Source organism: Hemicordylus capensis, chromosome 3 (assembly GCF_027244095.1).
Source record: "Hemicordylus capensis ecotype Gifberg chromosome 3, rHemCap1.1.pri, whole genome shotgun sequence".
Taxonomy (NCBI): Eukaryota; Metazoa; Chordata; class Lepidosauria; order Squamata; family Cordylidae; genus Hemicordylus; species Hemicordylus capensis.
This window is the reverse complement of record NC_069659.1, coordinates 243,529,292-243,601,380: the sequence shown is the minus strand read 5'-3', so window position 1 is coordinate 243,601,380 and position 72,089 is coordinate 243,529,292. Positions and strand designations below refer to the sequence as shown.

The following is a 72,089-nucleotide window of genomic DNA, read 5'->3' as shown; positions in this document are numbered from 1 at the left end:
ATCGAATCTGGGGTGATTTGGAGGGAGTAGGTTTGGATACAAAACAAATCAGGGGTGATTTGTTAGGGGCACAAATAGAATTAAAAAAAAGATTTGTGCACATCCCTAATATGTGCTTTATTGACTACAGAAAAACCTTCGCTTGCCATGTCTAGTTGTGGAATATCTTTAGGAAAGTGGGCATCCCAGAACATCTCATTGTTCTCATGAGAAACCTATACACAAGGCAGGAACCCACAGTCCAGAAAGAACATCGTTAAACAGACTGGTTCCAGATTGGCAAAGGAGTAAGACAAGGCTGTATACTTTCTCCTTCTTTATTCAGTTGATATGCTGAACATAGAGAGAAGCTGGATTGGAAGAAGATGAGAGTGGGTTTAAAGTTGGAGGAAGAAGCATCAGTAACCTGCGCTCCACTGATGACACCACTCTGATAGCTGAGAATGCACATGATCTGCAAGCTCTAGTAATGGAGGTCAATGAGCACAGTGAAAAAATGGGACTACAATTACAGGTGAAACTCGGAAAATTAGAATATCGTGCAAAAGTCCATTAATTTCAGTAATGCAAATTAAAAGGTGAAACTGATATATGAGACAGATGCATTACATGCAAAGCGAGATAAGTCAAGCCTTAATTTGTTATAATTGTGATGATCATGGCGTACAGCTCATGAAAACCCCAAATCCACAATCCCAGAAAATTAGAATATTACATGGAACCAAGAAGACAAGGATTGAAGAATAGAACAATATCGGACCTCTGAAAAGTATAAGCATGCATATGTATTCAGTACTTGGTTTGGGCCCCTTTTGCAGCAATTACTGCCTCAATGCGGCGTGGCATGGATGCTATCAGCCTGTGGCACTGATGAGGTATTATGGAAGACCAGGATGCTTCATTAGCAGCCTTCAGCAATTCTGCATTGTTTGGTCTCATGTCTCTCATCCTTCTCTTGGCAATGCCCCATAGATTCTCTATGGGGTCTGGTCAGGCGAGTTTGCTGGCCAATCAAGCACAGTACACTGTGTACTTTTTAGAGGTCTGTATTGTTCTATTCTACAATCCTTGTCTTCTTGGTTCCATGTAATATTCTAATTTTCTGGGATTGTGGATTTGGGGTTTTCATGAGCTGTACGCCATGATCATCACAATTATAACAAATTAAGGCTTGACTTATCTCGCTTTGCATGTAATGCGTCTGTCTCATATATCAGTTTCACCTTTTAATTTGCATTACTGAAATTAATGGACTTTTGCATGATATTCTAATTTTCCAAGTTTCACCTGTAAATGTAAAGAAGACTAAACTAATGACAATGGGTACAGCAACCAGCCTCAGAATTGAGAATGAAGACATTGAAGTGGTGGATAGCTTCTGCCTCTGTATGATTGACCATCAACAGTAAAGAGTCCAGCAGTCAAGAAATACGCCGAAGACTAGCACTTGGTAGGGTTTCAATGAAGGCCCTGGAAAGGATATTTAGATGCTCTGACATGTCTATACCTACAAAGATTCAAATTGTTCAGACAATGGTTTTCCCCATGACACTATGACACTCTATGGATGAGAAATCTGGACTTGAAGAAGCAGGATAGAAAAAGCATTGACGCTTTTGAATTTTGGTGCTGGAGAAGACTTTTGATGAGAAGATGATGAGAAGACTATGGACTTTTGATGATAAGACTATGGACAACAGCCAGGAAAACAAATGGATCATAGAACAAATCAATCCAGAATATTTATTCAAGGCACAAACGACTAGGCTCAAACTATCATACTTTGGACACATTATGTGAAGACCCAGGTCCCATGAGAAGTCCATAGTGCTGGGAAAAGTTGGAGGAAAGAGAAGAAGAGGACGACTAGCAGCAAGGTGGATAGACTTGATTACAACAGCAATGAATGCACCCCTGAGAGACCTTAAAGGCCAGGTTGAAGACAGTATATATCCTTAGGGGCCTCACCTCACTGCTTACTACTATTACTACTTCAGATATGTATATACCACTTTTCTACAAAAGTTCCCAAAGAAGGAAACACATACATAGAGAATTAAAAATAAATTTTAAAAGATGGCTCCCTGTCCCCAAAAGACTTACAATCCAAAAATAAACAATAGGTATACAACAGCAAGAAACACTGGAGGGATAGGGCTTTCTTCCTTGGTTGTGAAAACTGTCCATGTACTCAAACCCTCTTAAACGTTTAAAAGATTAAACACTTTTTCATGTATTTAACAGGTGGCGAGCAACAGTCCCTATTCATCTGTACATAGTGGCTGGTGTTTCCCTTGTATCTTTGTTCTGGATTGTAAGCCTCTTTGGAAGAGAGGAAGATTTTTCTCATTCATTTTGCTATGTAAACTATTCTGAGAACTTTTGTGCTGAAAAGAGGTAGATAAATACAGCAGATATACAGAACTATTGGATCCGACAGTGCCTATGTTGGATTATGTGTTGGACCTAATCACCAGTGAGCCTCTTTGGGAATTATTGGGATATGTCTCTACTCTGCTGAATTTTCTGTTGGAATGGTTGGATTTTTAAGGGTTTTTGGCAGTCTAACAATGTTTCATGCTGTGGAATGCCAGCATTAGGGAACTACCAGGACTGGTGCACGATGTGAAAAAAAGGCTGATGGTGATGAGAAGGCAAGAAGTTGCATAATGACCTAAAACAGCATGTGGGCACCTGCACTGCACTATTTCCATTGGAAACAATAGAAGTAGTCCTGTGGAAGTTCCTTCACACAGTTTTAGGTCATTGTGCAACTTGCATCCCCATTATGCCACCAAGGCTGCCTTTCGTACTGTGCAGCAGCCCTGTGAGACCCTAACACGGCTGTTTTGCAGTGCAGAATGTCAGCCTCTGTATGCAGTGCCTTATTTGAAAGATGCTGAGGGGTGTAATTGAAAAGCTGACTCCATCATGGTATTTGACTTGACTTATGTAATGCGCTCTACATGGGGATGCCTTTGTAAGTAGTCCAGAAACTTCAGCTGGTTTGGAATGTGGCAGCCAGGTTGGTCTCTGGGTCATCTTGGAGAGACCATATTACTCCTTTGCTGATGGAGTGCTGATAGGTTTCCGGGCAAAATACAAAGTGCTAGTTATAACTTATAAAGCCCTAAATGGCTTAGGTCCTGGGTATTTAAGAGAGCGTCTTCTTTGCTATGAACCCCACCACCCATTGAGGTCATCTGAGGAGGTCCGTCTCCAATTACCGCCAACTCGTTTGGTGGCTACACAGAGACGGGCCTTTTCATTTGCTGCCCCGAAATTGTGGAATGCGCTCCCCGCTAAGTTATGATCCTCCCCATCTCTGGCAATTTTTTAAAAAACATTTGAAAACCCTTTTTTTAACCCAAGCTTTCTCAGATTTTTTTAAAAAAAATTGTTTGTTTAATTTTATGCTTTTAAAATTATTGTATTGTTCTAACTTTTATATGTGTTGTTATATGAGGAGCTTTTTAAACTTTTATATGTGTTTTAATTGTTGTTAGCCAGCCAGAGACGTAGGTTTGGACGGGGTATAAATTTGATAGATAGATAGATAGATAAATTTGAGGGAGGATATTACAGTTACTGGTGGTACACAATGGCATTATTGTGTTGCAAGGCTGGTCATGAGCAGAAGGGGGAAAGAATGTGTGTTTTTGATGGTTTGTGATTGGTTGCTGAGGGTATGTTGGAGCATTGGGATTAGTGTATTTTGGACCCTATTATTTGCATGATTGATAAGACTTCTGCTTTAGTTTAGTTTAGTTTAGTTTAGTTTAGTTTATTGAATTTCTATACTACCTGATATAGAAATCTCTAGGTGGTGTACAGATTAAAACAATTTAACATATAAAACATTTAAAATTGAAAATACAAATATCTCTTCTGTATCCACCCTTAATCTGGGCTCTCTCTCCTCTTGAATGACAGCCCAGCATGCCATGATTAATAAAGCTTTGAATCTGATGTAACAGTGTGTCCCCTACTTACTAAAGAATTCTAGGAGTAGAATTTCTCCAACAATTTGGTGTCAGGAAGTAGGATAATCAGGACTAGGGCCAAACTTGCCAACAGTAAGAGTCCAGAGCCATTCTGTTCCATGGAGGGTCAAAGACCAGCATTTTGGATCAGGTTAGTACCCAGGAGTCCATCCTGGGCATGGCAGAGGTGGCAGCTCTTTTTTTTTTTTTTGCATTTTAAATTTTTATTAGCTTTTACAATAGCTTTACATTCAAATTACATTCATTTCTACACATAAGTAAATATTGACTTCCCGCTTACCTATCTGCGCAGTTCATGATAACTATACATATAAACCATTGCTATAATAATTCAAAACATGCATACTCCATACTACTATTCGATTTTATTCATCCCAACCTGCTGTTATTACTATACAGGTGAAACTCGGAAAATTAGAATATCGTGCAAAAGTCCATTAATTTCCGTAATGCAAATTAAAAGGTGAAACTGATATATGAGACAGACGCATTACATGCAAAGCGAGATAAGTCAAGCCTTAATTTGTTATAATTGTGATGATCATGGCGTACAGCTCATGAAAACCCCAAATCCACAATCCCAGAAAATTAGAATATTACATGGAACCAAGAAGACAAGGATTGTAGAATAGAACAATATCGGACCTCTGAAAAGTATAAGCATGCATATGTATTCAGTACTTGGTTTGGGCCCCTTTTGCAGCAATTACTGCCTCAACGCGGCGTGGCATGGATGCTATCAGCCTGTGGCACTGATGAGGTGTTATGGAAGACCAGGATGCTTCATTAGCGGCCTTCAGCTCTTCTGCATTGTTTGGTCTCATGTCTCTCATCCTTCTCTTGGCAATGCCCCATAGATTCTCTATAGGGTCAGGTCAGGCGAGTTTGCTGGCCAATCAAGCACAGTACACTGTATACTTTTCAGGGGTCCGATATTGTTCTATTCTTCAATCCTTGTCTTCTTGGTTCCATGTAATATTCTAATTTTCTGAGATTGTGGATTTGGGGTTTTCATGAGCTGTACGCCATGATCATCCCAATTATAACAAATTAAGGCTTGACTTATCTCGCTTTGCATGTAATGCGTCTGTCTCATATATCAGTTTCACCTTTTAATTTGCATTACTGAAATTAATGGACTTTTGCACGATATTCTAATTTTCCGAGTTTCACCTGTATTTCAAACCCTACTGAAAAGTCCATATTAGAAAAATCATTCTTTAAGTAAAGCAAAAATGGTTCCCAATCTTCTTTGAAAGATTCAAAATTTCCATCTCTTATAAGTTCTGTAAGCTTTGCCATCTCAGCATATTCCAAAATTTTTATCAACCAATCTTCTTTTGAGGGCATCTTAGTGTCTTTCCATTTCTGCGCACATATTATCCTAGCTGCCGTGGTTGCATACATACAAAATGTTAAATTTCTTCTGGAGAACTCTCTTTCAGTTATTCCCAGCAGGAAAGATTCTGACCTCTTAAGAAATGTCACTTTAAAGATTTTCTTCAACTCATTGTATATCATATCCCCAAAAGCCTTTGCCTTCCCGCTTGACCACCACATATGGAAAAAAGTTCCTTCATGTTGTCCACATTTCCAACATTTGTTTGAAACATTTTTATACATTAAAGCTAATTTTTTCGGTGTCAGATACCACCTATACTTATAATAATTTTCTTTTAAAGTATAACATGCAGTAAACTTTAAATCAGTTTTCCATAATTTTTCCCAAGCAGCCATATCTATATTATGACGCACATCTTGAGCCCATTTTATCATAGTTGTTTTAACCACTTCATCTCTTGTCTCCTCCAAAAGCAACAACAGAAGTGGCAGCTTTAAGCCTCACGGTTCTCCCCCCATCCTTGTGTGTTCAGGCAGGGGATGCCCTATCTCTTCCTGTGTCTGTAATCCATGAGCTCAGGTAGAAAGAGAGACAGGTGATCAGATGATTGGGCAATCAGTGATCAGGTGACTGGGAAGTGGCCAGGTGGCCAGGAGAGAGGCCAAGGGACCAAGCAAGATCAGGCATTTCACAGGTCTCAATGGGTGACTTGCACTAGTCAAAGTGCCCCTCCCCTGACACCCCTACTGGGATTATGTGTTGGAGCTAGGGGGGAGTGATTAGATACGGACCTAGAAGTGTTAATTTTACCTGCGGCAGCCCAAAACTCCTATCGCCAGAAGGGAGTTTTGATTTGGAGGTTCTAGTGCACCTCCAGAATTACCAAGATGATAATCACCCTCATCAGATGGACACTTGGTATTTGTGGGATGCCAAGGCAGATAAATGCCTCATGGCAGCAAAGCCAGAGAAACTGACTTCTCTACTCCTTTCCTGCCTGTTGGTATCACACTGTCACCACTCTACTCCATCACCATCTATCCCTCCATACCAGGCACCCTGCCTTCTAAGGTTTCTCTAGCCTCACAGATGACCTATTTGATGATTGGCAGCTGCTGCTGGCCCCTCCCACACTGCTGCTACTCCCACCAGAACGCAGCTTACATCCCTACATCCAAGCGATCGCCACCCTTAATGTTAATGAAGATCTCATTCAATGCCCCTCGGTCATTGGCAAGCTAAAGAGCAGCAGCCAATTACAAATAATCTCCTTCACTTGTGACACTTTCCCCAGGCTGTTTCTCTCCCCAGATGCTGCTCCCAGAGTCTCCTACAACTCCCCTTGTGCACATACCCACCCACCACCACCGGCAGGGAATTCACCATCATCCATGTCCCATGGGGGCCTGCCAATATCATAACATGGAGCACCTTCTTTCCCCATCTCTGTGACTCCCCAAGAGACTTTCACCAGAAACTAAGCCAGCTCTTCAGACCAGCCTACCTGGGCTGACGTGGAGATGCTGCTCTCTGACTATTAACACCTGAACAAAAAGCGAGCCATCGCTCAAACTTGTACCACCACCCACCAAAGTGGAAACACATGGCTGGCCACGGATCCAGGCCACGACACTTTAGATGCCAGGGCATGCCTGACAGAGCTCAGGGAGTCCCTGCTCATTGCTATTACTGAATTGGTCCCAGCCCAACACAACTGGGGGAAGGTGGAGCAGACCCAGCAGAAGATTGGGGAGCACCCTGCAAATTACCAGGCACGATTTTACGCAGCCCTGTGCCAATACTCCAGGGTAGACCCTGAGAGCCAAATTACTATGAGTTTAGTGGTTGGGATGTTTGTTAGGCGCTTGTTACTGTCTGTGCACCAAAAGCTGCAAAATGCAGTTATTGGTTGGCAAGGGAACACCATGGGGTGTTCCCTTGTTGGGCTGGGACCAATACGTGTTGGGCTGGAACCAATACTGACCATCTGCACACATATAGGGAATAGGCTGCAGAGTGAGGAGGAGCAGACAACACAGAAAGGGAAAGATGCAAAAGCAAAGCCCATGGCCCTCCAGATTCAGCTGATCCAATGCCCCATCAGGCACAGATATGAATGGAGCTGGGGAGTCCCTGCCATGAATGCTTGTCACCTCTGCCACCAACCCTGCCATTGGAAATTGGAAACCCTGCCCTTTCTGCTCACCATCACAGGGTTGGGGGGGGGGCAGCTCAACCTGCTTGCCCAGCCCTGGAAGCCCAATGCAGCAACTCAGCCCCGCTTTGACAACAATCCATTCCAGAACCAGTTTGTGGGACAGGGCCATGGTAGGGGAGGCTGCCCCCACTCCAAACAATGGGGCCCTGAATGACAGGATGCCTCCACAGATTATTTTGAGGCTCAGCTGTTTGACTGCGGGCCTGGGGACTTGTTTTCAACCAGTTATCACCACCTAGTGTTCTGAATGCAGTACTGATGCCTGTCAACCAATCTGGTCCTTTTGTTGCTTGTACTGTGGGAGGAGGGAAGTTGTTGAGCTCCTGGTCAATACAGGTGCTATGTGCTCCATCTTGAGTTCAACTGATGCCACTGTGCTGGCTACAACCAAGGAAGTGATCAACACTGTGGGAATGGGAGGGGCTGTTATCCCCCATCCCATCATACAACCCGCTTCTGTGCCTGCTGTGGGCACAGGGACCTGCTGTGTAAATTACACACAACCATATATTGCATTCCAGACAAAGTTTACATGGACATTCCCACTATGAGCACCATAGCTCATCATGGCCTTAGCTATGGAGGGAAGAGTCCCAGCCCTACTGAGTGGCCAATTGGTGGTCCTGGAATGACATCCGGCATCCTCGTGGGCAACTCACTCATACAAAGTGCATTCGCTGCTAAGCACAGAGCCTGTGAGGATTTTGGTAAAACAAGGCAGGCCCTTCCCCTCTGTTTCTCAGTATCCACCCTCTATAGAGGCAAAGGGAGTTATTCGGCCCATGACTGATTTACTGAAGCAAGAGGGAATCTTGGTCCCATGCCAATCGCCTTGTAATTCACCATTTTTGGTTTTTAAGAAGGAAGGGAGGTTTACCCCCAACGGTAAGCCCGTTTGCAGGTTTATTCAGGATTTATGTGCAATAAATAACTTTGTTATTTCTCTCCATCCAGTTGTTCCTAACCCTGCTACTGTCCTCACCCAGATTCCAGCATCACCCAAGTGGTTTTCATTTATTGATTTACTGTAGCCTCTGCATTTTCCTCTGTTCCTGTGCACCCAGACTCACAATACTTGTTTGATTTCAATTATAGGGGGGAGTGTCTGACCCACACACTTTTACCTATGGGTTATCATGACAGACCAAATCTGTATGGACAGGATCTCAAGAAAGACCTCGATCCTCTTGTATTCCCTGCAGGGTCAGCCCTGGTAATATAAGTGGATGACCTGTTGGTGGCATCAGAGTCTCTTAGTCTCTTAGTCAGACTAAGGAGCAATGTGAGAGAGAAAACCATTCATCTCCTGCAGTTCCTGGCAAAGAAGGGCACATGGTGTCCAGGGAAAAGTTACATTTTTGTGCCTCCCAGGTGCTGTTCATGGGCCATGTGATCTCAGTTGAGAGGCGGCACCTGAAGTCATCTAGGGTTGAGGCTATCCTCCAGATTCCTCGCCCTACCACCAAGAAGCAGCTACATAGCCTACTTAGGGCATTCAACTACTGTAGACAGTGGTTGTTAGATTACACATATTTGACCAAACCCCTGTATTCCTTGTTATCAGAATCTATTCCAGATCCCCTTCCGTGGAGCCCTGGACTTGAGGACCTCTTTTGTACCCTGAAAACTCAACTTGCTTCCAGCCTGGCTCTGGGTTGTCCTGACAATGATAAGCCATTCACCGTCTACTGCCACGAGGCCCATGGATTAGCATCTCAAGTCCTCCTTACCCAGTCCTTTGGGACTGCTCAGTGCCCCATGGCTTACTACAGTCAGGAGCTTGACCCAGTGGCCTGAGGGTTCCCTCCCTGCATCAGGGTGGTGGCTGCCTCAGCCCTACTGCTGCTGGAGAAGACCCAGGACTTAGTCTTGGGCCACCCCTTGTTGCTGGCAGTTCCTCATGTGGTCCAAGTTTTGTTCACTGCAGGTAAGATTCAGAACTTCTCTCCTGGGTGCCAGACCATGTACAATACCCATCTCTTGGCAGGAGACAATGTTACAATTGTCAGATGCCAACCTCTCAAACCCTCTTTCCTATTACCCCTCCCTTCGGAGGGGGAGCACCATAAACGTCCCTATGATTGTGTTTCTCTGAGTAATGCTTAATCTCTCCTCCTCCCTGACTTGACAGATGTAAGCAGAGAATGCTAAAATGGATTCTGTAGAGAAAGAGATGAGTTTTTGCTTTTGTCTGTCAGGCTTCAGCTTGTTTGGGTTTAGTGGTCTGTGACTTTGTGCCATAAATCAAAGCAATTATGGCATTTTAAAAACTTTTAAAACATTAATTAAAAATAAAGAAGAGGACTAATCTCTTTCGTGCTCCACACACTTAATACTATCATCATGTACTACCACCATGAGAACTATAAGAACTTTCTTCCCATCTATTCCAGTGGTAAATCTGAGACAAGGAACCATTTTCTCTTTCCTTTTGCTATGCAAATTGCTAGTAGAACTTTTTTTGCTCTGAAGTGGTATATAAATAGTGATATATAAATACCACCTAAGGTATCTAATGGTGTAGTGGGGAAGCAACCTACCTAGTGAGCAGGAGGCTGTTGGTTCAAATATTTGCTGGTGTGTTTCTCAGAATACGAGAAACTCCTATATCAGGCAGCAACGAAATAGGAAGGTGCTGAAAGGTATCATCTCATTCTGCTCAGGAGAAGGCAATGGTAAAACCATCTTATTTATTTATTATTTCTCTGTGTAAACCACCCTGAGCCATTTTTGGAAGGGTGGTATAGAAATCAAATCAAATAAATAAACCCCTCCTGTATTCTTCCAAAGAAAACCACATGGCTCCGTGGTCGTAAGGAGTTGACACTGACTCGCACAATCTTTCCTTTTTCCTAAGGTAAACAAAGACCTTTGATAGTGCATGTGCACTATCTAACACTACTTTAAATATGCCCAGGGGTGTCCCCCATATATTTGAATGAAAAGAAATGTAGTCTGTATTCTTAAGAGATATGTTTTTAAATGTACTACACTGTGGACAGCAGGAAAGGGCAGAGACAAATTCTAATGTCATAATAAACATGTCAACACTTTATTAAAACAACATACAGTAAGCTTATTAACCTAACATCAGTTTGGAGGAAGTACTTAAAATTCCTCCTTCAGTGTTGTTAATGAATTGATAACTATGTATGATATGAAGCACGGTATAATTGTTTTCTGTGTATTATGGATTCCACCCCTAGCAGCAGCATCATTGCCACTTCCTGGTTCAGCAGCATTGTGTCCTTGACAGGGCCAAGGAAGCCAGTGGTTCCACCTCCATGTTCCACCTGGTGGTTCATGGAGGGGTTGTTTGGCACCTTGCCAGGGTTGTGGGCGGAGCCCTCCAGGCCCTGCAGCAGTGCTGAGGAGTGTGCTCTGAGGTACCTGCAGGAGCAGGTGGCACACCAGGAGAGGGAGCTGATCCAGCTGAGGGCAACATGTCACAAAGTCTGGCTGGACTTGGTGCCAGTTTCTGGATGGAGAGATTGCAAGCAGCTGCCAGATAGTGATGAGGATGGGCAGGAGGGAAGAAAATGGTATTGGTGGGTGGCAGGAAGAGAACACAACGGGGGCGGGAGGGCAGAAGAAGGCAGCAGAGGTCGGGTGGGAAGAAAACAATGGCAACGGTGGCGGGCGGGCAGAGAAGTGGTGGCAGGCGGGCAGGCAGGGGAAGCAGCGATGGGTAGGGGGAATGGCACGGGGGAATAGTGGCGGTGGCAGGGGTGGGGTGGGTGGGGTGAAGCAGCAGCGAACTAGAGGCGCAGATGCTTTGCACCCAGCCCAACCAGTTACCTTTAAAGCTCTGAATGGCTTAGGTCCAGGTTACCTTAAAGAGTGGGATGGAATGGAATCTTTATAACATTCATCAACCAGAATAAATAAATAAATAAATAAATACCTTAGAGACTGCAGCTGCGCCTGGGCTGTGGAGAGAGCCCTGAAAACCTATTTGTTTGGTCTGGACTTCCAAGGTTTTTAAATTGTTCTTAAATGTTTTTGAACTGGCTTTAATCTGTTTTTAAATTTGTTTTTATACTGTTTTAAGCTAATTGTTTTAAATGGTTGTTTGTTTTTAGTTTTGGTTGTTATACATTGCGCAGAGCCTTCGGATGGATAGGGAGGTATAGAAACTGCCCTGAGCCATTTTGGAAGGGCAGTATAAAAATCAAATCAAATCAAATCAAATCAAATCAAAGTGCAATTAAAAATAAATAAATCTACCCTTAAGCAGGATAAACTTCTATTAGCAGTGTATGAACCAGCCGTTCAGTCAGGTCAGCTTCAGGATTGGCCAAACCAGGCATGAGCCAGTTCACAGGCCAGCTCAGCTATACTTGTAAAGGGGAACCGTTCAGGGTTCCCTTTACAAATAAAGGGCATCCCCAATAGGGATGTGCACAAAACCGATTGCCCAGTTCAGTTCAAATTTGAACCGGGTTTGAACCAGGAGGGGGTGGTTCGGTTTTGGTTTTGTTTGAACCACCCCATGGTTCGGTTCAAATTCAAACCATTTTCAAACTGGTTCAAACCTCAAAAAATAGGTAGGATGCAAGTTAACCTTGGGTGACACCTACCACCCAAACCTCAAATCGATTGGACCTCACTATTAGGGGTGTGCAATTTGTATTTTCGGTCTTTTGGCTTGGACCCAAGCCAAAACACCCCCGTTCTGTTCTGTGGCCATATATGGCCCTCCCGAATCACCCCCCGATTCGGTTCGGACCTGAATTTATTTTGGTCCAAATCTGAATTGATTCAGGGCAAAAAATGGGTCCCAGGGGCAAAATAGTGGGGTGGGGTGGTAGTGCCCAATGGGTGGAGGCTACCACCCAAATCTCAGGGGGATTGGTCAAAGGGCTGATTTTTGGTGAATTTTTGAAATTTTAGTGTCTTTGGGGCAGATAGGAGGCATAACATGGGATCTGGGTCAAAAGAGTGAGGTGTGGTGACAGTGCCTAAGGGGTGGAGGTTACCACCCCAATTTCAGAGAGATTGGGCAAAGGGCTGATTTTTGGTGAATTTCTGAACTTTACGCATCTTTAAGGTTTTCCCCCATGAAGGGTCTATTGCTTCACGTCGGGGGGAAAGGAGTGTCCTAGTGCTGGGTGGGGTTGGTGGTAGTGCCGGGTAGGGACAAGGAAGCTACCTGAATTTTTTCAAAGGATTTGGGCAGAGGGCTGATTTTTGGCGAATTGTTGAAGTTCACGCGTCTTTAAGGTTTTTCCTCATGTTATAATGGAGCTTTCAGCAGCCCCATAAGTGCATTTGGGGGGTGCTGGGGTGGCCCAGAGCGAGTGGTGGTGTAGTGAACATAGGGTTCCAACCACCCCATGGGTTTCTAACCCATGGGGTACAGGGTCCTGTTGATTCAGAGGTTTTCTGAGTGTGGATTCTATGATAGCAAATTAGAGTGGATTCATGGTGTCTCGTTGAAAATCTCATTTGCTATCATAGAATCCACACTCAGAAAACCTCAGAAACAACAGAACCCTGTACCCCATGGGTTAGAAACCCATGGGGGTGGTTGGCACCCTATGTGCACTACACCACCACTCGCTCTGGGCCACCCCAGAACCCTCAAAGTGCACTTATGGGGCTGATGAAAACTCCATTATAACTTCTTATGAGGAAAAACCTTAAAGATGCGAAAACTTCAACAATTAACCAAAAATCAGCCCTCTGCCCAAATCCTTTGAAAAAATTCAGGTAGCTTCCTTGCCCCAACCCGGCACTACCAACAACCCCACACCACTCTAGGACACCCCTTTCCCCCTGACATGAAGCAATACACCCTTCATGGGGAAAACCTTAAAGACACATAAAGTTCAGAAATTCACCAAAAATCAGCCCTTTGCCCAAGCCCTCTGCAATTGGGGTGGTAACCTCCACCCATTAGGAACTACCACTCCACAACACTATTTTGCCCCTGGCACCTGAAATTCGAGCAGACATCACATCCAACCTTTTTGCATTGAAGTCAATGGGATGCAAAGAGGCAGGAAATTCAAATAGACGTCATAGCTCAAAGCAGAGGGGGGGAAAGAAGGCAAAAAATGGAGGTCCGAATCACCCGAATTTTTGGGCCTGGAATTCGGCTGATTCGGCTCGTGCCCAAAATTTCTCGGATCTTTTTGTGGGTGATTTGGTTCGGCCCCGAATCACCCGAAATTTGCTGTTTCGGGCACAAATCGTTCTGTGCCCAAAACCTTTTGCACATCCCTACTCCCTATGATTTTATACAAATTTTTAAAACATTTTCAAGTTTTGCCCATAACTCCCTATGTGGAGCACTTAGGGGCCAAGAGCTGGGGTGGGTGGTAGGCACCCATGGGTGTCCTCCACTCCAAAAATCCCAAGGCAATTGGTTGCTCCTAGTATTATTGGTGATTTTTTTAAAAAATCCCATTGGATATAATGGGGATTTGGGGCAGCCCAGAACCCGCCTCTGTGGGGTGGCAGCACCCCCAAAGTGGGTCTGGGGCCATGGCAAAATGGCCTCAGTCCCTCTCAAGCATCCTCGGATTGATAGGAGTGATGGTTGTTGTTTTTTAGGATTTTCTAAGCCATTAAATAATATCTAATTGAAAAGAATGGAATGTGTGTCAGTGGGTGAAAGGTATTAAGCCATCAATCTCTAAGACAGATATTTATTTAATGCCTTAGAAAATCCTAATTAAAAAAACCATCACTTCTATCAATCCAGGGATGCTTATGAGGGACTGAGGCCATTTTTGCCATGGCCCCAGACCCACTTTGGGGATGATGCCACCCCACAGAGGCGGGTTCTGGGCTGCCCCAAATCCCCATTATATCCAATGGGATTTTTCTTTCTTTAAAAAATTCACCAGCAATACTAGTGGCACCCATCAATTGCCACCCCAGCTCTTTTGCTCCTGTCTGGGCGCCCTAACATGTAACATCACCAAGTCAGCCCACCTAACCTTACCTACCCAAGCAACTAAGATGACACACAGACACCAACTAGTGTAGACATTGACTCTCTGATCTAACAAAAGGCCACTGCTGCTGCTGCCTGCCAGCAGTACAGCACACACACACACAGAGAAGAAGCAGGAGGCGGAACAGAGCAGCAGACCTGCTGCTCTGCATGATGGCTGATGTGATGCCCAAAGAAACCACTGCCTCAGTGCCTGCCACTGAGGCCACCACAGACAGACAGAAGCCAACCTGCCCTGCTCTGCTGCTCCCCTCCATGGATGATGCACACACACACACACCCTACATCTGAGTTCTGATTCTGAGACTGAAAAGGCCAAGAAGGCGTCCAGGCAGGCCAGGGGGCCGATCCAAACCAGACCAAGCGCAGAGTCAGCACAGGCCAGCCAGCAGCCAGCAACAACAACTACTGCTACTACCACTACTAGTGCTACACCAACATTGCCAGTCACATGTACCACAGCCTGAGCATAGCACACAGCCAACAGCTGCTGCCAGCCAGTGCTTACAAGCAAGCCAAGCCAACAAGAACTAAGTAGATGGTGCACGCCAACCCGTGACGACGCAACTGCAAGGGAAGGGCACAATTACAGGCAGGAGGAGGCGAGGCAATTCTAGCACAGATTTGAAAGTTGAAATCAAGAACTACCACCAGTGTGTCTGTCTACATAGTGCAGTGTGAGTGCAGCTGAGCTGAGCTGTGTGTGAGGATGATAGTTAGTTGGAGCAGACTCAGAGCACTGAGCACTGGCAATGGCATTGGCAAGCAACACAACACTCACCTGCTGGTTCAGTACTACACTACAGTTCTCTCTCAACTAGTAGTTGTCTTGTCCACACTAGTGTCTTCATTTCTTCATGTGTGCAGTGAGTGCATGCCTTTTGCCTTACTTGGGGAAAGAAATGGTTCTCTGGTCCACCACATTTGGTCTAGGACATAGAGAGGCCCAAGGCAGGTGGTGGCACCAGTGTGAGTGCATGCCTGTTTGTGTTTGCCAGGTGTTGTGTGTGCGCTGCTAGCTAGGAGGGGGGAAGGAGGGAGGGAGGGAAGGGGGGAGGAAGGGTGAGGGTGAGGGGAGGGAGGGGGATGTACCAGAGAGGATTGAAGGGGGAGGAGAGTCCAGCTCAGAGTTGGTCATATGCTGCCACATATATGCACACACGTGATGTGTGTGCTTCAGTGGGAGACCAAATTCTCATCACCTTGGCAGACCAGGGGCAGGTGAGGTGGGTGTGGAAGGGAGGATGGAGGGTTATGAAGAGGAAGGAGGGAGGATGAGGGGAGGGATGGAGGGATGGATGGAGGGATGAGCAGGGGAATGGAAGGTTGGAGGGGGGAGGGGAAAACATGTAGACACACAGTACAGACAGAGAAGACAGCACACTACAGCAAGCATCCACACAGATACAGACAGTGCTAACATCCATCCACACAGACACAACAGAAAGAAACAGCCTGCACCACAGTCCACACACACACACACACACACACACACACACACACACACACACAAATACCTTTCTTTAAGCAGCAGCACAAGTGCACAGACACACAGAGACCCAATTCCCTCCCCTCTCCCCAAATAACCCAGACAATCAAGCAATAATCATCAATCAATATGTTGTGTTGACAGCCAGTTCATTTCTATCATGATGGTTTGGGGTTTTTTGCCATCAGAGTCAACATCAACTGTGACCATAATCAACAACATAAGATAAGAATTCATTCATTCAGGAAGTGGAACCATTAAAAATATATCAAACTCATTTTGCATGTAAACCAACCCCCCACACATGATTTCTTAGGTAACATTTTTTAGAAAATCAATCCATTCTGCAGTCATATATTATTTCCTTTGTTACCAGTATGATTTGTAATATTTTTTGAGGGTTGATTTTAACAGGACTTTTTTTTTAAAAAAATAAATTATTTACATATTTATTTACATATTTACAGAATGTATACCCGCCGCTGCAGCTGAAAGTCTAGTGCTATTAGGGCTGTGATACTTTAGGTGTGTGTACCGTGCCCACGCCAGGTCCCCAAATGCTGACAGGTGGAGATAAGGGGCTTGTGGTCAGCACTGGGTTCCTTTTTAGGTGGGCGTGGTATAAACGTTTGGCCAGTCGCAGCACTACTACTAGTTGAACTTGTGGTGTGTGGGCACTTCACGCTGTGACTTGGCTGGCACGGCTCAGCATCCATCACTTCAGCTCAGCTAGAGGTGGAAGGGGGGAGGGGAGGGATGAGCGCAGAGGATGAGCCAGGCAGGTGACCAACCATGGGGCAACCATGGTAATCACTCACCCAGCTCAACTTCCAGCTCGGCATAGCCAAGCAGGGGGAGGTTGATCTTGAGAAAGACCAACTGCTCCACCAGAGCAGCGTCCAAGTGGGAGCGAGAGGGTGTCACCACGTCCCCGGCATGTGAGAACAACCGCTCATTCTGGACACTGGTTGGGGGGCAGGAGAGGAGGCGCACAGCCACCACCGCCAGGTCCAGTCAGACTTGGCGGTGGGTCGCCCAGAACTCTGCACAGTCCAAGCTGTCTTCCTCCACAGGCGGCTCCTCCAAGTACTGGGCAATGCATTGCTCAGCACTGGAGGGGGATCTGGCAGGTCGAGCCTCCCACACACCAGGCAAGGCACCAAGGCACACCTGCTGAAACTACTGGGCGGATTTAATGGTGGGAGCAAGTGGCTGATGTGTTGGCGCTGCCTGGGATGCCACGCTGCTTGTCTGGGAAGAGGAAGGGGAAGGGGAAGCTGATGCCGACTGGCCACCCACACTGCTGCTGGGTGTGGGTCGGGCAGCGGGGGGTGCCCCCGCACCACTACCAACCTCCTGGTCTCTGGAGGTCCTAGCGGCCTCCTCCTCCCTCACCTTCTGTAACCAGGAGGTCCCTCCACCCAGGCAAGTCGCCGGCACTAACGACATTGCCCTTGATGGCTGGGTTGCAGAGACAAGCGAGGACATACTCCTCCCTGCTTCCCTGCTCACCAACCAGCCGCTTGGCCACCCCAGACTTCAGCCTCCCAGCCAGGGCACGACCCTCTGGCGTGGTCAGAGAAGCCTTCACCCATCAGTTTCTCCAGACCCAGAGCTGTGGGCAGCGCCTGGCTCAAGGGAGTGGTGTTGGCACACAAGCCCTTTGTGGCAATCTGGAAGGGCCCGAGTGCCAACACCGCCTCGGACATCTGCTTCCACTCTGCATGCGAGAGGTTGCAGACAGCCAAGGACTTGTCCCTCACCAGGGCGCCAAGGGCTCTCTCCTGCTCCAACAGGCCCTGGAACAGGAGGAAGGTGGAGTTCCACCACGTCTCCACATCCATAGGGATGAGATGGCGAGGAAGCCCAAGCTGGACTTCTCGCTGGACTTCTCGCTGCGGTGGAAGTGGGCAGCCAGCTTGCGAGCCTTCTCGACAAGCATGGCCATGGCAGCAACAGCACCTTGGAGTGGGGGGCAGCCCTGGCCCTGGGACACCTTCAGCTCCTTAAGGCCGAGGGCATCCCTGATGGTCAGATGGAGCATGTGTGCCATACACCGTATATTCACACAGCCCATGACAGTCTTGACAGCGGTGGTAACATTGGATCCATTGTCAGTGACAATGAATCCCCTGGAGAGGTGTGGACACCTGCCAATCCAGTCCTCTATCTGGTCGTCAAGTACGGCCACCACCTCCTCCATGGTATGCCTCGTGTCCATCGTCTCCACGTGCAGAATGGCCCACCTGTGCCGTTGTGCAGCGGGAGCCACGCCGGACCCGGAAGCATCGCCCAAGGAGGTCCCCTCACTCTCCAGGCCCCACCAGTGGGCAGTGAGGGCCAGGAAAGCAGCGTGCATCCCACTAACACTGGTCCAGAGGTCAGTCATGAAATGCACGCTGGTGCCAGCTGGAGCCGCACGCAGCCCAGCCGACATGAGCTCCCTGCACCGGCAGTACAGGGAGGGGACCACGTTCCAGCCGAACGTGGTCCTTGAGGGGATGATGTAGTCAGGCACAAGGTATTGGAGTATCCGGCGGAGGCCGGAGTTCTCGACCACCTGAAACGGCTGGTCATCGGTGGAAATCATCTCCCCTATGAGGCGGGTGAGGTGATGATGATCCACACGAACAGTCCGCTTGCTGCCCGACACCTGCTTTTTGGCTGGTGCAGGCACACTGCCCTTGTCCACCCTAGTGGCAGGTGCACAAGGCGCACTAGCGCTGCCAGCCTGGCCAAGGAGACCTGGGTGGTGACGCTCCATGTGTCTCCACATGGGTGTTGTACCCAGGGGCCTTGCATCCTTGCCACGGCTGACCTGCACCCTGCAGTGGACACAGACGGCATGGTTTGGGGCATTTTCAGAGATCTCAAAATGCTCCCAGACACCGCTGCCCTTGGCCTCCCATGCCCAGGGCGCTGTCTTAGGCCTCTTTTTGCTGGGTGGCTGCAGTCTGGGGGGGGGGCGGCCACCGTTGCCTGCCCACTGCTGCCACCCAACCTGCCCCTTCCGACCTCCTTGCGAGAGGAAGGGCCCAGCTCCACTGGCAGAGGAGAGGCAGGCCTCTCCTCCACCATCTCGGCAGACCCTTCCTCGGAGTAGTGGGCTTCACGGGGGGGGGGATCCACTGAGTGGCGAAACTATATGGGGAAGGGCCCCAAGAGGGAGGGAGAACCTGGCTGCATGGCTGCCAGCCGCAAGATCCTCACTGCCCTCTGCCTGCTCTCCCACACCAGCAGTCTCCTCCACCACCATTGGCAGTGTCCCAGCAGCACCTGGCACCGCTGAGGGACCCACCACAGCCCTAGTGCCTCTGCCTCTGCGATTGCTGGCAGCAGGCTGGGGGAAATCGAGCCTGTGGACAAACCCCTCAGCTGGGGCAAAGAATTGTGCAATGGGAAGGACTGGGGTATCCTCAGGCTCCCCGCATCCTCTCCCTCCTCTTTGAGCCACAGCCACCACAGGCACAGCCTGCACCCAGCCTCTCCCACCTCTGCCTGCCAACCTTCTGCAAGGCCTGCCCCACAACACACCACTCGCGTTGGTCAGACATGGTAAAGTTCTTCTAAAGGTGGGAGACTGTACGAGGAAGGCTGGAAAGGGGCAAAAAAATAATTTGGAATGGGGGGAAGGGGCAAAAAAAGCCAATTAATTGGGAGGCGGCGGGAGGGAAATTTGATGGAAAAAAGCCAATTGGGGGAAGGGAAGACTTTTTGCTGTGGGGGGGGGGAGCCAATTGAGGGGAGGGGGAGGGGGACCTTTTGAACTTGGGGTCAGGTGTGAAGCCAATTGGGGATGGGGATGGATGTTTAAATTTGGAAAAAGGGTGGACCCCTGGGTGGGTGGGTGGCACGGGCAGTTACTAGGTGGAGTAGTTGTGGGAGGGGGGGCAAGTCTTTTTAGTATGGGGAAAATGGAAATTGGGGGAGGGCACAGCACCTACCGGGGAGGGACGCAGTCAAAGCTTGGGGTGGAACCTGAAAATCAAATGAAACCCTTCTTTAGTGAACAGTGTGTGGATTGGGTTGGGGCGGGGGTTAAGTAATACTGCGGTACCATACCAAGCAACCTTGCCTATTTTAAAATAGCACTTTAGCAAAACCCACCCACTCCACCCAAAGCAAGCAAGCAAAACACAAAAACATCATATATTAATATAATATCATAACAATGACCGGGGGGGGGGGACTTGTTACAACAAGAAACAACCTGCAAGAAAAGCAACACAACAACAATTGCTTCAGCAACACAACAGTACATCTCAAAGTGTCCCTCCCCACACCCAAATGCATTTCAAAAAACAGGTGTTCCTATTTAAAACCACCAGCGAGGGAAAGGGGACAACAAAAGGTGCACACACATGCGCACAATGCACACTCACCCCTCTTCTTCTGGTCATTCTCCTGCCGCACACTGCTGGTCACAGACACGCCAACCAGCCACCCCTGGGCTGGGACACAGACAGGGCGGCCACCACAGGGCACAGGCAGCCGGGGTGGGTCAAGGATGTTTGGAGGCGCAGAAATGAGGAGCCAACACTATTTGTGTGACTCAACTCACCCCAAGCAGAGACAAATAAAATAAAATACTTTGGAAAAAAACAAAAACTGATGGCAGGGACCAGATGAGGTCAGTGGTACTGTGTGGCTGCAGCTGTGGGAAGAAGGGATGAATGAAAGAAAGAGAGAGAGAGAGAGAGAGAGAGAGAGAGAGAGGTCAGAGAGAGTGAAGAAGTGGAGACTCAGAGAGAGAGAAAAAATAAGAGAAAGAGAGAAAGAGAGAAAGGAGAGAGAGAGACAGAGAAAGAGAGAGAGACAGAGAAAGAGCAGCACAGGGGGGCGGTGTGATGTAGCAGGGAGGGGGATTCAGGGGGACAGCAGCAGCAGTCCCAAGAGCCGAGAGCATAGGAGGGGTGTTGGGGGTATTAGTGTCAAGGGCAGCAGGAGTGGTGTGGTGTGGGGTGGGGATCAGGACCCAAGGGGCACGAGCAACAAGCGGGCAGGAAGCAACACAAGACAACACCAACCAGATAAAACCAAGAAAATAATAATGGGTGCAAACTACTAGCAAGAGAAAAGCAAGTGGGGTTCAAGGATCAAAGGGAAGGATGGCGGCAACAGAACAACACACCAAGAACTCTTGCAAACCAAAAATTGAAAAAAAGTTTAAAGCACAGCAGCAACCCAAATTCCCAAAGAAAACCAAGCTCGGGCAGGCAGCAGCAACAGAGGGTGGGTGGAGGTTGAGTCGGGGTGGGGAATCTGGAGGGGAGGGTGGGAGCAGGAGTGGTGTGGGGTGGGGTGGGGATCAGGACCCAAGAGCAACAAGCAGGCAGGAATCAACACAAGACAACAACCAACCAGATAAAACCAAGAAAATAATAATGAGTGCAAACTACTAGCAAGAGAAAAACAAGCGGGGTTCAAGGATCAAAGGGGGGGACGGCAGCAACAGAACACACCAAGAACTCTTGCAAACCAAAAATTGAAAAAAAGTTTAAAGCACAGCAGTAACCCAAAATCCTAAACAAAACCAAGCTCGGGCAGGCAGCAGCAACAGAGGGTGGGTGGAGGTTGAGTGGGGGTGGGGAATCTGGAGGGGAGGGCGGAAGCAGGAGTGGGGTGGGGTGGGGATCAGGACCCAAGGGGCACACAAATCAATAATTAAATCACACAGCAATAAATATATAAATTAACAGCAGCAACAACAAGAAAAAGCAATAATCAGGAATCAACCCAAACAATATATAATCAAGTCAATGAAATAAAACCTGTGCACAGGCAGCAGAAGAAAAACAGAGAGCAGAGAGGGGCAGATGTGTGGCACACAGGAGGAGGAGGGTGAGGGTGGGTCACAGGGCAGGGAGACCAGGCCGGGCTGCAGGGCCTAGGCCCCGAGCCAGGGACTGGACTGGCCTGGGAGGGAGAGGATGAATATTGGATAGGAGATGGGATGGCAGCAGGAACAGGGAGAGACTAGAAGCAAAAGGCAAGAACAACAACAACAACACTCCTTTTGGAGCCCCCACCTTTGCACTCCCCCCCCCCCCCCGGCCATTAGGGTGCCAGCTATCAAACAGTGGCACAGCCAACAGCCTACCAGAGCACAAGACTCATTCTGGCCAATCAAAGGATCAATGCAATGCCTGAAAAATAGCTTCACAAAATGGAGGCCAGGAGCAAAAGTTGAAAAAAAGGTGCCACAAAATGGAGGACACACAATTCAATCTATACAGACCCTATAGAGCCCTATGGCACATCCAAACTGGTTTGAACTGGTTTGAACCGGTTCCGATCGAACCGGTCCAGATTCAGTTCGAATTCGAACCGGTTCGGATTGAAAAGAGCCTGGTCTGGTTCAAATTCGAACCGTCAAACCGGGCCGGTTCAAATTCGAACCAGTTCGCACATCCCTAATCCCCAATCCTAATGTTAAAGGTGGTACGTGTGGCGGGGGTTAGCTAAAGAAAGCGGCCTCTGTTGGCCTTTGTATCTTTAGAGGAATCTACCTTAAGTGGTGCAGTCAGGAAATGCTTGACTAACAAGCAGAAGGTTGCTGGTTTGAATCCCCGCTGGTATGTTTCCCAGATTATCGGAGACAACTATATTCGGTAGCAACGAAATAGGAAGATGCCTGAAGGCATCATCTCATACTGTGCGGGAGGAGACAATGGTAAACCCCTCCTGTAAGAAAACCACAGGGCTCTGTGGGCGCCAGGACAGCACACTTTACCTTTACTGCAAACTGGTCACTTTTAAATAGTACTTCAAAGTACTGGTTATACTGTTTTAAAGTACTATTTCAAAGTATTTGTTTAAAGTACCAGTAATGGATCCTGTTTAAAGTACTGGTTAAAAAAGATGGTTTTCATTGGATTTTTCACAGATTGCCAGCAGATGTCCTTTGACATCTGTAACCAAGATTTGAAGCTGGTTACAGATATTGGGATTGGAATTATAAGTAAGGCAGAATATGCTGACATTGGTGGAATCAAACAACACAACCAATGTCGACATACTGTCCCCTCCCTCAGAAGATGGGTTCATTGCCAAGCTCTGGGAACTGGCCATTCAGCTTTTTGTGTATCACCTGAACACACCCACAGTTTCCAAGGCACCCCTACTGAGTATACATACTCAGGTCCAAACTACAATTCAGGGCCAGGGATATTGCTATTTCTTCATATAACGTGCCAAGGGAAAATGAAATCTTTGCAGAAAGAGGTCTTCCTTCCAGAAAGGTATATTTTGGTGAAGAAAAGAGGACGGCGGGTCTTAGGTCTTTTCACATCATAGCTGTGGATAGACATTTGCTGCTGCTGTATTAGCTTATCATTAATAAGCTTGCTATAGGTGCTATAAGATCTTGATATAAGATCTTGACCAGGGCAGCCATCCATGACCTGGAATACAACAATTCTGAACAATTTTGAACAGTACACCAAGGGGAACATTGGTGATATGCCCTTTCTCTTTCAGCTTTTCCTCTGTGTTTCCTGATTCTGCAACAACCCCACCTTGAAGGAAAGGAGAGAGAGAGTTGCAATAATCTATTATGAGATAATTCTCCTTTCCAAGGTTGCAAGTTAGGCTATCACTGAATTTCGAGTGTTTGTCCATGAGGGTGGAACTTTGAGATACAATGGGCCTATCTACTGTTTTGAGGCTCCACTCATGTGGTAGGATATACACTAGATATGATTTCTGTCAACCAAGGAAGAAGTTATCTGGAGGTGGGAAAGTTTGATATAATTTCCTTGTCGTGATAAAATCTTCCAGGAAAGGAATGGGTAAGCGATTGAACGTAATTATTATTGCCTCTTTAAGGGACAGCAAGATATCATTAAGTCTCAAGGAGGATGTGGCAAGACAACTATATTAATTATCTTTAGAGTGCTCCAACCTGGATAATTATAGGCCTGTATGAAACCTTCCCTTTTTGGACAAGGTGATAGAGCATGTGGTGGATGGACAGCTGCAGAGGGACTTGGATGACAGCTGCAGAGGGACTTGGATGATATGGATTATCTAGGTCCCTTTCAATCTGGTTTCTGTCCTGGGTATCGGACTAAAACTGCCTTAGTCACCATGGTGAATGATCTATGCTAGGAACTAGAGATGTGCATGGACCATGGTGAATGATAGAGCCACACCACTGTCATGTGTGGGCTTCTGGGTGGAGTGCTGTTGCAGCAGGAAGCTGCCTGGAGTGGAGGGTGCTCTGGTAAGAACCTCCATCTCTTAGAGATACTCGCCACCACCTTGGCACCACCTTGAACTGCTGGACTAGTTTGAGGTTTGGCTGAACCAGGCCAAACTGATCTGCCAGACCAGTCCAAATTCAGACTGTGGCTTGGACCGTAGTCTGTGAACACCCCTACTGGGAACTTTAGTGCATCCCTGTTGGTTCTGTTGGATATCACAGTGGTGTTTGATACCATCAACCATGGTTACTCTTCTGGACAGTTTCTTGATTATGGATTGGAGGAACTGTTCTGGAGTGGCATGTGCTGGGGAACTACTGCTCTTGATCACTAGGCTATAGAGTCCTGCAGGGTTTGTTTTTGTTTCCCATGCTGTTTAACATCTACATGGAGAGGTTGTCCAGCAATTGGACTGAGGTGTGATCAATATGCAGTTGTCATTCAGCACAGTCTTTCCTTGACATTTGATCCTATAGAGAAAATGAATGTCCTGAACCAAGGGCTGGAGGCAGTGATGGGCTGCATGTGGTCTAGTAAACTGAGACTGAATCCAGACAAGATGGTGGTGCCAGTTGGTCAGCAGGAGAGCTAGCTGGGCTCTGCTACTGGGTGCACAAATGGAGGCAGTAGCCAGAGATAACTTTACACACCTTCGACTAGTGTTCCAGCTGTGTCACTTTCTCAGGAAGTCAGATCTAACAACAGTAACCCAAGCCTTAGTCATGTCACAGCTGAATTATTGCAACTGCACTCTATGTGGTGCTGCCCTTGAAAAATATTTGGAAACTGCAGCCAGTGCAGATGGAGCTGCCAGGGTTCTCTCTGGAACTGCTCGCTTGAAGCATATTACACTCATTTTTAAAGAGCTGCACTGGCTGCCAAGTTGTTTCCAGATCCAATTCAAGGTTCTAGTTATCACCTTTAAAACCCTTAATGGGTTGGTCTCTGGATACCTGAAGGACCACCTGCTCCCAAAGGCTTCTGCCCACTTGACAAGGTTTTCAGAGTGGGCTCTGCTCTGGGTGCCAACACTGAGAGAAGCTCAATTGTCATGCACACAAGACAGGATCTTCTGGTCATTTCTCCTAGGCTACAGAATGTCCTCCCAGTGGACTTCCATTCCTCAACCTCCCTCTCTATTTTTAAAAGGCAGCCAAGACTTGTCAGGCTTTTTCAGCCAGGTCTTTTCCCTCTAGGGGGTGATCTTTTTATTGACAGCTCTTTTATATGAGTTGTCTTCTATAATTTTATTGCTGTGAGTTTTTCATTTTTGTTTTATTACTGTTTTAATATTTCTATTGGAAACTACTTTGAGATATTTTATGAGAAGTGGTATATTAATCTAACAATAAACAGTTTATTCATCATCATCATCATCATCATCATCATCAAAAATATGCTCAAACCAGCTAACAAAATGTAGATATTACAACAATAAAACACCATTTTAAGTACAGTTTGAATACACAAAATAGGGGAACCTACTTTAAAACAGCATTAGCACATACAGACCATGAGTAAAAGATTGCGGAAACAAATACATTTTCAAACTATATTGAAATATGAAAACTGAGCATTGGTTCACTTACCATGAAGGCTTCTTCTGATTGCTGCAGTCAAGGCCATCTCGATGCATTATCCCCCTCACGTGCTCCAAGGCAGGACTATGATAATTAGCTGAAAGATAGAAGTCTCTAGATCCTGAGGGGGATGACCCCGCCCAATTCTTACAGGCCAAGCTAGCAAATAAAGACTGACCTATATTTCCAACAACAGATTAAGCAACATGGAGTAAATCACAGTAAGTTAGAATAGACAGGTGAGTTGGATGGACAAACGATACTGAAGAGCCCTTGCCAGCTGGAAGAGTGATCTAATTCCAGCACTCATACTAAACGAGTAAAACAAAACAGTGACACACACCCCCAGGAGCACCCCAATTGCAGCTAGCTGGGAGGGCCGAGATGGCCTTGATTGCAGCAACAAGAAGAAGCCTTCACGGTAAGTGAACCAATGCTCCATTCTCAGTTGCTGCAATCAAGGCCATCTCGATGGGACATCACAAAGCCTGTACATTGCCAGGGAAGGATGCGCTCTTGGCCACTCCTGTAGAAGTGCCCTCGCAGAACTCTTCTACCAAAAGCCGCCTAGGCGGAGGCATAATGTCCACTTTAAAATGCTGCATGAACGTAGATGGATTATTTAATCTATTTATTTGTTTGTTTGTTTGTTTAGCATATTTCTATACCGCAATGCAAGTTCTGTGGGCAGTTTACAGGACAATAATGTCCTGTAAATGTCCAGTTTACAGGACAATAATGTTTACCGGACAATAATGTGGGCAGTTTACAGGACAAAATGCAAGTTCTGTGGGCAGTTTACAGGACAATAAAAACAACCAATAAAAAGATTAACATATTTCAACAATGTGGCCCTGGTTACTACTAGGCCATGCAGTGGACCTGGCTGCAATTCCCTCTCTACGTAGGAGGCAGACCTCAAAGGTCTAGGGCTCATGTTGCCGAATGGCTGGATGATGGCTCATGACTTGATTGAAATTGAGGTTAGCCATGTGATGTGCTAGGGTATTTGTGAGAGCCCATGTAGACTATACAGTATTGGGTAGGAGGTATGTCACTAAAGCCTTGTATGGCCCTCTCGGTTGCTACCTCATATGGGATTGTTGTGCCAGGGAGTGGAGATCTGAGGGAAAGTATATTTTGTGTTAGGGGTAGTACGATGTACTACCAATTTTGTGTTTGGACCATGATTGGAGGAGGCATTGTTAATTAGGCCATGTTCACATTGTATATTGTTAACTGTGAGGCATCCGGGAGGGTGAACAGGGCCAGAAGGGCTGTCAATGTAAACTTCCTCTCCCGCTAGCTGGAGATAGATGGGGCTATCATTAGGGACTTAGCTCATAGGTGGCATCTATTCAGGTGGTCTCTCTGAACCGGCACAACACTACCACAAGAGATCCAGAGCCAGGAGGATGAAGGAATCAGCCTCCAAAGGAGGTATGACTCTAGGCTCCATGCAGCCACCCTATGGGAGGCTAGGGTGGGGCCTTGGGAGGGGCTAGGGTGGGGCCTATGGGAGGGGCCTTGGGAGAGGCAAGGCTATCAGTGCTTGTGGTGGTAGGCCTTATTAAGATTCAAATTAGATGCATGAGAGCAGCGAAGATAGTATGAATGTGTTCCCCAATAATGAGACGTTTAAGGTAGAGTAGGAGTACAGCAGAGGATCCTAAATCTCATGAGAGGGCATGTTAGTCCCTTGCTAACTTGGCAAAGAGGCACCTTTTAATGTGGTGATTCTCTTTATTTAGCAGGGGGAGAGTAACTGGCCCTGTCCACCACCAGCACAGTACTTCCAGTGACTGTTGCTGGTGTCTATCTTATGATTCTTTTTAGAATGTGAGCCCTTTATGTCCTTTAGGGAAAAGGAGCTGGACTAGATGGGCCATGGGCCTGATCTAGCATGGCTATTCCTCTGCTGTTACAGAAGTGACAGTCACAGACCTTGTTGTGCACCGCCCAGAGCCATGGAAGGGGTGGTATGGAAATGCAACAAATAAATAATAAAATAATCAATAATACTGTGGTCTCCCATTCAAATGCAAGCAGGGCTGATCCCTGATCACCCTCGCTCACCCCAATGTAACCAGTTTTTCTGGTCATAGGGGCCTGTAATGTAATAAATTTGCTAGTGTCCCATACAAAGTGTGGCGTAAACACATATCATGGTAGCAGCAGTGGCATGGACATGGTTATAAGGCTGTGACTCAGCCTCTAAGGGAGGAAACTTCTGCAGAAACAAGGGATGCCATATAGATGGCCCAAGGAGCATTTTTCCTCCCTCCATTCGCTCTTTACACCCTAGAGGTTCCAAGGAAGGAAAGGAGTATTTGTCACTATGACCCCTAGAGGGCTATGCATGATTGTACCCTCACAAAATGGGCTCTTTGGCAAAGCTGCAGGGAGGGCCCTCCCAGGTTTGCTAGGACGAGCTGCCTATAAGGCAGCCAACCAAGCATAGTGCAAACAGCTCTTGTGGCAAGGGTTAAAAACTCCAACAAGGTGAGGAGTTAGGCCGAGGGGAGGGGAGAGGGGGCCACTGCCTAGGCAGGTCTGTGGCCATAGGGAAGGTGCCTGATGGCCCTGATCTTATTTATTTACTTATTTATTTTTACATTTTTTATCCTGATCTTCCTCCAAGGAGCCCAGAGTGGTGAACTACATACTATAGTTTCTCCTCACAACAACTCTATGAAGTAGGTTAAGCTGAGAGAGAAGTGACTGGCCCAGAGTCACCCAGCAAGTATCATGGCTGAATGGGGATTTGAACTCAGATCTCCCTGGTCCTAGACCAGCCGGAGGGGACCCACCTTTGAGCTGCCCTCCCCATGGAAAGAGCTCATGGTTTTCGCTTTGTCTAGTTCCCTCAGCGCGTTGTTTTAGGTCTTCCTCCCAGTGCTGTTGCTTTTGGCAGACTTTTTATTGCAGGCTGCATTTTGTCTCCACAGAGTTGCTGCTGCAATGCCTCTTGCCACCACCTTCACACTCCCTTCCCTGAGGACTCCAACTGAGTTAGGGGGTGGATTAACCAGGGGGATTGCCACCACTGCCACCGCTCTGGTTTGGCTCTCCAGCAGGAAGAAGGGCTCTAAAACCTCTACCTGCCTTTTTTCCTCCCTGGGTGTCGCCTCACGCCGTGTCCCACAGCCCGAGGGTGGGAGACTGGCTGAAACCTCATCCTGCACCATGTATGTTGCCTTACACCGAGGCTTACGGCCTGGGGGCAGGAGATTGGCTGCAATTTCATCCTGCATTCTGCTGGATGGCTCTTTGGAAGCCGGCAAGGATGCAACTGGTGGTGGAGATCTGGGCACTCTCGTGTCCCTAGGGAACACACTCCTTTCTCCTTGCAGGAACGGGGATATTATAGACATTCCTGCATGCTCCATACAGTTAGAGAAGTAGGAGAGGGGAAGAGGAGAGAGGACTGAGGGATCAAAGCAGAGTAAAGGATAAACAGGAAGGCTTAATGGAAATTCAAGTATAGGAAAAGCAAGGGAAGATCAGAGAAAAAGAAAGTCTGCCTGGAGCAATGCAGAACTGTAAGAATTGGGCGGGGCCATCCCCCTCAGGCTCTAGAGACTTCTATCTTTCAGCTAATTAACATAGTCCTGCCCTGGAGCATGTGAGGAGGATAACCCATTGCCTTGATTGCAGCAACCGAGAAAGGAGAGGACATAGATCTTTCAACGGAGGAGTTGCAGATAAAGGAGTTCCACCATCATGAAGGATCTCTCATGTGAACACCAAAATACTCCTCCAAAAATAATTTGGTGGTGGCCAGCAGGAATTCCTCTCTGCAAAGGGAGGCAGTGGACTTACTTTCACTGTGGCCCTAAACCATTAGGGCTTTGAAGATAAATCCCAGTACCCCGAATCACAACCTAAACCAGCTTTCCTCAGTTTACTTTCTCCCTACCCTGATATTTCACCCACCACAATCCCCCCACCCCATTCTTCCACCCCAACCTACCCTATGGCGTGGGGAGCATACAGTGCACCAATCTTTCACGAACCACAGTCTTCCTCCCAGCATGTAAATCATGCCTCTCACAATCTGCCCTGATAGCCCTTCCCCTAACTTGAGCTCCCCTACTAACCATTCTGTACCCCAATCCATCCCCACCCCTGCATTCCACACTCTGATGTTCCTTGTAATGAACAGAGCATGCATTGTACTGATCTCCCACTCTGTACCCCATCTCTCCTCACTCTTCATTGTCCTGATGGGGCTTTTTGGGGGGTGGGAATGCTGGGCCCCAGTACAACCACTTATACGAGAGTGCATCAGTGTGGAAAAGCAGATCCATCTGTGAACTACTGAATTCCATTTATCATTGTCTAATCTCATAACAGCTTCTGGATGAAGCATCTTCTTTATATATAATTCTCTAAGACATACCCGTGGCTAATACCATGTGAGGTAGATCTTGAGAGAGTTTGGAGAGCTGCCGAATAGCCATGAGTGGGACTAAAGAAAATGACGGCACTGGTTGGCCGGCTGGGGGAAAAAATGGTGACAGGTGGGCAGGTGGAGGCTGGCCGCTAGAGAAAATGGTGACAGGTGGGCGGAAGGAGGCAGCAGCTGGGATGGCCAGCCTGCCATGGAGGAGAAGAGGTGGCCAGGCTGGCCTGCCACAGAGGGAGAACCAAATGGGGCTGAAGGGGGGGTAGAGGGAGAACTAGGGGCACAGATGCTCTGCGCCATGTCAGCTAGTATATTTGTTCATAAAACACATTCACTGATTTTTAAGAATAAATAATCATCAGTTTGTAACAAATAGGAAAATATACCTGTAACTAATGAGAACATTACATATTAGACCTGTGAACATTTGAAAAAGTCAGATCCGATCTGAATATTACTTGATCTGATTCAGACATTGGAATCAGATTCTTTGCCCCCTGGACATGTTGGAAATCGTATTAGGGGTTGATTAGGGATGTGAACAAAACTAGTTTTGCCAGGTCAGTTTGAATACAGAGTGGATTTGAGCTGACCTGGCCTGGTTCAGTTTTGTTCTCAGTCAAACCAGACCTGGTTCAAGTTTGAACTGAGTTGGTTCAAGCCAGCTCAGAACTCTACTGTGGGGGATCCAGTGATGATTAAGGTTAAGGCTTTTTACTAGGGTTACCAGTAAAGGGGCAGGAAGGCTTGCCTAAGGGTAGCGTGGGTGGGAGAGGAGTAAGTAACATCTTACAAATGGTGCCAAGTGGCCGCAGGGGGACAGTGGCTGTGAGAGTTAGGGTGGCGATTCACCCCTACCCCTGCCAGCCTCCCACAGAGTAGGCAGGGCAGCAGCGGCCTGTTTCAGAACTTGTTTGGCCTGGTTCAGGCCTCCCAGCCTGTGTGCAGGACATTTTATTGACATTCTCCCATGTGCAGAGGCCACGCAAATTGCATGGTCATGCAAATGGCCTCTGTGCAAGGATAGGCAATAAAATGGCCTCCATGGAAGGCCAGAGGTCCTGCTTACTCTGGGGGAGAGCTGAAGATGCCCCTGCCACTCTCCCTCACAGCCAGTGCCACAAGTTGTAAGTAGTTACTTACTACCTACCCACTCTACCCTTTAGGGGGGTGTATGGAACTGGCTGGCCTGGTTCAGTTCGAGTCCGGACCTGAACCAGGCCAGTTCAGTCTAGAACACCCTCCAACCCCCCCCCCCCCGATCAGTGTGGTCCGGGGTTGGGTCGCAAACATTTTTAAATTTTCTTTTACTTATCTCCTTTGGGGAAGTTACTGGAGGTGGCAGTGGGGTCAACAGAGGTTCCCCCTACCCCCACCGGCCTCCCTTTTTGCTGCCATTGGCCACTCAGCTGGCTCTTTGGCACATTTGGGCCTTCACCCTAAGTATGGTGGCCATTTTGGAGGCAGCACCATCTGCACGATTGGCCTCTAAGTGACCCAGGCCATGCAGAGGTCAATTGCACAGGTGCGGCGGCCTCCAAAATGGCCATCATGCCAAGGGTGAAGGCCTGAACCTGCTGAAGAACCAGCTGAACGGCTGATGGCAGCAAAAAGGGAGGTTGGTGGGGGGAGGGGGAACCTCCATGGACCCCCCACTGACTCCAACAACAACTCAGAAGCGAGTAAGTTAATTTTTTTTAAAAAAAATCACGAACCTCCCCCCGAACAATGGGGGGGGGTGTTCGGTCCAGGGTCGGACCAAACAGGGGATGGTTCGGTTCGACCCTGAACTGGCAAACCAAACAGGTTCAACGTTGAACCTGTTTGTACATCCCTAGTATCCTTAGGCAACCCCCGCTGCCCCTTTACTGGCAAAGGGGAATCCTCACCAGATTCCCCTTTACCAGTAAAACCCTGAGCCAACTAGGTTCAGACTGAAACTGGTCTAGTTCGACCCCGAACACATGAAACCGAGCCAGCTCGATGTTGAGCCCCGTTCAAACGGAGCCATCTCACACACCCCTACCAAACATTCTGTGTCTTTGAAAAGCTTTCTGCTTCCATTATTCATGCCACAAGTCACGAACCACCTGCTCAACAACTGTGTAAGCTTGGGAGAGACCTCATTTAGGTCTCGCCACCCCACCCACCTTATAATGGGAATCTTTAGCCTTAACCAGGGAAGCACAGACTGATTCAATTGCTTCAGGAAAGGTGTCTTTAGATGACCTGTGTTCTGTATTATGAGCTTTCATGGGTTATAATAAATAAAAACATTAAAACATTTCTTTATTTATCATATTTATCATATTATTATACTGCCTGATATGTAAATCAATTTTCAATTCTCAAGTATCTTTAGCGATATACTTTAGCCTTTAATTCGCTAAAATATTTAGCATTTAGACAGTGTACTGAATTGTCACTATTCACAAAATATGTTTTACCTCTGAACAGAACATGGAGCCATTACTTAAGGAACAATTACAATCTAAATACATGTATAGTTCTAAGTCTCAGATTTCTGTTTATAATTGAACAAAAAAAATCCACCTATTGGAATCCTTTAAAGGGAGCTGAGCCCTTCTTTCCTCTTAGAAAGCAGTCTTGTTGCCCACCAAGGAACTGCTGAACCTCAGGCCTTTGAGGGTGTGTGAAATAGCATCAGTCACCCTACCCAGCTATATTGCTGAACCATAAGTGTGCTGCACTATATTGCTGAAGGATGTCTGAGGGAGGTCTAACTGGCCTGTTTCCCTGAACATTTCTAAAAATGAATCCAGATGAGGGCTTCTTCATCCCAGGTGCAGCATGCAAGCACTAAGCCTGGGCAGAAGAATTGTGTTGACTAAGCAGGAAGCATTAGCAATCACTGGTCACTCCTTCCTCATAAGACACAAAAAAAGATGGTTCTGAGAAAGCATCAAAGTTGGCCATCGTTTTCTTGAAAAGATGCAAGGCAACTGAGCTGCATTTAGTGAGGAATGTGGGGCTCAGGCCTGCTTCAACACTGGGGAATCATGACAGATGAGGAGTTAGGTGATGAAAAATTGAAGCACAGGTTGTCTATATTAGGAATCCAATCCCCTCCTCCCACAATGACACCTTACAGCTGAGAAGTCGCTTTGCTATCAAAATAATTTATGGGGAGCATTGAACACATGGGAAATGTCAAGGACTCTACTCTTGTGATTCTACTCTAAAGCCTTCTTTGTGGTTGGAACATAAGCTCCCTCAATCTTGCTTCCAATAGTGTTGGTGATATCCATATAATGAGCACTGTCAGGAGAATAAAATTAAACACTAATTTTGGACAGATTAATGGTGGTGTTCTTAATTCAGAATAAATTATGTGTATGAATGCACAGCAGGGGGAATCATTCTTAAAATGGGAAACATCTTAACTAAACAAATACTATCTTGTCCCATAGGAGATTGCTCTCTCCCTAAGATCTTTCTGGGGAAGCCTCCTTGTGAATTCTACCTCCATTTGATGAGTGATTCACGAGTAAATGCAAAAGGGCTGTCATGCATAGATTGTCAAAATCCTCCCATTTGGCCCTGCATCAGGGCCGGCTCTTTTGATGAAGCAAGAGATGTGTTGCATCGGGGCAGGCACAGCTTGCTGGAAGGTGCAGAGCGCCACCCACTGGGCTGGGAAGGTGCCGCTGCCAATGGAACTTGAAGAAAAGCAACAACAGTCTCAGAGTGTGCTGTGCCCTCAGCCTGAGCTCCTACCCTCTCCTGTGTGTCCCGCAGCACCTGCCTGTCTCTTTCAGGGAATCTGCATACAAGTGGATTGCAATTTGCAAAGATAGACAGACTAAGCAGAGGTGGGGGGTGGACTCGGCTTCCCTTTGTTCTGCTTAGTCTGAGTCAACAAGTCATCAGGTCAAAACAAAGGGACTCTCTTTGTTTTGCAAAGGGACTCTCAAACAAACTTGACCAGAGCCACATAGAAAGAGGCTCTCCTCCTCCCCTTGCTTGCTCTCTGGGCTAGACTCTCTGTACATGCACATAGTCACTCCTCACCTCATGTGTGAGGCTCTTCAGAACAGAGTGAGGAGAAAGGAGACATGGGGAGCAAGACCACAGGCACAGTCTCATTTCAAAGAGGAAGCATCCTTTATCATTCCTATTTCAAAAACAGTAAGCAAAAATGGAGGGGTGCATATGGGGGATGTTTTGTGAAATGGGGAGATACCAGGCATGGAATCACTCTGTGTCTGTGATTCTGGGGATGGCAGAGTATTGAATGCAAAACATGCAGTGCCTGTAGAATCCAGGGCAAAAATGCAAAAATGCAGTATGTTTTAGTTGCTTAATGGAGTATAATGTTCAATTTAATTTTCAGTATGATTATTTTGAGTTAATTGAGTAGAATTTACAGGCATAGGTAGGGACTATTTTTAAAAGGGTGAAAATAAGGAGCAAGGACTACTTGAGTGTTTTGCCTGCTTAATCATGGATGTATGCACAAAATTGAGATTAATTGGCACAAAGAAAAAAGCCTGTGTGTGATCTTGTGCAAGTTTCAATGATGAGATAGAGGGGAGTAAGAAGGAGGTTGTTCATGCTGGCCAGTGAATTGCTGTGAAATGAATACCTTACTTTTATGTTACACCTTAGTTTAAAGAATATCTCTCTCTCTCTCTCTCTCTCTCTCTCTCTCTCTCTCTCTCTCTCTCTCTCTCTCTCACACACACACACACACACACACACACACACACACACACCACACACACTCCTCATTCAGTTCTGGACATGTAAATGTAAAGTGTGCTATTGAGTTGGTGTCTACTCCTGGTGACCACAAAGCCATGTGGTTGTCTTTGGTAGAATACAGGAGGGGTTTACCATTGCCATCTCCCCGCGCAGTGTGAGATGATGCCTTTCAGCATCTTCCATGTAGCATGTGTATAAATGTGGTATAGTGGTTATAGTGGTTTACTTCTTGTAAAGTCAGAGCCAGAGGAGAGGGGCTGGAGGTGAGATATAATGTTTCTGTGTGCCACACTGTGCATGGCACATTATTTGTGTGTAGGAACATAGGAAGATAGGAAGCTGCCATATACTGAGTCAGACAATTGGTCTATCTAGCTCAGTATTGTCTTCACAGACTGGCAGCAGCTTCTCCAAGGTTGCAGGCAGGAATCTCTCTCAGCCCTGTAGTTTGTTGGTTCAATAAAAAAAATCTTGTCCTATTAAAAAAAAAAAATCTTGTCCTATCTTTGGAGAAGCCAGAGAGGGAACTTGAAACCTTCTGCTTTTCCCAGAGCAGCTTCATCCCCTGAGGGGAATCTCTTCCAGTGCTCGCACACCATGTGTCCCATTCATATCCAATCAGGGTGGAGCTCGCTTAGCTAAGGGGACAAGTCATGCTTGCCTCCTATTGTATCAGTTTGAATCTGTAACTGACATTTCCATCAGTTCCCCCTAATTGTCCTTTCAAGTGGCAATCACAGAAGCTGATGACAAAGCTGTGCTATCCCTTTAAATGCCACAGGCCTTGGATGGTTCTAAGCCAGGCCTGCCTTCTGACAGCTGGGATGGATTCTTCAGCCTTGAATTTTTCAAACAGGCTTGGCTGCTGTTCCCTGATGGCTTGCTTGAATTCTTGCAGTCCTCAATCTGGTCTTTCTTTATTTTATTTTATTTATTTATTTATTTATTAGATTTATATACCGCCCTTCCAAAATGGCTCAGGGCAGTTCACAACATGATAAACAATTAAAACAAATTAACTATTAAAACTGGGTAGCCGTTCCCCAGGTCATCAGTATCTAGCCAGCAATGACTCTCTTCCCTGGTAAACTGACTTCCTGAAAGGGAACAGGCACCGTAGCTCTTTGCCTACCCTTCCTCCTTCAGCTCTGACTACATCTTCAGCCTTCTTCCTAAGACTTCCGTCCCATGCAGTATCTTCCACCCAATCTGCCTGAAACCCACTAGGACCGGGGAGATCTGAGTTCAAATCCCCATTCAGCCATGAAACTAGCTGGGTGACTCTGGGCCAGTCACTTCTCTCTCAGCCTAACCTACTTCACAGGGTTGTTGTGAGGAGAAACCTAAGTATGTAGTACACCACTCTGGGCTCCTTGGACGAAGAGCGGGATATAAATGCAAAATAATAATAATAATAATAACAACAACAACAACAACACATAATTATATTATATACAATGTTATGTACATAATTACATAAAATCTTTGTGTATTAAATTTTGAATACACACTAATTGTATTTTGAATTTTTATTTTTCACGATAACTAAGGGCGCTCAACAGAGTGTTGCATCTGGGCGCCAGATCCCCTAGAGCCAGCCCTGCCCTGCATTCATTGCAATGTAGACACCACTGCTTCATTAGCATAAAACACTTGCTGACATTAGGCTGAAGAAAATATATTTATTGTGTTCCAACTACATCAATGCAAGTCTGACCACAGTGAAGCAAAGGATCCACCCAGAGATCTCCTGCCCCAAGCTTCCTATTCCCTTTCCCAACTGCTTCCACCTCTAGATGCTACATCTCTTCATTTAGTTCTTTCACTGGTGATACAAACACCTAAAGACTTTTCAAAAAATGAAACATCAACAGAAATAATAAAATGCAATGAACAGTCAGTAACACTCAGTTTGATCTAGGAAAAGTTAACTACTTATTAAATATTGTTGATTTCAGAAAGCCAAAAACACCTCAGTAGGGTACTAGGTAATTTGTTATCCACCTCAGGCTAGCCTAGGTTGTTGAGGAGGAAGAGACAAAAATACACTGAAATGAAATCTTCCATGGAAAAGCAATGCTTTATAGAGATCTCTCTATCATCTCAACAACTTTGTAGTACATGCGTTGTGGGGCATTCATACCCCCAACAAAATCCCAATGGGTCCAATCTGGAAAGTGGCAATAGTAAACTAAATTAGTAATACGAGAAATTAAATTTTCCATATTTTCTGGGTTGGCAATCATGTCCTTCCCACCAGACCATACTGCAGTTGGCACCATCATGTCTTCTACCTTATATGAAGGAGGAATGGACTAAAAAGAAAGTATGAGAAAAAATAATTATCTTTTTGTAGCAAGAAAATGTTATCAGTTGCAGAATCTTACCGTATAGGCAGGCTTGAGCTTAGTTCAGGCTTGTGTGGCTGATGGCCCTATGGTCCACCAGCATGATCTACCTGTTCTGGATGGGGTCACACTTCCCCAGAAAGAACAGGTACACAGTGTGGGGGTGCTTTTGGACACAAACCTCTCTCTAGTATCCCAGATTGAGGCAGTGGCCAGAAGTGCCTTCTATCGGCTTCTGTTGACACACCAGCTACATCTGTTTCTTGAGATAAATGACCTCAGAACAATAGTACATCTGTTGGTCACCTCCAGAATTGACTACTGCAATGCACTCTATGTGGGCCTGCCTTTCTACATAGTCCGGAAACTGCAGTTAGTCCAGAATGCGGCAGCCAGGTTAGTCTCTGGGTCATCTTGGAGAAACCATATCACTCCTATCTTAAAAGATCTACACTGGCTAATGATAAGTTTCCGGGTCTTGTTTATACAAGGTCTTGGTTATTACCTATAAAGCCCTAAACAGGTCCTGCTATCTAAGAGAACATCTTCTTCACTATGAGTGCCACTTCCCATTGAGATCATCAGGAGAGGTTCGTTTGCAGTTGCCACTGGCTTGTCTGTTGGCTACTTGGGGATGGGCCTTCTCCGTTGCTGCCCCGAGGTGTTAGAACGTGCTCCCTGCTGAAATAAGAGCCTCCCCATCTCTTACAACCTTTTAAAAGGCAGTCAAGACACATTTGTTCACCCAGGTTTTTAATTAGATAATGAGGCTATTCTCACATTTGGCTAAAATTGGGCTGGGTGAGCCTAGCCCAGTTTTAGCAGACTGTGAGGAACACTGAGCTCGCAGGCAAGCCCAGTTGCCTCACAATGGGTTACCCACTTAGGAAGCCCTCCCCTTAGCCCAGATTAGTGGAGCGAGTGCTCTACTAACCAGGGTTTCTGGATCGTGTGTTGCCGTGCCGCAACTCTGTGCCCTGGCAACTCATGAGGAGATCCCTGACCGGGAGGCTAAAAACTCTCTACGGCATGCTCTGCGCACTCACGCAGAGCATGCTGGAATTCCCGGGGGCTGCGTGGCCCACAAACTACCAAGCCCCTGCCGGCTCCTTGACGGAGCTGGCAGTCATGTGGGTGGCTGATCCGGCCACGCGGGGAGGGCTTCATGATCATCTGCGGGGAGAGCAAGCTTAGCCCGCTCCCCCTGCAAACCCCATCCAGGTTCTTCTCACTGATCGTGAGAAGAGCCTCACTGTTTTAAAAGTTTGATGGTTTTTAATAGTTTTAATGTTTTAAATTTTAAATTACTGTAATATTTTAACCTTTTTATTTGTTGTTTTATTGTTTTGTTGTAAAAGGCCCAGAGACTTGCGTTTTGGGCAGTATACAAATATGTTAAATAAATAAATAATAATAAAATGATAATAATGATGGTGTATAAATCAAGAAAGACTATTTGGTCTCTCAGATAGAAATCTTCATAGTTAAAGCATTCCTAATCTGTGTTAAAAGATCTTGACTCTGTATTTCTTCTTAAGAACAAAATTATGATCCCAGAAGAATGACAAAAGAAGCCCATAAAAAGGTGAAGATGATGACTGCTATCCCTTGTTGACTGTCTGTAGAAACTGATATCCAGGAAAACCTTGCCTCTCAATAAAGAAACCAGAGTTCAGCTTTTGTAACTTTGAATCTGTCTGTTCTTTTGAAGTCATCATGGGGCTGGAGCACATACTACATTTGCCACAAGTCTTACTGCAGCATTTCAATGAGGTGAAGGCTGAAGCTACTTGTCTCACCTCCTAGCTGAAGGAATCCAAAAAGAGTGTCCAGTCATCGAGCCACCAGTGAAGAATGTAGGGATGTGCACAAAACCACCTGGCCCAGTTTGGTTTGAGTTCGAACCAAACTTGAATTGCACTGGGCCAGTTTGGTTTTGGCCCCCTTTGGACCACCCCCCCCCACCGCCTTTGGTTCAGTTCGAGGGGGAGTTGACAAACTTTTTTTTTATTCTCTTCTTTTTTCTTTTAACCTACCCCATGTGGGGGGCTTCTTCGAGGTGGTGGGGGAGGGGGGGTCCACAGACATTCCTGCTCCCATCAGCCTTCCTTTTCCTAAGAATCACTCAGTTAGAGAATCTTCAGCCCTTTCCGGGCCTATTCCCTGGTGCAGTGGCCATTTTGGAGGCTGCCGTGCCAGCACAGTGGGACCCTGCATGGCTTGGTCCAAGGCCATGTACACAGTATTCCAGGTGTGGCCACACCATAGTTTTGTATAAGGGCATTATAATATTAGCAGGTTTATTTTCAACCCCCTTCCTAATGATCTCTAGCAGGGAATTGGCCTTTTTCATAGCTGCCCCACATTGAGTCAACACGTGAGCTGTCCACACAACCCCAAGATCCCTCTCCTGGTCAGTCACTGACAGCTCAAATCCCATCAGTGTATACATGAAGTTGGGGTTTTTTGTCCCAATAGGCATCACTTTACACTTGCCAATACTGAACCGCATTTGCCATTTTGTCACCCACTCACCGAGTTTAGAGAGATCATTTTGGAGCTCCTCACAATCTGCTTTGGATTTCAGTACCCTAAATAGTTTGATGTCATCTGAAAATTTGGCCATCTCACTGCTTACCCCAACTTCTAGATCATTTATGAGTAAATTAAAAGGCCAACTGGTCCAAGTATAGATCCTGGGGGACGCCACTTCTTACTTCCCTCCATTGTGAAAACTCTCCATTTATACCTACCCTCTGTTTCCTGTCCTTCAACGAGTTACCAATCCACACATGTACTTGTCCCCTTATCCCATGACTGCTAAATTTTTTCAAGAATCTTTGATGAGGAACTTTGTCAAATTTTTTTTTGCAAGTCCAGGTATACTATGTCAACCGGATCACCTTTTTCCACACACCTGTTGATACTCTCAAAGAACTCCAAAAGTTTTGTGAGGCAAGATTTACCATTGCAAAAACCATGCTGGTTCTCCCCCAGCAGGGCCTGTACTTCTATGTGCTTTACAATTTGATCCTTGAGAATGCTTTCTCTGAATCACAATCCTGATTCTCCCCACTCCTTCTTTAGCCCAGGACAGACTGATCAATTTGCAGCCCAACAAACTACAAGTACAGCCCATCGGTCATAAAGTGCTGCTAGTCAGGTGATTGTGCTCATCCTCACTGCTAACAGCTATGTATTGTGACCTGCAGGGTGATACACTTACCTGGTTATATCTGACCTGATTCTCACTTCCATAGTCAAAATATCTGAATCCTGATTCTCCTGTCTGTCAAATGAATTGGAAAAGCACAGCATTAGACATCATATGAAACATATTCATTTTTACTGTGAAGACTTTGCAATGTTAGGATTATCACAGGAGTCCAACTAAAGCAAATTGAAAATAATGGCACAGGGAACTATCTTATTCCTTTATCTTTGCAAACAGGTTAATTTTTTGTTGTTGTTGAGGAGCAGTATATTAATAATGATGATGATGAAAATTTAAGAAAAAAATTACTTATGTTTGTATTCAATGCCAAAGCTTAGATCCAAAGGTTTTAGGGCCAACCTAGACATTAGGCATGTGCCCAAACTGCAGTTCGAAGCATAGTTTGAACACTTGTAGGGAAATTTGAAAAGGAACTTTAAGACAAAGGAGAGCAGGTCCTTACCTCTGCCATTCCATTCAGCTTCCTGCTGGGCGGCATGCATCCCAGTAGCCCCTCACACAGCATTAGCAAACCATAGGCAGAGCACGTCCCAATAACACCCCGTGCCATGTCAGCACACACATGGTGCCCCCATGCATGCAAGTGCATCATTTCGATGGTCACATAGTGTTGTTCACTGATTAAAAGCTGTCTGCTTTGTCTTCACAATCTAGCTTTAACCATAGCTGTTTAGGCAGCTCGTATGAAGACATAACTGAAATCATGTTTTCATTACACCAGGAGTTACTGCATAGCTGCAGCTTGGGAAAGAAGAAAGGCTCTGAGTCCTCTGGGGCCCTTCAAAACCTCTAGGGGTCCTAGTAACCCTGCTGGGAACCCTTGCACTACAACTAGAAATATCAGTGAATGTTTCCAAGGTTGAGCTTGAAAATATTGCTTAGGGTTTGTGAAAGACTGCTCGATAGGAGAGGCAAACTCCAGAAAAAAGATAGGAGAGATCTTTTTTCCAGATCTCTAAAGTTCTTGTCTGAACCCAAGCTAGGAAAAATTTACCATTACCTCTGCCCTTCCACATGTACCTCCCTATTAACTAAATACTTTCATCATGAACCTCCCTAAAATAAACTTCCTCCTGCCATTTACTGATCAGTCTGGCAGTGGAAGCAGCTATGGTGGTGCATGGAGATTCAAGAAAAGATGGTTTTTTGCCTTTCCTTTCACCTCATCATACCTTTGTTCATACTATGCTGATCTGCAGTGCATCAGGGAGAAGAAGGGGAAGCAAAAAGCTTCACCACGTTGTACCGTTGCTTTCCTCCTAGTACTCTATTCTGCAGCATGCCAGGGCCTCCTCTCCATTCCCTGCACACCACTACTGGACTAGTGTTCTCTCTAACAGGTATTCCCAGATGCTGTTGACTACAACTCCCATAATCCCCAAGCACAAGCCATTGCAGCTGGGGATTCTGGGAATTGTAGTCAACAATATTTGGTAATCCCTGTTAGAGGGAACACTGTACTGGACCAGTAAGTTATGACACAGAGTACATTATGGTGTGTTTAGTGGGAGCGATGGCTGGTGAGGGCAGCCCCTCCACAGATTCCTGGGATCCTTGTTGGAAGCAATAACCATTAGTAATATAGTTATGTTCATAGAGCATATCTATATTACTATCAAAAATGTTTTAAAATGTAAAAACCTCTACCTGTCTCCAGTGAAGTAAGTTTTTAATTGATGTTGTATCTGGAAAGCAAGATGTAAGCACTTCTGCTTGGCTCTGTAGGGAAAGAGTGAAAAGTCTTTTAAAAATAAACGTGGATTGACTGAAAAATTAAGTACTCAGTTTGGTTTTTTTTAAATGGTTAAGGATGTGAGAGAAGAAGGTTTTTTAAAAAAAAGAAAATCCAACATTTTCCTCAATCCAGCAATTTGCCACACTCTGTTTATTCCTTGGCAGGGACCAACACCACTTGCCTTCTGTTTTCTAGTTCAAATCATATGTGGTTTAGTATCGAAATGGGGTTTTCATTTTAAAAGTGAAAATGTTTATGTGTGTACAGACACCTGTATGCACAAACAATATAATGTCTGAATAGAGCTACTGCACTGCCACAAAAGAAAAGAAAGCCTTTTAAAGGAGGAAACCATCAGGAATTTACATCCCTTTTCCTTCCCCAACCTTTATTCTTCCCATCAGCAGGGAAAACATTATAGGCCTCAAACCACACCACTACCAGTTGTACAAATTGGGATATGGGGGAGAAAACCCTTCATCCCTTTAAACTTGCCGGCAACAGTGTCTGCTAAGAGTACAGGGCAATGAATGCAAAGGTGCTTCAAGTTCTTGCTCACAACTGCTCTTCCTGCTGCCTAGGTTTGGGAGCGCTTTGTGCTTCCAATTGTCGGTTGTGTGGAAGCAAGCTAGGGGGAAAAGCTGGATAGAAATGATTGGGGCTATTCTCACAAGCAGCAAAAACCGGGCTAGGCTCTCCTAGCCCGATTTTTGCTGCTTGTGTCAACCACTGGGCTCACAGGCGAGGCCGGTGGCTTACAAGTGGCTAGCCCGCTTTTGTAGTCCTCCCCTAAGCCCAGGTTTGTGGAGCGAGTGCTCCGCAAACCTGGGCTTTCCAATCGTTAGTAACCACGGCTACTCATAAGTAGACCCCTGGAGGGGAGGCAAAAAGCTGCCTCCCGGCTCCGCGTGTCTCCCCAGTATGCCCTGAGCATTCACGCAGGGCATACTGGAGCTTTCGGGGGCCACGCACCCCCCAAGCTCCCCAGCCCCTGCCAGCTCCATCACAGAGCCGGCAGTCGTGTGGGTGGCCGATCCGGCCGCGCAGGGCTCTCTCCCTGCTCGTGTGCGGGGAGAGCAAGCTTAGCCCACTCTCCCTGCTCATCCTTCTAAGCCAGGACTCACTGATCGTGAGACCCGGTTCATTGTGTGGAAGCAAGGTAGGAGGACAACCTGATTAGCTTTTCTTACTACCTTGCTCCCACACAAGTTAACCCAAGTTTTCTTCTTACCTTGCTTCCACACAACCAAAAACTGGGAACACACATACAGCTCCCAAACCTGGGTAGAACACAGTTTTTGATTGTGTCATAAGGTAGGCTAAGGAGACTAAGGGAACAGCCCTCTCCCCTCTGTTTTGTATAACAGTAACATCTGAAGAAGAGGGGGCATGATGGTTGGCTACAAAATCATGGAACAGTAGCAGGCTACCAGCATTGTACCAGAGACTTAAATGTGGTGTTTACAGATTGCAATGACTGATGATCATTAGGAGGGCAACCAGGGCAATAGAGGTGGCACGGAGTAATTGCTTCAGTTAACCTCATGGGGAAGCCACTCCTGCTGCCTACACTGCTTTGGGGGCAGAAAGTTAGATTTGCTGCAGTTATCAGTGTTATCTGTGTTCGTTAGTAAAGTTGTGGCCCTATCGCCAACACAGAATTGTGTTGTTAACATATTTTGTTTTTCTCCAATGTAGGGTCAGCTACATACCATATTTATATTTCCTGCATTGAATCCACCCGCAAATAAAAGAGCAAAATTACATAATTTGTTCATGAAGCCATAGTTGCATAACTTGGTGAGAAACGTTTTTCCAGCTGGGTTTAACAAGGTAAAATCTTTTTTGCCAAATATGTCCTGTGGAAATAAAACAAATATTACTTAAACTGGACTTTAGAAAACTATTGTGAATCTACCTGTGTGTACCTTAGAGATTTCTCTATATCCTGTTGAAATTCATAGATCTGCAGAAGACAATGTTCTTATTGTCTTGTGCTCATTGTACACATGCTCAGGTGCACACTTGTGTGTGTGAATGACTGGACATACATTCACCTAAAAAGTGAAACTAGTTACAAGCCCCCCCCCCCAAATTGCAAGGTAGAGATAGAAGTGTAATGCTGCATGTGTGCTGAACATAACATGTACATGGGGCCAACCTCTTCAGTGTGCACTCTCAAAGTGACTAGAGGCTAACTGGGGGCTCATTAAATTCTAAGTATAAGCATTCTCCAGAAATCATGTGAACTATGTTATGTTCTTGCTGCATAACTCCCATTCACTTCAATGTGACCTGTGCTAGAAAACCTCCTGGTTAGGTTCATTGTGTATTCATTCGCATGTTATCCATGCAGTTTTACTTGTTTATTTTTCAGAGTTTCCAATGAATTCTGCCTAAAGAAGAATTTAGTCTTTGAAGCTCTGTCTCTGGCAAAAGATCTGAGGAATTTTAAAGAAAGCAAAATAAAATTTTCATAACAAATAGAGAAATGTCTTCTGAAAGTTCCACACATCTCTACCATTAATTCAAATAGAATCTTGTTTAATGGTTAGCAGAAAATGGAAGCACAATTTTACCATGGTCTCGGATAGCACCACTTGGGCCACTAATCTGCTCAGTTAGCAGCTCCATTTGAGGTGCTTGGGCCCTAAGCCAATGTCTATTGCCTCTAGCCTGATTCATAGTTATGTTCAATGCAAGTACAATCTGTATACAGGGTATTATGCATGTAGAGATCTCTACACACATATTATTAATCAGACATTTTGTTCAATACATGTACAGTAATACATTGTCTATCTGTACCCTGCATTTGAGGAGGCCTCAATTTCATACTCATCATTCATTCATTATGCAGGTACAGTCATTCACACAAACATGTGTGCATATGTACAGACATCTGTAGGGATGTTCAGTGTAATATCCAAGTAGTCCTTATGACAGGGCTGATAATAATAAGCAACACCAGCAAATATGTGATTAGATTCATCTACCTAGGAGCATAACATGTATACTCAATAACTCTGCTATTTTTTAAAATCACAAAAATACAACAGAACCCTGAGGAATTTCAATCGTAAGCTGGATTTGCTGGGGTCTATCTTGTGTTTCTTTTTAGATTGCGAGCCCTTTGGAGACAGGGATCCAACTTATTTATTTATTATTTCTCTGTGTAAACCGCCCTGAGCCATTTTTAGAAGGGCGGTATAGAAATCAAATGAATGAATGACTGAATGAATGAATGTGCTTAAACTTCCTGCTGAGAAGAAATAAGAAACCAGCAGCAACAGAAACTTTAGGCAGGTTCTGCAAATCCTGATTTATTTTGTGTCATTTATCAGTGCCTATAACCAATGCAGTCACTCCTCCTACCACCCATACAGGGAGGAACCTCTTACAGGTTATTTTTTTATTTCGTTGCACTGAGACATTCTCTTCATAGTCCCAAAAGTGCTTCATACACAAACTGGATGATACAAAAACTGGAATACAGAGTAGTAGACTCAGGGAGTTCATGTTGCCTTCCATTTCTAACACTGCACATTTTTTAATGTTCGGTAAGATTGTAAAGCTATTCACATGACGGGGAGGTAGGGAGGGTGGGAGGGCAGGGGGATTGCTGATTGTAGACTGATAACCCGCCTGCCAACCATGTTAAAATTATTAACTGTAATAATAGCAGATGAAGTCATGCAACACTTATTAACTAACAAACAGCTTCCAGTTGAACAGAAAGGAAATTGCCCGAACACCAGAGGCACAAAAGACCAGCTCCTGATTGACAAAATGATTTTAGAAAATTGCAAGAGAAGAAAAACCAATCTAAGTGTTGCATGGATTGACTACAAGAAAGCCTTCGATTCATTGCCTCACACATGGATACTAAAATGTTTAGAAACAACTGGTGTCAGCAAAAACATTCAGATATTTATAAAATTAGCAATGAGCATGTGGAGTACACAGTTAACAATCAATAGTAAGACACTTGGACAGGTTAGCATTAGAAGAGGCATTTTCCAAGGGGACTCACTATCCCCTCTGTTGTTTGTAATCGCCATGACCCCATTTTCACAAATACTAAACAAAAAGGGCCTCGGATACCAAACATCTAAAACTTCCAGTAAAATCAACCATCTGCTGTACATGGACGATCTGAAGTTGTATGGAAATTCCCAGTCAGAAATTGAATCACTGCTAAACACTGTCCGTATATTCAGTAGCGATTTAGCAATGGAGTTTGGACTAGACAAGTGTGCTGCATTAATAATGAATAGAGGGAAAATAAAAAAAACAGAAGGAATAGAACTGCCCAATGGAAGGAAGATCAAGAACCTGGAAGAGAAAGAACCTTACAAATACTTGGGCATTCTCCAGGCTGATAACATCGCACACACTGAAGTTAAAATAAAAATTGGAAGTGACAGGGGCGTAGCAAGGTTGGAGTGGGCCCAGAGACAAGATTTTAAAATGGGCCCCCCCTGCTGTTCTAGTAGCTCCAGGTCTTAACACTCAAATCAATTTCGGAGGATGAATATATCTGAAGGAAGCCCAGGTGGGTGTGCGGCTGGGGGAGTCAGTCATGTGACTTGCCTCTGGGGCCCCCCCCCCAAGGCAGTAGGCCCCCAGACAACTGTCTCCCCCTGCCCTATTATGCCCCTGGGAAGTGAATACTTCAGGAGAGTTAGAAAAATCCTCAAGTCCAAACTCAATGGCGGGAACACCCTACAAGCCATAAACACCTGGGCTATACCTGTTATCAGATACACTGCAGGAATAATAGACTGGACCCAGGCAGAGCTAGGGACGCTAGATCATAAGACCACTAAAATAATGACCATCAGTCATGCTCTGCACCTCCGCAGTGATGTAGATAGGCTATACCTCCCTCGCAGCTCAGGTGGAAGAGGAATGCTGCAAGTCCATCAAACAGTAGAGGAGGAGAAAAGAGGCCTTGGGGAATATATGAAGGACAGTGAAGAAGATGCACTTCAAATGGTCAATAAGGAGAAACTATTCAACACCAATAAAACTAAGCAGGCCTACAAGAAAGAACAAGTCAAGAAACAGAGAGTTTAATACTCTGAACAGGCACTATTGCAATAAGAGCAGAAGTCAAAAAATCAACAACAAACAGCAAGTGCTGCCTTTGTAAAGAAGCAGATGAAACAGTGGACCACCTCATCAGCTGTTGTAAAAAGATCGCACAGACTGACTACAAACAAAGGCATGACAAGGTATCAGGGATGATACACTGGAACATCTGCAAAAAATAAAAGCTAACTGTAGCCAAACATTGGTGGGACCATAAAATTGAAAAAGTGGTAGAAAATGAAGATGCACAAATATTATGGGACTTCCAACTACAAACAGACAAACATCTGCCACACAATATACCAGATATAACTGTAGTCGAGAAGAAAGAAAAACAAGTCAAAATAATCGACATAGCAATACCAGGAGATAGCAGAATAGAAGAAAAAGAAATAGAAAAAATCACCAAATACAAAGATCTACAAATTGAAATTGAAAGGCTGTGGCAGAAAAAGACCAAAGTAATCCCAGTGGTAATTGGCACTCTAGGTGCAATCCATGCAACACTTAGATTTGTTTTTCTTCTCTTGCAATTGTCTAAAATCATTTTGTCAACTAGCACCTTGTCTTTTGTGCCTCTGGTGTTCGGGCAATTTCCTTTCTGTTCAACTGGAAGCTGCTTATTAGTTAATAAGTGGTGCATTACTTCATCTGTTATTATTCCAGGTAATAATTTGAACATGGTTGGCAGGCAGCTTATCGGTATATAATTACTTTTTGAGATGGGTTTTCCCAGTTGTTAGCCATTGTTCAATATCACCTGCTTGCAAAATGTGTGAACTGTTTTGATAGTTGTTTATGAAGCCTTGTTAGGTGTTTAAGCCAAAAGCCATGCAGTTCATCGTCGCCTGGTGCAGTCCAATTTTTAATTTTCTTTGCTCTTTCACTTATTAATTCTGGTGTTATTATTAGATCTTGCATTTGTTGGTTACATTTTTTGACCTCTTTCACCCAGCCTGCTTTTTTATTATAATCTATTGGATTGTCCCATAATTTCCCCCAGAATTGCACTGTTTCTTCTTTATTTGGTGTTTCTATGTTTCTTGCAGTTTCTCCTTCTATTGCTTTGGTAGAAACATCTCTGATTCAACTGAAATTGGAGATTCTGCCTGTGTTGTGTAATTCTGGCTTCGTATCTGCTAATTATCGTATCTGCTATTATTATTATTTCTTGTTTACACAGTCAGACAGGTGTTATTGACTGGTTTGTTTTATCCAGACTTCAAGTCCTTCCCAAGGACCTGGGATGGCTGAATTTTGTTATCAGTGTTGTTGCTGTTATTATAGATACCATCGCAGAATATAGGCTGTTCCCAGTAAAGTTGCTTTTTGTAATTGGCTGATGGTGATTTCTGTGGCCCCTATGGTGTTGAGGTGCTCTTCATGTTTGAGGTGCTCTTTAATAATAATAATAATAATAATAATAATAATAATAATAATAATTCAATTTCTATACCACCCTTCCAAAAATGGCTCAGGGCAGTTTACACAGAGAAATAATAAATAAATAAGATGGATCCCTCTCCCCAAAGGGCTCGCAATCTAAAAGAAACATAAGACAGACACCAGCAACAGTCACTGGAGGTACTGTGCTGGGGGTGGATAGGGCCAGTTACTCTCCACCTGCTAAATAAAGAGAATCACCATGTTAAAAGGTGCCTCTTTGCCAGGTTATCAGGGGTGAAATGAATACTCAATCCTTTATTGCTTTTAATTATTTTTCTCTGCCTTCTTCTTTTTAAACCAATTTGCCATGCTGTTACATAGCATTAAGTAAGTAGACATTTTACACATATATGCAGTATACAAAAATGACATGTTACATTCTACAAATGCTTACAATGAATATACTTTTTGTTAATTGCACACTATAATAAGATGAGAACAGCTTATGGTATTCTTATCTTTAATTTAGGATTTTCTATTTGAAAATCATAGTTACACCATTTTGGAATAGGTGGAATTCACTCACTTTCAGTCTTATATTTCTATTATTCCCAGATATAAAATATAAAGTGAGAAGCCATACCTTTATTGTATGTTCAGAAACTGAAGATAATAATTTCACTGCAGGGCTTGGGACATGCTTGACAGAAACCACAGGAGCCAAGGCAAAAAACATTTTTATTTTTTTAGCCAGCTCTGGCATAGTTGAAAATGCTATGAAACCTGAGTGGGGGAAGAAAAACAGCAGCAGGCTTTTACAATGGCTCAAAAGAACTAAGGAGACACCTACTCACCAACCTACCCAATGGTATGATTTGAGTTGCCACAGAGCAGTTGTGGCACAGCATTGGTAGGCTGACCAAGTGACTGCAAAATACTGGGCAGGGCATTTTTCCAGGTCAGGTGCCAGAAAAGCAAGAGGCAAGGCCTTCTTTCCTTCCTTCGATATGCTTTAGGTGAAAAAGCAGATTTTGGGCTGTTCCCTTGAATCAAGAAAAGCCTATTAGGCTTTGTCCACAAATACATCCCTGGACTCAACACAACTACTAGGCTCTGTCCATTTGGCCACCAAATCTTCTGGTCTCTGCCCTCTGGCTTCATCCTCAGATATATTCTGGACTCTGTCCTCAGGTTCAAGATTTTTGTATTTCAAGAATGGTGAAATGGAACGTGATCTCAAAACTGGTTCAGAGAAATCTAGTGACCTGGAATGGAACCCAATCCTAAAATCTCTTGGTTGATTTGAACCTGATCCAGAACCAAAACCCCTAAACACAAAATTGAGTAGTGGGCAAATGTGCCCCCAAATATTCTTTGAGATTTTCATGGGGGAATATGGGGCAGGAAATTCTGAGGATTATCTACTGAACTTTAAAATATTCTTCAAATATTCACTGAATAATTCTCATGCTATCATTTTCGGAAATGGTTTTTTTGGAATAAGAAATAACCCTCAAGCAGACTTATTTTCAAATTCCTTAGAAAAAAGGAAAATAGAGAACAGTTAGAGGGGGTTAGTCCTGGACTAAACTGAGCTTTACATTTGAACCAATTAAGGTAAAGAGCTTTGGATTTGCCTTTATTATTTATAAATCTTTCTTCATATACTACCACAGCATGCCCTTCACACAAGTTAAGATATCTGGTTGCTCTAGTAACATCCCTCTGTCTCCACAGCATCAAAACAGACACTCCTAAGGATCCATTTTGTTTTGCTAAAAGCAGGTTTTATAGGAACAACTTGGAATAGCAGATTAACAAAGTCCTGAGTCTAGGCCTCTAGACTCAGAAAGTCCAAACTTTTCTTCTCTACTCTTCCCAAAATGTTATTTTGGTGATGAAATATACTCATATATATATATCAGCCACTTGTGCAGCTTTTTTAAAAAAGAAGTCTCTGTTGATTGTTTCCCCTGCCCCAAAGTATGCTCCTTAAGTATTCTGGAGCTTTGAATTCTTTGTTAAAATGCCCCCAAGCAACCATCTATGGATAGATATGTGAATTCAAATTATTCCTGTGTGAAAAAATTCAAAAGGTAAGAATTTGGGGATTTGGAGAATAATTCTCTGAAATATTCTCATCCCTTCTAGGTGAAGAATAATCAAATGACTGTGAATTGGAGTATTATTTTCCAAGTCTACCCAGAACTGCTGCAACTGATTTTGGAATCGAACACATGGGCTACTGGCATCCTTCTCTCCCTCTCCACTCATACACTGCCCATCTTCAACTCTTCTCCCTGGAAGAGTCAGACAGGGGAATATGAATGGACTGGGTGCACAGCAATGCTGATTGGCAGGGTCATTGTTTGGTCCCAGAACCATAGCAAGGAGATGAGCTGGGGTGCTGACACCTGATCCTGTGAACCAGCAAAGCAGAAACCCTTAATGAAGAGTCTCTCTGTTTAACATGTTGTGTTTTCATATGCACACAAGCTTCAAAATACCAGGAAATTGCAGCTATGAAGGACCGCAACCTCAGCATACACATTATTTAGGTGGTATGGTATGGTATTCAATGCTGTTGTTAACAGTAATCTGATTTGGGGGGAAAGAAGAGGAAGTAGAAGGGCCTTTTACTTTTCTTTTTTGAAATCTAGACCTCAGCTTAACTTCACAAACACACATGAATTTGATTTTGGGGAGTTTCTGCTGGATGAGTGGGGTATTTCTACTCAGTGTACTGTTGTTGAGAGCTGATACCTTGACTCCCCTCCCCCCCACCAATAATGACCCCACACACACTCCAGACTCTGGACTTTCCAATACTACCAGTGCCCCAGTTAAAGCCACCAAGTGAAATCTTTACGAAACAAAAATGACAAAAATCTGTCAAAGTAATGAATTGCTCATCAAACTTTAAACTCCTGCACATAAGCCATTTCTCCTTCTTTCTAAAATCAGCACAGATCATCCTCAAACCCCCTTCTCCTACAATGCCAAATGTCAAAAGCAATCAGTTGAGCTGTTTCCTAACAATAAGCCATAGCACCTACTGCAACCTGATTTCTGGTTATAATGGTGGAATGTAATACCTGTTGCTAATTCCATGTATGGCTGCTCTCGCGAGAGTTAGCAAGCAGCTGCCGGACTAGTGATGGGGATGGGGGAGAAAATAGGGATGCCGGGAAGCGGTGGCGGGCCAGGCTGGCTGGGCTGCTGGGAGCAGGAGGCGGCTGCTGCTGGGAGTTGGCGGGTGGGAGGAGGTGGCGGGCAGACTTTCCAGCTGGCCCACCAGCTAGAAAGCACCTGGGGGTGGAGAAGAGAAGCGGGCAGGCGGAGAAGCGGGCAGGCCAGCCGAAAGCCGGCGGGGGCAGAGAGAGGAAGCCGCAGTGCCGGCCTGAGGCACAGATGCTCTGTGCCTGGCCCAGCTAGTAGGATATATTTTGAGAGAGAGGGGAAGTTGAAAAAGGGGTGGCATTCTATTATAGCTTACCTATAGCACAGCCTTGAGAGTCACCAATATAATGCAACTGTTCCTGTCCAGTTTTCTTCAAAATAAAGTTTATCATTCCTGGAAGGTCATACATGGCCATTTCATGGAAGCTGGAAAAAATATGGCAATGTGGTACTAAGTGTTATTGGACCATCAGTGAAGCACATGCCTGTTTCTCAAAATGTCAAGTCATAATTCATTTGGAAAAGATTCTGTCCAGAGCCAGGCAAAAACTCAAAAGGTGCAGCTCCCAAAATGCCCCTGATAATTTTCTGTCTGATGCATCTCTACAAGGCAGAGTGCTTCCCCCAAATGCCACCTAAATGTCCAGCCAGAAATGCAATGGGTCCAGAATCCATTCATCCCATTGTTTTTTAAAAAGGAAAATCGCTTTCCTTTGAAAATGGAAATCACTAATTTATGCAAGCACTCAGTGCTTCATATCATACATAGTTATCAATGTCAACATACATTAGCAACACCAGATGAATTATAAGTACTTTCTTCACAATGATATTAGGTTAATAAGCTTATTTTGTTTTGACATGTTTAATGACATTAGAGTTTGTCTCTGCCTTTCCCTGCTGTCCACAAAGTAGTATATTTTAAAACATGTTTCTAAGAATATAGAGTAAATTTATTTCCATTAGAAGCTATGGAGACATCTACATTGATGTTAGATAGTGCACATGCTCTACCAACCTCAGCCCCTTAGTTGTTGTGCACTAACAGTAGTGGTAGTGCACAACTCCCTCCTCCTGCCTCCTATTTGGTTACACAGTGTCACCTCTTTTAAAAAACAAACAAAAAAAAAAAAAACCCACACATTTTTCTTTCCTTCAGTCTACCACTTAGGGGTGTGCACAAATCTTTTTTTAAATTATTATTTCAATTTGTACCTGAATCAATACACCCCTGACTTGTTTTGGGTCCAAATCTCCCCGCCTCCCGAATCACCCCAGATTCGATTTGAACCCACATTTTCTGAATCTGAATTGATTTGAACAAAAAAGAGTCCTGGGGCCAAAAGAGAGGGGTGGGTGGTAGTGCCCAATGCATGGAAGCTGTCACCCAAATTTCAAAGAAATTGGGCAAAGGGGTGATTTGTGAAGAATTTTTGAAGTTTACACATCTTTAAGCTTTTTCCCATAAGGAATAATGGGGATTTCAAGAAACTTATAGTTCCACGTGGGAGGTACCAGGGTGGCCCAGAGCAGGTTGTGGTGGGTGGTAGTGCCAAATGGGTGCAAGGAAGCTCCCACCCAGATTTCAAAGAAGTTGGGCAAAGGGGTGCTTTTTAAATGATTTTTGAAGTTTATGTGTCTTTAAGCTTTCCCCCATAGGGAATAATGGGGATTTCAGCAGCCTTAGTTATAGCTCCCGGGGGGTGGCACCAGGGTAGCCCAGAGCAGGTTGTGGTGGGTGGTAGTGGCCCAATGGGTGCAAGGAATCTACCACCCAGATTTCAAAGAAATTGAGCAAAGGAGTGATTTTTAAATGATTTTTGAAGTTGGCATGTCTTTGGGACAGATTTGGGGCAGAAAGGGGTTGGGGGGGGCAGAAGAGTTGATCAGGTTGTAGTGCCCCAATGGGTGCCTGCTACCATCCAGATTTCAAAGAAAATTGGTGAAGGGTGATTAAAGAATTTCTAAAGTTTGTGTGTCTTTAAGCTTCCCCCCATAGGGAATAATGGGGATTTAAGCAGCCACATAACTCCACTTGGGGGGTGCCAGGGTGGCCCAGAGTGAGCGGTGGTGTAGTGTACATAGGGTGCCAACCAACCCCCAAACCACAAGCCCATGGGGGCTGGGTTTTGTTGTTTCTGAGGTGTTCCGAATGCAGATTCTCTATAGCAAATTGAATTCAATGGCAAACATTGAACTCACTCTCATTTTGCTTCTTCACTTTGGTGTGGATGGGAGAAAATAAAATAAAGTTCATAGATGGGAAGGAAATAGATGTTTAAATAAATGTTAGACAAGGGTCAAAGTCCTCATATAGAGCCCTTTCTCATTTGCTGTGAGAAAGGTCAACCATTTTGTGGGGAGGAAGCCTGAAAGTGCTTACCTCCCCACACACAAGCAGGCTGTCATCCCTGGGCAGGTGTATTATTGGGATCTCCCTCCCCGCTGAGTCTGCTAGCCATGGTTTTGCATGCATGTGTGAATAGCCTCGTAGTCTCCTTTATCAGACAGCCATGTTCAGAAACAGGAAGCCACATTTCAATAGTTACCAGTACTTGCCCATCCCACTTTGCCTTCAATTGCTTCAACAGTCATAATCTGTTGATTACTCCATCATCATATGTTATGTCTCCCAAAATTTTTGTTGCCAGCACCATAGCCATTTCAAACTGCTGTATCATGGCCATATTTCAATGGCTATATTTTCAAAGAAATTGGCGAGGTAGTGGCATTTCTCACCTACTTGGCATGTACCAAATTTTAAGAAGGTTGGATATATGATGTAAATGCTATGATGTATATAATATTCAGGGCTTTTATTATCCTTACACCTAACCTTACCCTCAAAATACTGCAACACAAACAACTGATTGAATGAAGACTTTCTGGTGGAAAGAAGGACCAATAGATCTACATAATTAAAGTGCAAGGTAACTTTTCAAATGCATTTCCATTCAAACTACCTGAAATCCCAAAATTCCTCTTGGTCAGCTGACAAATAAAGGTGTTTCTTGGACCATGCTGTTCCTCTGTTGTTTCCTAGCCAAACATCATAACCAGCATCCGCTAATATGAAAGGGAGGCTCTTGTTGGCCATATTTATCATCCAGAGTTTAGATTCTGCAAGTATTCCATGCCCAAGAAGCACAACAGGCTTTGGACGTGCTTTTTTAAAAGAAGACAGACAAAAGAAAAAAATTGAATTTCTGTTGCATGACGTAACAAAGATATCCCTGATGAATCCCTTGCTATGGTCATCTTATTAATACTTTCATTATTATTATTACATTTATATCCTGCTCTTCCTCCAAGGAGCCCAGAGCAGTGTACTACATACTTGAGTTTCTCTTTCACAACAATCCTGTGAAGTAGGTTACGCTGAGAGAGAAGTGACTGGCCCAGAGTCACCCAGCTATGGCTGAATGGGGATTTGAACTTGGGTCTCCCCAGCCCTAGTCCAGCACTCTAACCACTGCACCACGCTGGCACCATATTGCACTGAAATCAATTTCCTTAAAACCAAATGTCAACACAAATCCATAAAAGATCAGATTACTAAGATCAGCAAAGGCATCAAAACAATTAGACCAATAAAGTGAATTTCTTAACAGAATGCAGTAACAGACAGCAGATAACTCCTGAAATTCTCATTTCAGCTGCTGCTTCAAACACTTACATTTTATAGGACACATATTCCACACAGATTACAATATGGGCCAGTTTGGACAATACTTTCCAGACCACAAAATTAAAAGTTATCAAGTGTGTGACCTTTGTGACAGCTTTCATGGTTGTCCCAACATCCTCCTAGCCTGTCCCTTTATCTCATTGTAGAGGAGCTATTTCTCTGTTCTACATGCGACCGAAATAATAGTTTAGATGAGTATTTCGGCCACATATAAAGCACCCATTCAGAACAACTCCACCCCCACCCCAAGTAAAAGGATGTACAATCAGGACAATAACAAAAGATGTTACAATAGGCACACACTCGGTGCTTCCCTCCCTTAGACACATTGGCCAGTTCAGGGTGGGGGGGGCTTCTTTTAGGTAAACGGAGCCGGTGCTTCGTGTTGCCCAGCAACCCCCACGGCGGGGAATCACCTCCACCATTCACCTGGCTCCTGTGGAGGCGAGCCCCCGCCAGCAGCCAGGTGAGTGGCGGAGGTGATTCCCCACCGTGGGGGCTGCTGGGCGGCATGGAGCACCGGCTCCGTTTACCGAAAAGAAGCTGCCCGCCACCCCCACCCCCGGAGGCACGTTCGCGAGCCGCGCCTGCAAGTGTAGGAATCTAGACTAGACACAACAAAATATCTCATTCCGTGGATTTGATACAGAACTACAGGAAGCCTGGACTATAGGAGCCTGGATTGTCAATTGGAGTTGACCACAGGACTGTGTGTGTGTGTGTGTGTGTTGTGTAACATATTTCTATATCTCCCAAAACTTGTGTCTCTGGACAGTTTACAGTTTAAATCATGTAAACATTAAAATCATTAACATTAAAATCATTTAAAACCCAATATTAAAAGTATTAAAACTATAAATCTAATTAAAAGTCTGGATGGACAAATATGTCTTCAGTGTCTTTTTAAAAGGTGCCAGAGCAGCCCCGGCAAAATGGTGCCTGGAAGTAAGGTCTGCAAAAGACCTTTCTCCTCCCACAGTCCATAAATTTTCAGCCGACAAGACTGAATACAGAAGGAACAGCTGGTTCCCCTTGGCTTGGGGGTAGCCTGGAAGCTTTTAGAGTCTGGAAAAGATCTTTGAAGTTTTCTGGGTGATCCCAGAAGGGAGAACTTTTCTTCAAGCAACTCAGACCAAGGGGAAAGATTTGCTGTCCACCTGCAATTCAAGAGGCTTGCCTGCTGTAATCTGACTTTCACTTTTTCTTCAACTCTTGAGCTCCTCTTTGCATTTTTATTTGACCCCTCTCAATCAGGATCTAATTAGAGACATAGACAGAGATTCTGGTCTGTGCGCATTGCAGCTGCAGGTTCACGCTCGGCGGAGCTATCCCGGGTTGTGAGGAGTTTGGTTTCTCCTCCTTCTACTTCCAATCAGTCCCCAGGGTTGCTCTGCTGTGATGCCTTTAATGGGTTCTTTGTGACAAAGATCTCCTGTATTCGGGCTGACTTGGACTCCACTATTTCTGCAAGGTCTATGGAGGAGGTGTCCAGCAATCCTTCTTGCAGTATTAGGTTGGATCAGTTTCAATCTGTGACTCCTGAGGATGTGGACAAGCTGCTTGGGGTGGTGCGGCCTACCACCTGTTCTCTGGATCCTTGCCCGACTTGGCTGCTTCTATCTAGCAGGGAGATTGTTGGAGATGGCCTAGTTAAAATCATAAATGTATCGCTGAGGGAGGGTAGGGTGCCCCCCTGCCTGAAGGAGGCAATGATTAGACCACTCCTAAAGAAGCCTTCCCTGGACCCCTTAGCGATGGACAGCTATAGGCCAATCTCCAATCTCCTTTGGTTGGGCAAGGTGATTGAGAGGGTGGTGGCTGAGCAGCTCCAGGCAGTCTTGGAGGAAACTGATTATCTAGACCCATTTCAAACTGGCTTTAGAATGGGCTATGGAGTTGAGACAGCCTTGGTCGGCCTGATGGATGACCTTTACCGGGGAATCGACAGAGGGAGTGTGACTCTGCTGGTTCTTCTGGATCTCTCGGCGGCATTCAATACCATCGACCATGGTATCCTTCTGGATCGCCTGGGGGAGTTGGGGATAGGGGGCACTGCTTTGCAGTGGTTCCGTTCCTATCACTCGGGCAGATTCCAGATGGTGGAGCTTGGTGACAGTTGCTCCTCAAAATGGGAGCTGTTATATGGAGTCCCTCAGGGCTCCATTCTGTCACCAATGCTTTTTAACATCTACATGAAACCGCTGGGTGAGGTCATCAGGAGGTTTGGTGCTGGGTGTTATCAGTATGCTGATGACACCCAAATCTACTTCTCCTTTCCATCCCCAGGAAATGGCAGTCATTCTCTAAATGCCTGCCTACAGGCAGTAATGGGCTGGATGAGGGAGAACAAATTGAAGCTGAATCCAAACAAGACGGAGGTGCTCATTGTGGGGGCTCAGAATCTGAGGGGTGAGTTAGATCTTCCTGTGCTGGATGGGGTTACACTCCCCCAGAAGGAGCAGGTGCGTAGCTTGGGAGTACTCCTGGACCCAGGCCTCACCCTGGTATCTCAGGTGGAGGCCATGGCCAGGAGTGCTTTCTATCAGCTCCGGCTGATTCGACAGCTGCGCCCATTCCTCGGAGAGGATGACCTCAAAACAGTGGTGCATCAGCTGGTAACCTCCCGGCTTGACTATTGCAATGCACTCTACATGGGGCTGCCTTTGTACATAGTCCGGAAACTTCAGTTAGTTCAGAATGCGGCAGCCAGATTGGTCTCTGGGGCAACCCGGAGAGACCATATGATGCCTGCTTTAAAACAGTTACACTGGCTGCCAATATGTCTCCAGGCAAAATACAAAGTGCTGGTTATTACCTTTAAAGCCCTGAACGGCTTGGGTCCAAGATATCTTAGAGAGCACCTTCTTTTACATGATCCCCACCACACGTTAAGGTCATCTGCGGAGGTCAGTCTCCAGTTGTCACCGGTTTGTTTGGTGACGACTCAGAGGCAGGCCTTCTCTGTAGCTGCTCCTGGACTGTGGAATGCACTCCCAGCGGAAATTCGTAATCTTGATTCTTTGCTGTCCTTCAAGAGAGCCCTTAAAACCTATCTGTTTGGCCTGACCTTTCAGGGTTTTTAATCAGTTTTAATTGTTTTAATACCTGGTTTTCAGGGTTTTAATTGTTTTGATAGTTTAATTGTTTTTTAAGTTGTTTTAAATTGGTATTTATATTTGTATCTCTGTTTTAATTGTTTTTAATGTTTTCTGTTTTAATTTTAAACCGCCCTGAGCCATTTTGGAAGGGCGGTATATAAATCAAATAAATAAATAAATAAATAGACATAGACTTAATATTTACTGTACTTACTTCCATACAACTATTTTGACTCCCAGTGCCTTTGATTCCCTGCGGTAATATATTATAGAGTTACAGAGTAACTGCAATTAGGCATTCAGGTAACGAACCAGAAGCCAGGGACAGATTTATGACTATTTTATAACTTCGTCAGGTCTCGTTACACTCTCCGAGAAGGTTTGGCATTCTGCCCCCCTGTTTTTTCTTTCGAAGTTTTGGATATAGTTGCCACTCGCCGGTTGTTTTGACTTTTCTTCTTTCTTCTTTGGTTTATTTCCCTGCATTATTTTGATTACTTCTGGCTGAATATTGATTGGATTACAAACACTTTTTCTTTCTTTTTTGTTTCTGGGATTATTTTGAACCATTCCATAGAAAGCATATTATAGCTGTGACTCTGAGAAGATCTGGGAAGAGTTGGAGGCTATTTTGCCTGACTGGATGTAAAGGGAAAACTCCTAGGGACATAATTAACATGGATTACAATTTTTTTTAATCTTAAAAGACTTCTTAACTGAAGATTGAAATTCATTTGGAACTATTTGAATAATTTCTCTGGAACTATTTTTTATAAACAACTCCATAGGCATAGGGGTCTTATTTGTTGAAAGGATGAACTTTTCCTGTTTTTCCCCATTGCCTCTGAAAAATAATCTTTTATTTGGGTTATCGCCTTGTTTTTGTCCCTCTTCTTCCCTGTAACTGTTCCATTTTATGAAGCTGCAATTTGAACTGACTGTCACAAGAGGGAGCTAAATAATTTTGTATTTTCTTTGCTTGTAAAGCTTTATCTTCAATTGTTATGTCTGAATATTATCTGTGGCCTGTATTTTATGAACATTAATTTAATATTAAGGCCTATTTTTTAATTAGACCATTCTGGAATATATTGACTATTATCTAGCTATCCTGTGAAAGGAGACTTTTATTGGATTTTTTTTACTATCATGATTTCTTGAAAAGGGGATTATTTGTTGACATATTAAATTAATGATCACCTACTGAATTATTATTTTTTTTGAAGGGCTTAATTTTCTGATGGACTTTTTTTGTTGTTTCAGAGGTTTTTTAAAAAGTTGAGGTTATCAGTACAACTGGCCTATTGTTTAGGGATTTTTAATTTAACAGCACAGAAATCTTTGCCTATTTTGTAGATAATTTTTGAATACAGGGGTATTAAAGTAGGGAAATCATGGTGTAATTTCTGCTGAAATCATTTCTTTCTCTCCTTTTCAGCTTGGAAAAATTTTGAACAATGTGAAAGTCTACTTTATATCACAATAATTTACTGCTGCATTCCCAAAAGAAACCAGCTTTGTTATTTGTGTATTAAATTAGAGAAACCTTTCTTGAAGGAGAAAAACAGTAATTATTTAAACAAATTTTGTGTGTTTCTGAGGGAAAATAGTCTACTTTTGAACAATGGTTGGAGTTTACGTTAGCACATTATAGTGGAGGTTTTTCTTCTTCTCTTTGTTAAAAATTATTTCTTATTTTCCTTTTTAGTTTGGACAATTTGGAATAACGCAAACATCTTTTTCTTTCTAGTATTATAATAATTTACTGGTGTGTTCCCAAAAGAAATTAGTTCTTTGTTGATGGTATATTAAATCAGGGGAATCTTTTTTGAAGGAGAATAATAATAATTACTTAAATAATCTTGGGTGTTCCCGAGGATAAATAACTTCTTCCATTGTTGGTTTTTCCTCTTTGATAAAAAAAATTATAAATCCCAAGGAAAACCTCTTTTTTCTTTTTATGAAGAAACATTTAAAAGCATTTTTCTTTTGCATCCCAGCAAAATGGATAAAATAAGAGGAAAGGGTCTGTCAATTGATGATTTTGAAAAGGTGGATCCTAGATGGCATGAATGGATGCTATCTCTCCCCAAATTTCATGAAATCTTAGTTGAAGAATTTAGCAGAGCCCTCAATCAAATCGAGCTGAAGCTGGATTTTTTTTGCAAACAGCATTGATATTGAGATGTGACGTAGCTGAAAGCAAACCAGCTGATCAATTTTCACAAAAGATGTTTGAAATTCAGAAGAATTTGGCGGGTGAGAAGACCGCAGACGTTTAGAACAATGGATAGAAACTACAGAATTTTGGGCTTGGATTTCCAGTTAAAAGAATTGTGGAGTGGAAGAAAGGCTGAAGAAGGAAACTCTAGAAGAAGAGACACAACCCCTTTCTGCACAGATTTCAAGTTATCTTGAGGGTCTTTTAGGTATTTGAGAAATTTATAGATACACCAGAGATGAAAATCCCCCAGGAGATACTATGACAAAGCTTAAAAACAAAAAGATCAAAGAAGCAAGCCTTTCTCCCCAGAGAAGTTCTCCTTTGGAACATGGAAGTATTGAGATGGAAGGTTTACCAGATTCTTTAGTTGAGATTTTGAAGAAATGCCAAGAGTTAAGGTTTTTAATTGCCATTCTTCAGAAAAGAAGAATTAAAGATGGGTGGTGCCCTTCTGGCTGGAAGTCCTCTTGGAAGAGTGCAGATACACATGTCCTTGGATGCAAAATGCCTGCCAGAATTTTTAAGAGTACCAGACAGGATGAAGATCAATCAGAAGACTAGAAACAAGATGATGATGATGATGATGATGATGATGATGATGATGATTTTAAAAAATTCCTTTTTAAAGGAGGAAAACTGAAGAGAGGAAGAAGTTGTTATTTGCTATTAATGTAGGGCATTGCTGGAGATTTACAACACTGAGGTTTTAAATTGATAAGCAAGTTTAAATTAATAGCCTTAATTCAGTTTAATATAGCATAATAATATAATATAGTTTAACATAAACAACAATACCTTATAGCTTTTTAAATAGCTGATGAGGTAGTCTAAGATGTAGCAAATTTTGAATATAGAAAATAATGGGAGTATGCTCTGAGGGTCACGGATACAGTTTACTTGTGAGACAACTTAGATGGATTATCTGCATCACTTCTCAAATCTTTTACTAGGTTTATGTAGTCTGCAGGGTCATTACCTATATCTGAAACTTGGCTTTATTAATAACGATGTCTGATTTGTACTATTCATATTTTTTTTTGCTTTTTAAAAAAATCCTGTAAAGGAGGTAAGTTTGGTGATAGGGTGGGAGTGGTTTTCTTCAGATGGTTATCTGTAACATTTTATATACAAACTTTATAAGTTGGACACTCTAGAGATGTAACCATGCCTTTACTGTTTCTTTTATTCTTAAATAAAAAACTTTTAATTAAAAAAAATAAAAGTTGCCATAGATAGGGAGGCACTTATTTCAATGCAGAGCATATTCCAAAGCCCAGGGGCAGCAATGGCGAGGTCCCATCTCTGAGTAGCCATCAGACGAGCCCGTGGCAACCATAGCAATTCTCTCCAGATGATCTCAGTGGGTGATGGGGCTCATGACAAAGAAGACGTTCTCTTAAATACCCAGGGCCTAAAGTGTTTAGGCCTTCATAGGTAATAATCAGCACCTTGTATTTTGCCCATAAACATATTGGCAGAAAGTGTAGCTTTTTCAACACAGGAGTAATATGGTCTCTCTGAGATAACCCAGAGACCAACCTGGACGCCACATTCTGGACCAACAGCAGTTTCCAGACTATGTGCAAAGGCAGCCCTGCACAGAGCGCATTGCATTAGTCCAGCCTAGAGGTTACCAGCATACGTACAACCGTTCTGAGGTCATTCATCTCAAGAAATGGACACAAATGGTGTATCAGCTGAAGCGGATAGAAAGCACCTCTGGCTACCACCTCAACCTGAGACACCAGGGATAGGTTTGGATCCTGAAGCACCCCCAGACTGTGCACCTGTTCCTTCCAGGGAAGCGTGACCCCATCCAGAACCAGCAATTCAAAATGGTCTTCCAAGTTCTGACCCTGCACAATAAGTACCTCCATCCTATCTGGATTCAGCCTCAGTTTGTTATCCCTCATCCAGCCCATTATTGTCTCCAGGCAGGCATTTTGGGAGGTTATGCCTTCTCCCGATTAGGTTGACATGGAGAAATAGATATGGGTGTCGTCAGCATATTGATAACACCCTGCACCAAATCTCCTGATGATCTTTTACAGCAGCTTCATGTAGATGTTAAACAACATCAGAGACAATATGGAGTTGTGAGGGACACGATATGTAAGTTCTGATTTTGAAGAACAACAGTCTCCAAGGGACACCATCTGGAATCTGCCTGAGATGTAGGAGCGGAAGCACTGCAAGGCAGTGCGCCCCACCCCCAATCCCCTCAGACGTTCCAGGAGGATACAAAGGTCAATAGTATCGCAGGCCACTGAGGGATTCAAAAGTATGGATCAGTCACTTATCTCTCAGCTTAAACTACCTCACAGAATAAACATAACCATGTACACCGCCCTGGGCTCATTGCAGGAAGAGTGAGATATAAATGTAAATAAAATTAAATAAAGGATTTAGTGAGTCTCTTTGTGAGCCACCCAGAGTACAATTTCTGACAGGCTGGTGAATAAATAAAGTTGTTGTTTCAAACAAGCTGTTAGTGTTTCTGTTTCCTATACTGGTGCAGCTGTTGAAGGTTTTCTTTCTGTTTGATGGGCTAGGTGTTAGATTCCTGCTTTAAGAGAAATCAAATAATCAGATACCTGTGATAGTAAGATTGTTTTTTCCACCAGGAATTCTGTTGATTGCCAAATAATAACCATCATCTGTCAAGACTTCATACTCTTCACTAGGATATCCTTTATAGCTAATCGACTCACTCTGAAAGAAGAATTTTACATCCTGAAATAGTTCAATCATGTCAAATCGCTTAAACTGTTTGGAAGAGAGATTCTTCTTATTACATTATTTAAAATATATAGATGCTACTGCTCAACAAAAATGTTCTCAAAGTGATTTGCATGTTGAGCCTCCATCCTCCTATCTCTGCATTCTTATTATGGAAAGGTGGGAGGGACAGAGCCAAGCAGCTTCTCCCCATTTCCTCTTCCACTCTGTCACTTCCTTTTCTATTTTTATACAAAGGAGATCAGAAGGTGGTTGCTCTGGAAGCTGGCGCTTTCAGCACACAGGTCCCAATAGGATTCTAGCAATGTCCCTGGCCAAAATACATCAGATATAACAAAGATGTGTTTTGGCCAGGATTCCCGTGGAGAGTGTTACAAGAATGTTTTAATTATCAAAATTGGAGGAGGCTGTGGCCCCAGATCTTTTAACACCCCAGTCAACCATGAGTTCAAAAGGCATCTCTTTGCCCAGTCATTCTAAATTCATAGCAAAGGTATCCAAGTGGCAAATACAAAGATTCTGTTCTATTTCTTTTTTGTTTCAAGGTTTCTTTGAAGGTAAGCTCCAATTAAATGGTCCCACTGCAGTATGTAATAAAAAGAGAGGGCAGCAAAGCACAGGGTCCTGATTACTGGGATCACCTTCACCTATGATGTTGAGAGCCTTGATATTAGGCACTGTGGGGTTAGCAAGTACTGCTCTTTGCTTCTTTATGCTTCCTAGTTTCACATGAATTGCACCCTGCCACTGTTTACGCTGCGGTGGAGTGGTTGGAGGTAAGTGGTAGACCAGCATGGGGTTCTCTGTCTCAATCTACATGTCGTGGCACAGGGTGGAAATTTAGTCTTTATGTGTTTAAGTTGTTCTTTCAACCTGTTAGGGAGTGATCACATATTTATTTATTTATTTATTTATTCAGTGTTTTTTTTATACTGCCCTTCCAAAATGGTTCAGGGCAGTTTACAATTAGAAACCAATTAAAACCAATAATAATTAAAACAGAAATATAAATATAAATGCCAATTAACAATTAAAACATCTAAAAAACAATTAAACAGAAAAATTAAAACCCTGAAACCAGGTTAAAACATTAAAACAATTAAAACTATTTAAAAACCCTGGAAGGCCAACATTGGTTGCTCTCTGGCCTTGGTGTTTTCTAAGTGTCTCTTTGGATGGCTCCTAAGTAGGGATTTGCACAAAACCGGTTCGCCCGGTTCAGATCAGATTCGAACCGGGTCCGAACCAGGAGGGGGTGGTTCGGTTTTGGTTTTGTCCAAACCACCCCCTGGTTCGGTTTGGATCCAAACCAGTTCGGACTGGTTTGGATCAGTTTGGACACCCAAAAATTGGTAGGATGGTATCTGGCACCCAGGGGTACCTGTCACCCAAACCCCAAAGCAATCGGACACTCGTACGATTTTTTAATTAATTTTTGAAAATTATTTTTATTTTTTTCTCATAGGATATAATGGGACTCGAACCAGGCCATTATTCCTTATTGTGGAGCACCCATGGTTGCCAATAACCATGCAAACCCTGAAGCAATCAGACACTCCTATGATTTTTTATGAATATTTGAAATATTTTTCATTATTTTTCTCATAGAGTATAATGGGACACGTACCAGTCCATATCCCCTATTGTGGAGCACCTAGGGGCACAAAAGCGGGGTGGGTGGTAGACAGACAGGGGTGCCTACCACCCAAAAAATCCCAAGGCAATTGGACACTCCTCTGATTATTGGTGAATTGTTAAAGTATTTTTGAATTCCTCATAGAGAATAATGAGGATTGCAGCAAATGTATAGCTTCACGTCGGGGGGAAAGGGGTGTCGTAGAGTGGAGTGTGGTGGGTGGTAGTTCCTAGGGTGGGCAAGGAAGCTACCTGAATTATTTTAAAGGAATTGGGAAAAGGGGTGATTTTTAAGTGATTTATGAAGTTTACGCGTCTTTAAGGTTTTTCTCCATAAAGAAGCATGGAGGTGTCAGCAAATGTATAGCTTCACGTTGGGGGCAAAGGGGTGGCCTAGAGCAGTGTGGGGTTGGTGGTAGTGCCAGGTAGGGGCAAGAAAGCTACCTGAATTTTTTCAAAGGATTTGGGCAGAGGGCTGATTTTTGGTGAATAGTTGAAGTTTACGCGTCTTTAAGGTTTTTCCTCATAATAAGTTATAATGGAGCTTTCAGCAGCCCCATAAGTGCACTTGGGGGGTGCTGGGGTGGCCCAAAGCGAGTGGTGGTGTAGTGCACATAGGGTGCACTGCACTCTATGACACCCCTTTCCCCCCGACGTGAAGCTATACATTTGCTGCAATCCTCATTATTCTCTTTGAGGAATTCAACAATACTTTAACAATTCACCAATAATCAGAGGAGTGTCAAATTGCCTTGGGATTTTTTGGGTGGTAGGCACCCCTGTTTGTCTACCACCCACCCCACTTTTGTGCCCCTAGGTGCTCCACAATAGGGGATATGGACTGGTTTGGGTCCCATTATACTCTATGAGAAAAATAATGAAAAATATTTCAAATATTCATAAAAAATCATAGGGGTGTCTGATTGCTTCAGGGTTTGCATGTTTGCTGGCAACCATGGGTGCTCCACAATAAGGAATAATGGCCTGGTTCGAGTCCCATTATATCCTATGAGAAAAAAATATTTTTTTTTTCAAAAATTCATTAAAAAAATCGTACGAGTGTCCGATTGCTTTGCCGTTTGGGTGACAGGTACCCCTGGGTGCCAGATACCATCCTACCAATTTTTGGGTGTCCAAACCAGTCTGAACTGGTCCGAAACGCCGAACCGTCCCGGTTCAGATCCGAACCGGTTCGCACATCCCTACTCCTAATTGGCATGGCTCCTAGTCAGTGTTATTCTGCGCCATCTATCCCATTCTCACTGGATGGGGGTTCAGAGCAGACATGACTTCAGGCCCTGTTGGTCAACATCTGCGAGTGCCTGCAGCGCTTGGAAAGGAGAATGGAAGAGTCTAGTGCCTAGAGTGCTGGGATGAGGTGGCAGCTTTGCTTCAATAGGCTCCAGCTCTGTTGAGCCTTTGGGAGAGGTTTCGGGTGCAACTGGGCTGCAGTTAGTGCCCTTTGCTCTCATTTTGACATGTTTCCTTAAGGCATACAGGCAGCTAGACCCGTGCATGGATCTTAGGTTCTGTAGAGACATTCAGGGTTGCTCCAGGGTGGTAGGTAAGTCCATGGACACTAGATTGCCTGTCCAGGTCCCTGTTCTTATACAAATCCTTGCTGCTTTGCCCCAATTTGTTCTTCTGATTGTGAGGTTTGCCTTTTTTGCTGCTGTTTTTGGAACTTTGCATATAAGTGAGCTCTCACCTAGGTCCAAGTTTGACTTTTCTAACTGTTGTTTTTAGTTCCACAATGTTTCAGTGCAAGATTCTATGGTTTCTTTGCACTTAACATTTTCCCAAGAAAATGTTGGGGGTGGGGTGGAGGCCTATCAGTGTTCGTGCATTTTTAATCCATCAGGACTGTACCCCACTGACACAGTTCCAAATCCAGTCCATCTTCAAGAAGGCACTCAGTCCTGCCGGATTTCCTGCTGATCGTTTTTGCATACATTCTGTTTGCATTGGTGCTGCCTCTGTTGCAGCTTCAGAAGGTACCTCTGCTGAGAATGTGAAGCAGATTGGGCACTGGTCTTGTGTGTTCTAGCTCTTTCGAAGGGCCTGTTCTAATGCATCAGTTAATTGTTACTGTTTTGTTTCCTCATTTAGATGTGGCAATTGATGGGGTACTCATATTGATTTGGATAATTGGCCATAGCATTCTCTATTGGGCATCCATCAACTGCCAGGATCCACAGCTTGGGCTCAAGTCTCATACATAGACATTCACTGGGCATGTCATAGAGGATATTGTAGAGGGACTTAGTCCCAGTGATCAAATCCTTAAGCCGAGAGTGTCAGCTGCCACACTAGTTAGTTATTCATCTTGGCGAGAATGACAATCTGTTCGTTTCCAGCCTCCGATTTGTATCATTAGTTGCCAATTATTTGAATCATGTCTTTGGATCTGTCCTGGCTCCACCATCGCCATGGTTGAGTTAATACCTGGGAAGTCAGTGTGCTTAACAGATTCCGGAAGAAGAAAAATTTGGAACTATTTAAAATTGTTCCTTGGTGGGGTGGGGGTGATATCCTCTTCATGCAGCCTGAATTGTGCTTCCCAGAGAGGACATGTTTGGCAGGGATGGGATACATGTTTCTCAGGAGGGTGGAAAGGCTTATGTGCAGGGCTTAAAGGTGGGCATATTGGCCTTCCTTTCTATGCATTTGTCTGGTGGGATGGGCCCTGGCATGGCTGCAGTCCCACCTGTGGCGCTGAGACTGAGGGACAGCATGGCAATTAGTCTTGAATGAGAATGTAGGGTATTTGCTTATCTCTTGCTACATTGTAATCTTTGTTAATTATTTTGCTTGGTTAATTAACAGACACTTGTAACTTTGTGTTAGTCAATGTCTAGCTTTATACAGCTTATTTGTCCAGACTGCATGGCAGAACAAGCCTGCACTGCCCTGGATGTTCTCCTCTTCCTATTGGTTGCTGTCCTTCAGTCTCCGTTTGCAAGGAACACCTAATTAGTTGCTTATATTATTATTAATAAAGTTATGGCCAGGGGTTTTGTCCTGTGTCCTTTTACCACCACTTCAGTTGTCTGGCCTAGTCATTTACCGCCTCAAATAGAATTGTTGCACTTCCCTGCTACATGTTAGAAACATAGGAACATAGGAAGTTACCTTATGCTGAGTCAGACTATTGGTCCATCTAGCTCAGTATTGTCTAAACAGACTGACAGAGGCTTCTCTATGGTTGCTGGCAGGGGAGTCTCTCAGCCCTATCTTGGAGATGTCAGGAAGGGAACTTGGAATCGTCTTCCCAAAGTAGTCCCATCCCCTAAAGGGAATATCTGACAGTGCTCACATATGCAGTCTCCCATTCAAATGCAAACAGTGTGCACCCTGCTTAGAGGACAATCCATACTGTACTTGCTATCACAAGATCATCTCCTCCCATTTGTGTCTACTCCTACTCGGTTGCTCTTCCTCTTCAAGTTCTCAACTGGTAATAGCATTTCACATTTGTATCCCAGCCCTGTTCCATGCCCATTTCCATTATTTCCAAAAATTTAGGCTATGTAACTTACAATATTCATATGAGTTTCAGGATTCACATCTCTTATTCTCCTGGTTAATTCTTCTGAGCTTGCAGTTGCTTGTATCAGGCATACTATAGCAACAAACCACCACATCTTATGTCTGTTACATGAAAAAGAGGAGGGGGTATAAAAATTTAAAAGTCTTTTTAATATACAAAATTAAAAACATTAAGAAAAGTATAAAAAAGAGGATATAAAATAATAGCAGAGAGGGGTAACTGAGCCCTCGCTAATGTGCTCCTCTCTGTAAACACATGCTACCCCATTTAGTCCAATGTCATGGACAACAATGAAGTTGTGCATGCGGAGAGTTTTTCATATCTGGCAGTTAATGGAGAAGCCCTTGTGCACACAGCAATTGCCCCCATACCCCAGGCACAATGCAAAGAAACACAGAACAACATATAGCGGGAAAGGGCCACAACTTTATTAACAATGCGTGAACTGGATTTTGGGGAAAGAATTCAACCCCCTGCAGTGCAGGCCTAACATATGCTGGGGTCAGACAATCACCCTTCCCCAAACCCTTTGGGCAACACACCATGACTCAGAGCCTGCAATCAGCAAAATGCTGATCCCTACTTCTCCTTGCCAACACAACAGGCCAGGGTCCTTTCATGGACCTTCAAAACAGATAATCCCCTCCCAAGCCACACAGCCTTTGTCAAATCCCAAAGCAGGTGTGAATGTAAACCATAGCCCTTGATCCATGCAGACTCTAAGGACAGATTAAGCACTCACCGGATCTAAACTAGCTCAAGTATGTATGCAACCCACACTGCACCTGCTTGTTGTGACCTAACTAAGCTAACTAAGTTGGAGAAACAGAATGCAGTAGGTGGAAGAACACATATGCCAATCAGGTGGGAAGCAAAAAAATCCTACTCAGCCTCCAATTGGATGACCAGAAAAGTCTGTTCTGTATCCAGGGTGGGAGGGAGGAAGAGCCCACTTTGCCAAGAATGAGCCCGGGAGGGAGCAGAATGGCTGGAATAGCCCCCCCCCCGGCACTTCAGGCCCCTGCACCAGGCACTTCTGGCCACTTCTGTTCCAAGGAGGCAACAGGGTGGCAAAGAGGTATGCTGCCGCCCCACCAGACTGTTTTAAAAGACCCTTCCCCATCTTTAAAGATACCCCCCCACCTTCGATCCAGCCAAAACACTGGACATTCATACTGGTTCATGCACATCCCTACAAACTATGCCATTGAGGTGTCCCTATGTGTCAATCAGTAAAACTGTACCAAATTTGCTTCAAATCAGTTAGTTGATCCACATGTTAGCCAACTTGCACCTCAAACATTCACACATCCACCATCTTGAATCAGAGTGGATGACTTCATTACATAGTATGCCTTTGAGATATCCCTCTGTCCCTACAGCTGGAGCAAATTTGGTTCAAATCACTTAGGCGGTTCACAAGTTAGCCCACTTGCGCCTCAAATGTGTATGCATCTGCCATCTTGAATTGGGGTGGATGATATCATCACAAATTACCCCGTTGAGTTGTCCCTATGTGTCATTCACTACGATTGAACCAAATTTGTTTCAAGTCAGTTAGATGGTCCACAAGTTAGCCCACTCGCGTCTCAAATGTTCATGCATCCTCCATCTTGAATCAGTGTGAATTACATCATTACATAGTGCGCCTTTGAGATGTCCCTCTGTGTCCCTACAACTGTACCCAATTTGATTCATGTGGGTCCAGGCATTGCATAGTTGATAGAGGGGGATACTCACACATTTGGACACAAAGACACAGAGACTGCCGGGTGATTTCATAAGCTTACTTTCCTTAAGGAAAGTAAGGATTTTCCTTAAGGAAAGTAAGTTTATGAGATAGATAAGATAGATAGATAGATAGATAGATAGATAAACAAACAAACAAAATGATAGCAAAAAATGGAATGAATAATGGATTTGCTAATTTATTTTGTCCCCAGTAAGGTCACCATAATTAAAAGGCAGTTTGCCCCTAGAGAAAGTGAACATATTACCATCCTCTTACTGCATTTAGATGAGAGCAAGATTTTTTTTGATGGCTCTTTAGACAACACCAGCACTGAAAGCATTTTCTGTTGCCAGATATATACCTTGGCATGTTGCAAAACAGTAGGTTTTGTTGAATGGACAATTATTTTCTTATCATTTGTTTCTGTTCACTTTGGAGATGCAGCTCTGGGTGTCATCGACTTAGGGGTGTGAGGAACATTTCTCAGTTATTTGGTTTGTTTTCAATAAGAATTTGAACCAAACCGCCGGTTCATGAACTGATTTGTTAGAACCATCCAATGGTTTGGTTCATACAACCGAGACAAGTCGAAATGGTTCAGCCCTGTTCAACCTGGTTTGGGATGCTTCTAAAGTGGAATACAGTAAGGATTCCTCTTTACAAGCAAAGGAGATTCTTAATGCTGAAAATGGGTTGGAAGGGCTGGTGGGGGTGAGCGAGAGAGCAACTTACCCATGGTGGTGTGGTGTTAGCGGTGACACCTCTAGTCCCTGCTGCCTCTCACCCCCAGAAGCCGGTGGTGGCCCAATTCTGGCCTTAGTGCATGCATGGAAGACATTTGCTTGACTTCTGCACATGTGTGGAGGCCATTAGTATAACCACACACATTTATTATTTATTTATTTAGTACGTTTATATACCACCCCATACAAAAATGTCCCTGGGCAGTTCACAATATAAAAACAATTAAAAGATTAACATAAATAAAACAATTTAAAAGACAATAAAACTCTAAAACCGAAGCTTTAAAGTATAAACTAAAAGCATGACTACACAGGTATGTTTTTAGGTCCTTCTTAAAAACATTCAGAGAAGGGGAAACTCTAATTTCATTAGGAAGCGCATTCCAGAGTCCTGGGGCAACTTTTCACCATGAGCGGCATCGCCTGTTAAGATCATCTGGAGAGGTACTTCATATGAGGTTGCTGCCAACTTGTTTGATGGCTGCTCGGGAGCGGGCCTTCTCCATTGCTGCCCCATGGACTTTGGAATACTCTCCCTGTTGAAATAAGAGCCTCCCCATCTCTGGCAATTTTTAAAAAGGCATTGAAGACATATTTATTCACCCAGGCTTTTAATTAGATTTATAGTTTTAATATTTTAATGTTGGGGTTTAAAAAAAATGATTTTAATGGTAATGATTTTAATGTTTAAATGATTTTAACTGTAAGTTGCCCAGAGACGCAGGTTGTGGGTGGTATAAAAATATGTTAAATAAATAAATAAACCCT

At 44.4% G+C, this 72,089-nt stretch overlaps 1 protein-coding gene across 1 annotated transcript; it reads right to left on the bottom strand.

Moving 5' to 3' along the window:
- Positions 1 to 36,810: 36,810 nt before the first annotated feature.
- On the bottom strand, positions 36,811 to 68,940 carry LOC128350823 (lysosomal acid lipase/cholesteryl ester hydrolase-like). Its single transcript, XM_053309593.1, has 9 exons — positions 68,836 to 68,940; positions 63,517 to 63,634; positions 54,876 to 55,077; positions 52,229 to 52,338; positions 49,376 to 49,515; positions 43,965 to 44,111; positions 42,165 to 42,236; positions 40,509 to 40,571; positions 36,811 to 37,249 (listed from the first exon to the last, which is right to left on the bottom strand). Exons 1-9 carry the CDS (start codon positions 68,938 to 68,940, stop codon positions 37,016 to 37,018), a joined length of 1,191 nt encoding a protein of 396 aa, XP_053165568.1. The 3' UTR covers positions 36,811 to 37,015.
- Between the last annotated feature and the right edge of the window lie 3,149 nt (positions 68,941 to 72,089).

What these genes read in the sequence shown, in the direction of transcription:
- LOC128350823 (XM_053309593.1), bottom strand. Translation starts at nt 68,940, where the DNA reads ATGTGGTGGTTTGTTGCTATAGTATGCCTGATACAAGCAACTGCAAGC. An exon ending in ATGCAGGAAATATAAATATG is followed by an intron (nt 42,237 to 43,964) that starts GTATGTAGCTGA and finishes CTTTCCCTACAG; the next exon opens with AGCCAAGCAGAAGTGCTTAC. An exon ending in ACTTACTTCACTGGAGACAG is followed by an intron (nt 40,572 to 42,164) that starts GTAGAGGTTTTT and finishes TTCATTTGACAG; the next exon opens with ACAGGAGAATCAGGATTCAG.